This window comes from Lethenteron reissneri, chromosome 42 (assembly GCF_015708825.2).
Source record: "Lethenteron reissneri isolate LAM-NWPU_2019-01 chromosome 42, ASM1570882v1, whole genome shotgun sequence".
In the NCBI taxonomy this organism is placed as follows: Eukaryota; Metazoa; Chordata; class Hyperoartia; order Petromyzontiformes; family Petromyzontidae; genus Lethenteron; species Lethenteron reissneri.
The window spans coordinates 10,368,576-10,440,664 of NC_083820.1; the positions used below are offsets into that span (position 1 = coordinate 10,368,576).

At 49.4% G+C, this 72,089-nt stretch overlaps 1 protein-coding gene and 1 long non-coding RNA gene across 2 annotated transcripts; one reads left to right on the forward strand and one right to left on the reverse strand.

Moving 5' to 3' along the window:
• Positions 1-20,415: 20,415 nt before the first annotated feature.
• On the reverse strand, positions 20,416-53,833 carry LOC133353097 (angiopoietin-2-like). Its single transcript, XM_061569222.1, has 9 exons — positions 52,157-53,833; positions 35,609-35,833; positions 35,108-35,229; positions 34,457-34,692; positions 30,181-30,314; positions 28,540-28,641; positions 25,700-25,866; positions 22,037-22,167; positions 20,416-21,088 (listed from the first exon to the last, which is right to left on the reverse strand). Exons 1-9 carry the CDS (start codon positions 52,607-52,609, stop codon positions 20,919-20,921), a joined length of 1,740 nt encoding a protein of 579 aa, XP_061425206.1. The 5' UTR covers positions 52,610-53,833; the 3' UTR covers positions 20,416-20,918.
• LOC133353099 (uncharacterized) lies at positions 38,805-51,103 on the forward strand. Its single transcript, XR_009756334.1, has 3 exons — positions 38,805-39,004; positions 48,031-48,115; positions 51,024-51,103. It is a non-coding gene; the product is annotated as an uncharacterized LOC133353099 (long non-coding RNA).
• Positions 53,834-72,089: the final 18,256 nt, after the last annotated feature.

A 72,089-nucleotide genomic window follows, 5' to 3' on the forward strand; every position in this document is an offset into this window, starting at 1 on the left:
GTGCAATACGATACAGGAGGTGGGTGCCCCCCCCCCCTCACCACCACCACCCCACGGGTGAGAAGGGGGTGCCCTTGCAGGTGGAAAGAGGGAGAGGGGGGGGCCTTGCGGGAACGGGGGGCCCCCGTGGGAGGGAGGGGGGCCCGCGAGCTGTCATTCCACACAAAATAGTGCGGTTGAGCTAAAATAATAATCCATCAAAAATTACTGTGGATACCACGTGCAGATTGCGGTATTCCAGAGTGTTGATTCATACACGGCTGATATTGCTTACATAACTTGGTCCTTGCGTGTTATCTTTAATGCTAAAACCAAATACTGTAGATATGAATCATTGTCAACCATGATCTATCAGCTGCTGGACGAACGCTGTCACCACCTCTAAGTCCCTCAGTCGCATGATGCAACAATCCGAATCACTTCTGCGCGTGAGTTGATCTCGCAATTCCACCTCGGCGGTGGACTTCCTCCTGGGAGCATGACCCCCTTGTGCCTGCCACTCCATCGTTAGCCTCAACCACGGGCCATCATCCCTTCTCGTGACACGCCGTGCCCAAGCAAAACTTAATTTTCTTAACATTCAATACGATGCATCGAAATTCACAACGATATACATTACCGTCATCAGCAATACCGTCTACGTCACATGCTGGCAATGTTAGCCGTGGCTGGGATTCGAATTCAGGGTTCACAGCACTGGGTTCATACCTCCGTGAGCTCACCGCAATCAACACCGCACGGTTCAGCGGAGGAATCTGCAAACTCGGCGATCAGATTTCTTCTCAGAGCCACACAAGTCACTATCTGAATACCCGGCTGCCTATTTGATGTTGTTTCCTTATTCTTCTTCTTCGGATAAACATCTCCCGGTGCCCTCTATTAAAGATGTGGAGAGCATTGCCGGCGAAGCAAAGGGTTGGGAAGCGAGTGAGTTCATGGCGCGGGTCCTCATAAGATGTGAACTCATCTCAAGTGTTCCCGTGTCCACCGAGAGGGTGGAGTGGTCAGTACCACGACGGGCCGCCTTTGTCTTCCCGAGTCGACCTTGTGGGAAGCGAAGGGGGTCGTGGTGGGGGGGGGGGGAGGCGTGGGTGGTGCAAAACCAGCACAGATATTATTCGCCGCTGATGTTCGGCCGTGGCTGACAGTCTCATTCATGTGGTTGGGTGCTTTGTAGCGCAGTCCACTAACCACCGCGCCACCGCTCCCCACAGTTGATCACGTGTGGTGGGTAAAATAATTCGTCAGAAGGCGTTATTACAACAACAAAAAACCACGTCGCAGCAACTATCTGGACATTATTGCCTCTTGTTGAAGACAGCCACTTATCACTGACACCATTTATACACGAGTTCATTATTCGGCGCAACTGCAGCCACTGACATCAGTCCACCGCTGATGCTATAGCAGTGGCCACGACATCGAACTCGGATCGCCAGGGTTCGTGGCGCGCTAACCGTTGCGCCGCCGCTCCTCGCACAAAGATAAAGATCCCCCATATAGCCTTAACAGACTGTAGGGGCAAGTGCTGTTAGCGAGCACCTATGAAGGCCGGAACGGTACACGAGGGAGTGGGTGGCCAGCACCACGCCCGACCGCCTTTGTCTCCCTAGTGGCAATATTTACACATCGCACCAGGTACTCATTTGAGGCTGAGTCGACCTAGGGGAGGCCCGGGACCGGTTCAGATAATCGTCACTGATGTTGGCCATGAGCGGGAATCGAACCCGTGTCGCCGGGTTTATAGCGCAGCGCGCTACCGCTCGCACACACACGCACACACACACACGTGTTCGCCGCAACAGCCATTGGGATGCGTGGCTCAAAAACAGCGGCGATCTGCGAGCGAGACGATGCGGTCGTCAAGCGCTGGGCCCCTAAACTACACATACGTGACTGGGTATCCCTGGTTTCCATGAAATCAAGGTTTCACATCTAAAATCAACATCATGTTTGAGAAGATTTTTTTTTTTACCAATCACCAAGAGGGTTCGTATATTTTCCACAAGCAGCTGCACCTCTGGATAGGCCTGGTCGAAGTAGGGGGGGTGGAGGGAGGGAGGTTGTTCAGAAGTTCCTGAGAAATGAGGGTTTGCGTTTTGATAAGCTGCTTTTAATTACCCACAAGGCATCTTAACGAGCGTCATTAAGAGATGCTGGCGATAACCCTTTCGGCCACATTTAACATTGCAAGCGAGACCTCTTCCTTTGCAAATAAAATCTAAAGTTAACTCTCACTGCCAAAGGCCGACCCGAGTTCCAAGACTGTGTACAACGTCATTACCTTCATAATGCTCTCTCAAAATTCTATTTTTTTGGTTAAGTCAACGCAAACTGCGAATGTTTTTGTTTTATATCTAACGAGACGCTGTTGTAGCACAACGGCCGGAGCGTCGGACTTGCAATCCGGAGGTCGCAAGGTTCGGTTCGCTCTCCCCCGGGGTCCGAAGTTGCCAGGACGGTGCGAGTTTCTCAAATCCCAAACCGCACCGTCACCACCACTACCACCACCACTACCACCACCACCACCACTACTACCACCACCACCACCACTACCACCACCACCACTACCACCACCACCACCACTACTACCACCACCACCACTACCACCACCACCACTACCACCACCACCACTACCACCACCACCACTACCACCACGCGCCTCTGTCCACAAATGCGTCCACCACCGATGAGTCGACCGGCGGGCCCCCAATGCGGTGGAGGTAAAGCGTCGGTACTTCCAAGACGTCCGGCGTAGCGAGGATGAGTAGACCAAATATGTATTCTAAGAGGGGGGGGGCTCTCTCGTGCTTTCTTTAGTGGAGACTCGCCATGCCAGCAGTGACGTGAACAAGCAACACGTATGTATGTCTGTATGTTGAACTATTTCGCACCGCACGTGGCAAACTGTGCGAATCTGAGGTTGTGGGAAAGAGACGTTGACCGAGAACAAGATGGTTCCACAATCGTCATACAGCATCGAAAGCTAGAGAAGCCTGGGAACTCCCAATTATGAAGGAAAATTGCGAAGCAAAGAGCTCAGTGGAAGCGCTTGTGTAGGAAGGTATCAGCTGTGGTCATCCCCCAACAGGACAGTGGCACGGCGGAGCGGAGGCGCATTTGCCGCTAGTTGCAAAGGTTCACGGTTGGAGCCAGCTGGCCATCCTAGTTAATGTTGCAAACCAGAAAGTCACACCGTCCTCTCTCCATAGAGACACAAATGCTCCACACTACCTCACTGATCTCGTCAAGGAGCATAAAACCATCACGTGAACTCCAGTCATCTTCTCAGCGACTTTTGGCTGGCCATCGCATAAATACGGTCAATGCATCGCGTGCGCCCTTCTGGCATTAGAAAGCCACTGGTGCCATGCACTTTTAAATCTTGATTGAAAACAAATTCTTTCAGAAGTGCTTTTTGTGTTTAGTTTGTTGTCCTTTCCCCCGCACCTCCGATTAGCGCGGTTAGGCTACGTACGCTGATGTGAAAGAAGATCAACAGACATACACTGAGAATATGAGCTAGGGGTTGGAACGCTTCACCCCTAGTTCGTTAGCAGCCTTGTGTTTCAATAATGGCACGAATAGCATAGTGTGCTAATTATTATTATTATTAATGATCAAGACGACGAAGGGACAAGACGAATAAGGGTGTGGATTTCGGAGAAGAGGAGACGTGGTCCAGTTCGGCGCTACAAGGCCATGCCTCGATTTCCAGGAAGGCAATGGAACACATTACGATCGTTTTCCAAGTCTTGTCAACGTCAGCTTAATTTTCTTTTCCGAGTTAACGCTTAATTCCCGCAGGCTCTTCTGGATTTTTTGAACCAGGCGATTGCGAGGCATCTTTTTCAGTTATTGCATTCATTGGGGAAGGGGGGGGGGGTGTGAGGGGAGGGGGGGAGATTTTAATCGAGATGTTTTTTTTCAGAAGCCACCCCAAAAACAATGACACGGGGAGGTGAACGCACGACGCACGCGGTCTCTCGCTCAAACGTCAAGCTCCACGCTGCCGGTTGACCCTCACGTTGCTTTAATTAACGGCTTTGACACTCAATCTACTTGGAAGCCGAATTCGAGCAGTGTCTCACCCTTTAACAAGGCGCCGCGCGTGGTCAGATTCAATTAAAGACCTTTTTGTCCCGAACTCCCTGCCAATGCTCGACTCGGAATGCGTAATCTGCCTCGTTGCAGACGCGGCTTGGCACAAGCCGGACTCGGCCACTCAAACGTGTCACGATGCGTCATTTTGGGCGTAGATTTGTTAACACAATGCAGCCACACTTTGCAAACTCGCGCTGTGGCAACGGGTTCCCGGTTTCTATCAGGGTTCGCCCAAAAGATAGAATCTGCTAAGTTTGATCCCCACTTCGTCACGGATAAGAGGAGTTGGACTTAATCTCAACTGCTGGCTACTGCGCTGAGTCTAACCAGCACATAAGCCAAGGGGATTGGCGGGTTCTTTACCGGGGGTGGCAAATTCATCCATGGGCAAGATACATTGGGGTACATCGTTCCTATTTTGTTTTTCAGATTGTGTAATCTTTCCCACAACCACAATAATCTCCGTAATTTTTCACAACATTCTTCTCGCGATCTGACCACCGCGGTTCCATTGCTGACACGCATATTTGTATGACCTAGAGACGACATTCTGCAACAAAATCATTGTTAGCGCTTGCCATGCTGGGTGGTCCCAAACAAGTATTATTTTTTTTCGCCCATGGCTCAAAGACAATACTAGCCCATGCTGTTACTCTGCATTTAAAGGTCCCGTCAGTATAATCAGAATTTACGTCACCTCGCTGAAGGAGGGAAACGACCGAACTCAAAAATGCCACGAATTTTATCGGGCATGTGGTGCGCGTCTCTAAGCAAAATGCAAACACAATGGGGCTTTCCTAACACCCACGATGCTTATTACCGCGGCTGCTCCCTTGTCGGCTTGATTGAATAATTTGCAACGTTGCAAACACAGTTTGGAGCAAGCTCGACCCACGGCCCAGACATTTCACTGTCGTCAATTTTGCGCGTAGATTTATTCAAACAAGTACCATGGTGATTGAACAGAAAATAAATATTGTTATTATGCAATACCAGGAGGTGGAGACTCATTTATCAGCGATTTTTTTTTTGTAAAAGCAACGTTTAAGTGTCCGGGCGCCTTGCAGAAGCTGCGTTACATCAACGGTAAGGAGTTACGGGGAACCTTTATCACCCCAACCTCGCGTAGGCGTCTCACAGAGTCGGTGTCTGCTGAACAGCGAGCATGGAACAGTGGCGCAGTGGATCTACGGACTGTGTCGCGAAGCCGGCCACCTTGAGTTTGATTCCGGACCATGGTCGACATTCAGTGGCGAGCGATGTCAGTGCTGGGTCTCCCCTGTAACTACCCCGCAACAAAACCATCGTGGTGAAGTATGGTCAAACAACTCCCGTGACCAACGCCGTGTGGGGACGTTTCAATCCAAATTTTTATTGACCAAAGGGTTGAAAATGTGATGACACTGGAGTTTTGGATATGCATCGCGACAGCAGGACAAGCACTGGCTCGCAGGACACGTACTGGCTTACTAAAGTCCTTCTACATCGACAATGGACCCCCATATATAAGCGTGCAGGCCGTTGGGGCAAGTGCTGTTCACAATCACATTTGATGGCAACCACGGCGCACGAAGACATGGAGTGGCAACGTACCATGCCTGGCCGCCTTTGTCTCCCCAGTACTCATATTTTATACACCGCATCGGGTACTCGTTTAAGGCTGTGTCGACTTAGGGGAGGCCCAGGACTGGTTCAAATAACGCCACCGATGAACAGGAACTGAACGAACGCCTTCCGCCGAGTTAGTGAGCACAGTGCGCTCATCAACCACTAAGCTACCGCTTGTACACAAAGACAAAGATCCCCCGTATATCCTCAACAGACTGGTGGGGCAAGTGCTGTTAGCGGGTAGCACCTATAAAGGACGGCACGGCACATGAGGGGGTGGGTGGCCAGCACCACGCCGGACCGACTTTATTTCTCGAGTGACGATGTTTACACATCGCACCAGGTACTCATTTAAGGCTGAGTCGACCTAGGGGAGGCCCAGGATCGGTTCAGATAATCGTCACCGGTGTTGGCCGTGAGCTGGAATCTAACTCGGGTCACCGGGTTCGTAGCGCAGGGCGCTAACTGCTGCACTACCGCTCCCCACACACGCACAGACACACACACAGACACACACACAGACACACACACAGACACACACACACAGACACACACACAGACACACACACAGACACACGCGCACGCACGCGCACGCATAACACGGCTGCTCGGGTACAGGGGGGCGGGGTATCATAATGAACCTGCTGAAACGAAGCTTCAGCGAGCAAAATTCGTGCAGAAATATGCCACCAGAGCCGACAGTGGGAAAAACTCGTACCGGTAACCATCAATTAAAAGGCACCCTCCCACTCAACAAACCCTCGACAAAAACCCCAAAAAACTCCGCGGACAATCGGTTTCGTGTGGCTTGCACAAAGAAACGTGTCACGACATCTCCAGAGCAGTTTTCCCCAAAGAAATTCCCACCTATTTGGTTCTTTCGGTAAAAATTCCCACCGTTGCACCCCCACCACGGGTGCATTCTCCCCCCCCCCATCCCCCCCCCCACGCCTTCACGCACGTGTTCGGTCAGGTTAATAACGCATGTCTCTATCCGTTCGAAGGGCCGCAATTCAGACGGGCGGTCGCGTTGACGCTGCTGCTCAAAATGTAATTTTCGTTCAGACCGGTGGTCAGATGTTGTGTCCCTTGTTACGACACCGGCGCCGCTGAAACACGAGCCCCTTGCGGATCCGGCTCCGGCTCAGGCGGTGGCCTATCGTCTCGGCGAAGCGAGCACCACGCCGTCGTGACGCGTGTGCGCTGTAAGGACTCGTGGCACCCCGCAGGGCACCGGGTCGCGATACTAACCAGACAAGGCCCCTTGCGCACCGAGGGCCCCAGCGGAAAGTTTCCTTTTTTGTGTGTTTGCCCGCGCGCACACAAATATCTCCAAATTTTCGCATTTTTATCCGGGGTTTTTTTTTGGGGGGGGGGGCGAGAAAACAAAAGCGATGCTTGCTGATAATCAATGATTGCTTCGAACAAAAAAAAAACGAAGATTGAATTAGAGGAGTTGTTCCGGAGAGAAAAAAAAATGTGGTTGACGATTGCCAATTCACAAGTGGGTGGTAACTCAGGAAGAAAGATGTAAGTCGTGATATGATCTTAAAATTTGTGGTGGAATTTGATGGTGATTAGGAGTTACACTGAATGATCAACTCGTGTAAATACTGTGCCAGCAATTAGTGCCTGCTTTCAATAATATTTTCCGACAGTTTTTGCAAAGTGCCTTCAACTTAATGCCCTCTCACAAATTATTTAATCCACCACACGTGGTCAAATTTGGAGTTTTGCGTTGGAGCGAGTGGCCAGTCAACCGCGCTGTGAACCCCATGACGCCACTCTCGTTTCATTGCTGCCCACGCCGAACGTAAGCGACGAGTGACATCTGAACCGCTCCTTGAGCAACAAACCTTCACCAACCCGCACGAACCAGTGTGGTGCAGTATGGCCAGACAACCCCGACGGTCTGGACAGCATGAGGCGGCCTTCATCCAGTAGGGGATTCACAAAAAGTTAGTGAGTGAATTTATTATTTACATTGCCAATTAAGTCACAATAAATTTTGATGTTTGCAATTATTCTATTACCACGAGGGTTATGCAAATGTATACCGATGATCGGTATTAATGTCGATCAAAACTATTTGCCTATATAAGTATGCTTCACCGTGCTGTGATTGCAGCACATTGCAATTCGTAGTTGGATGGAGGCTACTCCGAACTATCCCTTCTCATTTTCTTCACGAGAGGCACGGCTAATCCAGAATCTTGTATAAACGTAAATTGAGTTTAGACCATCGTGCTGCAGGTTCATCTCAATTGACAACGACGTCCGACACGGAAACCCTCCAGGTGTCCGTTCAATGAACGCTCGGACGAGTTCTTGCGACGTCCATCAAATCGCGTCCAACAAAACACGCAGCCGAAACCCATTTTCGGTGACATTTGTTATAGTCCAGACTTGTAGCTCTCAAGCCCCGAAACCAAAATCGTTACAAACTACACTCCCCTCCCCACCCCCGTGTGGCACTATGCACGGTGCATCGCATGACATCATTCGTGAACTGATTAATTCACTCGCGCCGGAGGTGTGCGCGTGTGGGGGACGTAAAAAAAGAGAAGAGATTATACCTGAGCCTGGGCAGAGAGACGGACCACACAGGATGCCCTGGAAGGTAGGGGGGGGCTGTCTGTGCCACCGTGACAGCGACTACAAATCATGAGAGTCGTACACAAAGTCCTGTCCTTTTAATTAAGCGATGTTGGTGCAGGTGCGTTGTGGCGGGTGAAGTGAAATTCGGCTTGACTCTCTCTCTCTACAACAGCAACAATAACAACACACAATGTTCGCTGTCGTAACAATCGTGACATCGGTCCTTTGTGACCCAAGCCGGGACGTTTCCGAATGATCGCAGGTGCACCCAACATGGGAAGCAGAGCGGCTACTGTGATGACATGTGTGTATGTATCTATGTATGTTTGTTGAACTTCTTTCGCACCGCACATAGCCGACTGTGCTAATCGCATATACGGGCGGGGTGGGGGGAACAACAAACGAAACACAAAAAGCAGTTCTAAAGAAATGAGTTTTCAATCTAGGTGATTTCAAAGTGCATAGCTCCCAGTGGCTTCCGAAGAACGTTCCAGACGGCCGCAGAAGCGCGCATCTGAAAAGCACCGCCATGGGATGACCACCGCCTTTGTTCAGCGGCCACCCAGAATCCTCTGCTGCGAGGATGACCGGAGTTGGCCTGATGATGGTTTACGCTTCTGTGCCGCGTGCTGCGCTCATGAGCGAGAGTGGCTTGATGCGTCTCCGTCCTTTGTCACACAACAACAACAAGCGCCATTCGCCACTAAGTGGCGGTAACGTCACCACGACGCTTGTGCCAGGCTGTGTGTACGTTGAGGCCACGTGAAGTGTCGAACGCCCGCTGGCAGGAGGTCACGGGGCAGACCCAGCAGGTGCCACGGGTCGACTGGCTGGGATGAGTGGCTGATGCACCACCTGTGCCCCCTACTGTGACAACATGCTGTGCTTTAGCCGCTCGATTTTGTGAGCGTTGCTCCTCTGCCCTCCGTTGTTGCTGGAGGGCGACTGCCTCCAACTGGCCAGTAGCGTCCTTCACGAGCCTCCTCCACAGAGGCCGATCTTGACACCGCTGGTACCAGTCATCGGCAAGTCCACTCAGCTCCACATCATCCTGTACCAGATCACTCCATCTCTTCTCTAGCCCGCGCCGCACACGTTTAGCCCCCTCTATCCGGCCGAACAAAAGCTGTTTAGGAATGCGGTGGCTGGGCATGCGGGCTACATGACCCAGCCAACGCAGCCTTGTCTGCCGGAGGAGCACCGATGGGACTTTTTCCAGATCTTTCAAGGATTTGTGAGCTCCTCACACAATCCAGCCTGATTAAACCCAGGATGGATCGTAGGCAGGCCAGCCTAAATGTTTCCATCCGGCGAAGATGCTCCATTAGGGGGGTCTACGTTTCGCAAGCGTAGAAAAGGGAGGGAATGACCGTGTCCGAAAAGACCTGAAACTTCGTGCGGAGCGACAGACCAGGTAGCTTCCACACAGCGTTAAACAACCGATTAAAATATATTGCCGCTCGACTGATTCGGAGTGAGACCTCTGCTGTCAAACCGGAGCCGGTCATGAGCACACTGCCCAGGTATGGGAAACTCTCCACTCTCTCCACAACTGCCCCATCACCAATTGGGAGTTGTGGGGTGGAGTGTCCGATGGTACAAAATACCCATTCCCCCCCACCACCAACCACCCAACCCCCGAAGTCCATTCGAGTTGCTGTATTGTGTACACAGGTGGTGGGAAGGAGGGGTGGCACAGTGGTTAGCACGCTGCACCACGAACTCGGATACTTTTCTTTGTTTGATTCTCAGCCACCGTTCATGTCAGTGACGAGTGGTGCCTGAACCGGTCCCACGTTACTGGGAACACACAGACCGCCAAGCTTACGTAAAGTAAACAAAAACCCACGATTGACTCGGTGGAGGGGATGCCTTCATCCAGCAGTGGGTTGATCGCGGCTGAATATGATGAACAATTTTTAATTACTGAAGCACATCACCTGCATGTAATGGTTTGCATAACAACTGGTGGAACAACCAATGGGGACATGAGAGGTGGGCTTTATGTCCCTGTACATCAATGAGACCGAGAACAAATCATGGCCCCTCGAGGCCAATCGTGGAGCGAGATGCCGGCTCGAGCACACCGACTCAGCTCTCTCGTCCCAGCATTTGACTTGGAGCAGTGTCACTTCATTACGAGGCCCAGCGGGTCACTGGCGGGTCCTGGTCGCCTTCGGTGCGGCTCCCCGACGATAAGTGACATTACCATCGTCGTGCTGCTGTCAACCCCCAATGGTTGGCAGTGTGTGCCGGACCGCACACACTGATGATGTCTTAGCGGTGGATGTGCCCATCCCCACCCGCCGTCTCTGAAAGCTCGTGAAGTCTGTGTTTTGTCTCTCTGTAAAATTTAGTTCCACCTGATGACGGTTGCGTGTGTTGCAATCGAAACGGCGTACTCTATTATTTCATTTCTTTTCTTTCTACGTGACTTTACCGCAAGAACCAAAGAGTAATTCCTGCAGTCACGAAAGCTTCAAATCAAGTATGAACACTGGCTTAGAGACACCGCCAGCCTTAGTGACTGGCCTCAGCCGAGATACTCCGGCCTTGACTGGCCCTGACACTGGCTCCCACCTAAAAGGTTCTTGGTCTCAACCGAGGCCTTGGCTTCATGAACTGATAAAAGACAGCCGCTGACAATTCGATTGGGGCTCAGGTCCAGAACATCGCTCGGGAAATTCTATTTCAGTCCGGTGCCGTCTTCTCCACAAGCTAACTTTTGAAGATACACAAAGCAAATCAATGTACCTTCGCAAATTGGCCACCACACACCTGCAATGTTACCCGCCCGCCCGCCCCCAATCTCACCCAACCCCGGAGGCTGGCATCTGCAGCGGCTGATGGCGCTGTAAGACACACAAAGCAGATCGTTGTGAGAAGCAGTGGCCTCAGGATCACAATGCAATCAAAGCTGTTATGGGAGTAGCAACAATCGTCCAGCCCATATGTTTCTGCTTCACGCGGGGTAACGTTTTTTTTTTAAACAACCCCTGATTTATTTAATAATTAACCCCCCAACTCACTTTGTCACCAGCGTTCATTTCGACACTGGGCCGTGTAAAAGTTCAACGCAGTAATATGTACTCCTAATTATTTAATCACTCTTATTGTCATTACTCTACCGCCGAGCCTCCAGCGCAGCCGACTTGAAGGCTGAAATTGCACATGTGGAGTTTCTCTCCTCCAAAGCCGCACACAAAAGTGGAACGATCTTGAAGGCGCGCAATTGAAATTCGTAACCACGGTCTCCTCCTGCGCTTGTCAAGATGTAATGGTGCCGAATGTGCATTCCGAAAGCCACAATTGAGTCTCACTGCCCATTCCACGGAGGGTCCTCCTTGGGACATGTCCTTTTTGGACGTGACTGGCCGCCCGTCCGTCCCTCCTCTCGTCTCCAGCCAGCAAAACTTTATATAATTCATAGTAATGCTATATTATTATATGATGGAGTATTGCACGCATTTCCGAAGGAAACACGGGGTGGGGGAGTGGGGGAGACGTGACGTGAGCACGCACGAATCCTGCTCAACTCTGTGGGATGCGGGTTGACGTCATCACGCAGAAATGCGCGGTGACGTTTCCCCCACGCATACGCACTTGGCTCCAGGCCAGCCAGCCAGCCAGGCAGGCAGGAATCCAGGCAAAACTTTTTTTTTTCTCAAATAACACGAGTATGATTTGATACTGATAGAACTGAGTCTGGCACTGCTGATCGATACCTGGCAGGCTCCTGTGATTAACCTGGTTTTCAAGTGTAATGAGTTGATAGTGTTATGCCCACTCACCAATGACTCCACAAAAATAAATTAATTCTAATTAGTTCCCCCCCACCACCACACTTAATTTGGTAGAAGTCGACTTCTGAGAATGTAGCAGGGCACGCGAGGAAATGTGCCCCCTTTTAAGTGCGGACAAGAGCATCACTTGAAGAGGAGTCTCATAATTAGTTCTGCGATATCACCTTCCACGGGCCCTTCTCGAAACACGGACGGGAGTGGGTGTTGTATTTGCTGTGCGGGAGTCACGGAGCAACGGCAATTCGTCATCTCGTTACACGACACCGATAGCACAATCAGTAACATAACTGGGGAGGTAAGAGTCAAGAAGCACAACACTCGCTGCGCAGCGGGAGTGATGAACACGGCACGAATCTCTTCTGCACTCGGCCTGCCTTCGACGTTCTCCGAGCAGACACTAAACAGAGACAACCCGTGTCCGCTGGCAGAGCCAACTCGCGCTGGGTTCCGTGCTGACAAATTCTTCTGATAACACCACCGCCCCCACCCCCTTCTTCCCCCAGTGGCCCAGGCGGTCAAACCACCGTTTAGTGACCCACGCTGAGGCTGCAACACAGCAACGCACGGCATGTTGTGAAGCCTTGAGACTGATGCACAGACGCCTGCCTGTACGAGGAAGCTCCTGATTACCTATACACTACACCTGGTTATCCACCTTTACACTACGCCTGATTACCCACTTATATACTACACCTGATTATCCACCGAGCATCCAGCTGACTGCTCCGTGATTGCTAAATGAGCCGTCTAATTACTATGAGTGACAATTTAACTGCAGCTTGCGAGAGAGGGAGACGATGCCTTTTGCTTTTCCCAGACCTCCAATCGTCCTGAAGCCATTGATCCAAAATGTGCATATTTGGTACCACCCATGGTGACAAACGTTAACAAATATTTTATAAAAGTAGTTTATATCCAAATCAACAATGTGTATGATAGCAAGGTCACGGTGGTAGCATTTTATGAGACAGTTTTTTTTTTGGTCAAGAAGGGTACAATAAACATCGATGGAATGTGCACATAAGTAGCAGGAGTGTCTACACCAGACGCTGTAATATACTCCAAGCTTTCTGCTCGTGGGGCATGCTGCACGTGGTGAGCACTGCCAGTGGTGGACACCGGTTGCATTTGCCGCTCTGGGCGGCACCGACCAGCTAGGACATATTGGTCCATGGGCTAACGACGTAATTTTACATCGGTATGGGAACCCGTTTTATGCAGGAGGTATCACATTGTGGCATAACTGTGAAAAGTTGAGATGTCAAGATGTTAGAATCTACCTAAAAACCACAGTGCAGTCATCTTTTGGATATGCAGAGACTTTTTGGAGAGGTTTAACATACACTTCACTCTTTTGATTTAAGTAATTTATTTTAAAGAAATGTTGGTTACGTTAAATTCAACGGTGTTAAGCAGAGATGCGCTAATGCTTTGTTTGCCCACAGCTCAAGAGTTGAAACATTCCAAAAACTTTTAAGTGCCACGGCTATACATTCCTAACTGGATTTAGATAAATATTTGGAGAATGTTTACTTCACTCTATCCAATACCTATACGGTCGCCTCGCGTGATTAATACTCGAGGGCACGTTCAGCAAGGGCTCTGAGAGCGAAGCATTTTTGGAACAATCAGTGGCACCCAAAATGTATCCTCACGCATCCCAACCGACCGATGCTTTGTTTAACCAGGAGGGAGCCCAAGAGACCAGGACAGACGCCATGTGGCACATGACCTGAGGCCTTAGCCTGCCAGCAGGGGGCGATGGTTGCCGTGTATGGTCCCAGTTGAGAACCGTACCGCGATTTTCGAACTCGGCAAATCTGGACCCTGACGCCTGCACATACTATTCCTATTCTTGTGAATGACGTCCGGAGATATTTAACGTCAGCTGTGAAGAAGATTGTATTATTACGGTTAACAACGCCCGCAGTATTAATCGGGGCGGCCACCGGATTCGAACCGTGAGCCTGTACAACAAGCGCCGCATTTGATCGCTGACAAAACGTCACGAGCCATAAATTACGCCCAAGCGATAGAGCCGTGCTCGTTACATCAACAGCGTTTGAAATGAATTATTGCCAAACGGGTAATTGGGTGTTAAGTTGTGGCACTGGTTATCCAGAAATAGTATTAATACATCCACAATTCATCAATACATCTTTATCTCTCAATCAGCTCAAGCGTCCCTTAAATCACGTGACTTGTGTGTGGTCACCCCCATTCTGCACCCCTCTCCCCTACCCCATGTGAAAACAGACACCGCTGCGTGCAACAGCGTCGAGGCCCTGATGCAGCCTCTTCTGCCCTCATCTTCATCTCTTCCTGACCCTGTCCTCCCGTTTATCCACCCATTTTCCACTGATGTCCCATTCTGTCTCTTCCCTCTTACATTTCGCCTTCCGTTATCTCTTCCCCATTCGTAACATCCTTCACTCTGCGGCCTTCCCGTGATGGTGTGCCACAGGTAAAACAACAACAACAACAAAAGTTGCCTGTTTTAAAACGAAGTTTGAGAATTTGATTTCAGATAGCATACGTAGAGGAGAAAAAAAATCGAGTAGTTGCAAGTATAATATAGCTTTCCAATTTAGTTTATTCTCGCGTGCTGTGCATATTCTCTATACTTGTTTTTGAACATTGCATTTGGTCTGCCATCACTTCGTGCTGAGCAATCATCTCAAGTACCCCTTTGTTCGAGCGCATCTTCGATGTACTGCATGGGAGGCTTAGTGGCATAAATAATACACGAATATGGTCATAAACATGGTTTTCTAATTACACGGACAAATAAGTACAATTGAACTATTTATTATCAATGCATAAGTTTGCCATATATAAAAAACAACAATCGTTTTACATTTTTGTAAGCAAAAATATTAACCATACACATGTTTTAAAAAGGAAGTTTTCCGCATTTGCTTTATCTTAGTTAGCTTTACAATGTAGAGTGATTTGCAATGACCAAGTCTTTACAAAATTACAACGTTAAATAAACCATGCGGGATAATGATGTAACCCAGGGCTTCATTTCTGCCGGAGATTCCTGGGGCTGAGCTCTAGAAAATATAGTTTCCCCCCCCCACCCTGGGGGTTTGCGGGTGCGGGTGGGGCAATTGTGCCAGAATATATTCCACGAGAAATTAAACCCCGAATGTGACAACGGTTGCCTTGCAAATTCCATATTGTCGGACGAGCATCTGGCAACGCGAGGACGACGCGCCCGTTTAACTCGCAAGCGCCGCAATAAATGAAAGTGTAAACGCATCGATGATATAGGCCACCACTTATTTCCGGCGACCAACTCTGCCGGCTATTTGAGGCCGCTCCACTCCTCTCGTTCGCGCCACTCTAGGGATGAAGCGCGCAAAAAGGGGGGCCTTGCGAAACCCGTGCGACCGACAACTAAAATAACAAAACCGGAGGAATTTTGGTTCAAATTGACATGAGCAAGCGCACTCCTTGGACTTGTTAAGTGACAATTACCGCAAACATGAAATGGGTTGACCTCGACTATTCCCAGGTTCTCCTTTTCGAGAAAGATGTGTATCGTTGTGGGCTCTCAGCTGGTTTAATGGTGATTATCTGTCTAAGCGGGTTGCGGTTGTGTGAATACAAATGGACCGTGGTTATTATCACAAATGACTCGTGATGGGATTAGCGGTCTCGGAGGTGGTGAAACCTCCATCGGGTAGAGCCATGCAGGGGAAACACTAATATTCCATGGGCCCTGACCACATTTCTTTTGGTCACTGAAACCACCTGAAATGACAAACCTTGAGTTGTAGCAACATCTTTCAAAGTCTAAGTGATATCTTGCACAAATGAGCATTGAGAGAGTGCCCATCACCTGTGAATAGCACTGAGCCAGTGGTACAAATTCCAGGGTCCTATGGCGAAGGCGAGTCTACTCAAAGAACAATCACTGATGACTTAAACACTAAGTGGTGACTATTTTATCGACCCCAGAGGGATGATGGGCTGAGTCAAACCCCGAGCAGGATTTGAACCAGCAACTTCCCGATTGCAAGCCGTTCGCTCTACTACTGAGACACCTGGCCTGCTACCAACATGTTAATCGCTACTAAAGTGAATAATCCAATGACCTCATTTGTTAAGTATGTTGTGATTCATGACATGATCCGCTTTTACACAGAAACTGGAATCCATAAATATTAGTGACCTCCCATGGTACCAAATTCTGATTTGGCCCATGAACTGCCACCGCAAGTCATTCAATCCCACCACTCCTACTCCTCCACAGCTCAGCTTGACATTCTTACCAATCCAACATCAAGCTGCAAATCAAAGCTTCCCAGTGTCCACGTTTGGATGTACGCACGTTGAACTTCTTCCGCACCCTACATAGCCAACCGTGCTAATCGGAGGTGCGTTTAACGGGTAAGACAGGCGGGCATGGCCGAGGCGCTGCCGTGACGCGTGAGGACATCTGGCCTGGAGGACGTTCCGATAAGGGGGTCTTGTGATGACCTCAACCACCCAAGAAGGCGCTTTAGCCTGTCCAGAGAAAGCACGTGTCAGTGATTGCGTTCGCGAAGCGGCCTTTGATCCTCCGCACGCCACAAATTGTGCATCTCGCGTTTCTTGCACAAACCTTTGGATTGTCTCGGCGCAAGCCAGCAATCTCCTTCGCGAGATAAAAGTGCCGGATTATTGGTTGAACCATGAGCCGTGGATTTAACGTGTTACCATTTAACCCATTAATGCTGACGACCATACGTGTGCCACCCGTCTAACCCGTATAAGGTTTCACAGCCACTGGTAAGCCAAGTGTGGTATTCTGGACAGGGGCTGCGCTTCGAGAATTTATTCTCTCAAGCTATTGCCGCGCAGTGCTGCGGGCATCTTCAAAAGTGTCGACTAACCTCCCTCCGCTTACCCACGCAGCAGTGCCTGGCGAACTGGAAAACCACGCTCGAAAATTCTGACAGTCGTTTTGTCGATCCACTGCTGGATGAAGGTGCTGACTAGCCGCTGGTCAACCGCTCCCCACTGTTTAAGCCTACGGCGAGAATGCGTGCTTTAATGTTGTACATGAGAATAGTTTATATTCAGCCTGCTTCACTGAGCACTTGCGATACACATCCACACCTGGTGAAGTCGCCACAGTCCGAGTAAAGTGTGTACAGAGTTGCTGCGAATGTAATTCGTACGCTGTGGAGCCACAGCCATCAAATGTATTCACGTGTTGGGTTAAGTGACAGCAGTGCCGGGTTTTGAAAGACCCAGCCCGCAACGAGCTCTTAAAGCGTAATTTTTTTTTAAATACCCTTTTGTAGAGCGGAGACTCTCATGGTCTTTGTGGCGATGTGGTGGAGGCAAACGTAACAGATCCTATAATCCGTAAAAATGTACTCCACTCGTTCATGGAAAAAAAAAGTTTGCGTATAATTGTAAATATGAAAGATGGTCGCGCGGATAATACGAGTGTTCGCGGACCCCTACAGCTCCCGTGGATAATAGGATTTGTGGTTAATAGGATAGTGGATAAGAGCGGGGTTCTACTGTATTCAACATTGACAGTGCCCAGCCTATACAATTCATACGTGTTTGAACCTCGAACCGCGTTGGAATCTTTATGCAACGTCGAAATTTTAGGAAAAGTAACAAAATAACAAAGCAATCTATGATTGTGTCTTTACACACAAAGCGAACGCATCTTCCCGATAAGGTTCCTCTCGGAATTGTCCTCGTTGCACACAATACTAGTGTGCGTATACATCTATTATAATAGAGCTTGTACAATGAAAACGTGGTAAGTGAATTAAATTACACGTACAGTATAAAAATATGCAATAAAATAAGCGAAAAGCCCTTTTAAATTGAGTGCCACTATTGCTAATAGAAGCAACAGTGTTGTAAACATTGCGGAAAGCACATCGGCACACGTTAATGTACGAATTGTAAAATAAAATACACGTGAAAATAATAGCTAAGGAATTAAACTCGGTCTTTAGTACCTCCTCCAGATCCAATTTCGATCGCTGTTACTGAAACAGGCATGTGTGCCGGATTCTCCAAACGCGGCCACCGCCTCTGAGATACAAAAAAAAACTATAGGGCACATCACGGTAAAAAGATGGAAAATGTCTCACGATGCTGCGAGAGTGGAGGAAATGCATGTGTATGCATCGGCATGCGCGGTGCATTATTGTTATTATGATTACGCAACTGACAATAACCGAGACTTACAGATTCCCAGAACAGCAGCTACCTCAACGAAATGACAATCCTGGGAAAACCGGAACAGGTGGTAACTCGATCACTAGATTACCGTTCCTTCAGCTACAACCAGCACTCAATTTATAATTTGATATTCTGTCTGGAACACTGCGTGGGCTGGCTTGGAGTAGGCTAATCATGAGGCACTGCCACTCGAATACAAGCTATGCTACTCCATAATCATCCCATATCATTGCACCCTATATTCATAGGACATCTGGGCTACCATAAACACTATTTACGCAAGTTTGTTGCACACCACTGCACACACCACCACCGCACACACACCACCGCACACACACCACCGCACACACACCACCGCACACACCACACCACCACCGCACACACACTACCGCACACACTACCGCACAGACACTACCGCACACACCACTGCGGTAAGTTGGGGACATAACTAAGGCGAGATGGTGGTTGCGTCTCAACAATAATTACCCAAAACAGCGTTCCGGGCCCGTTGCGTCTGACATTAAGAACTGGCTACAACGAAATCTACAATCCATAGCAATTCCTTCGGCTAACTCCACCCCTCCGGTTGGATTATGCTGGTGGCATCACGTAAACACAACCAGCACTACCATGAACTGGCAAACACGAGCTACTGTTGGGGTCATGGGCACGTAAAGATTCCCTTTGGGGTAAAAATAATAACAAACAAAACATCTAGCTGCTTCTTTCACAGTCTTGGGGAAGGCGACATATATGTTTGTAATGTAATGTACAGTTCTTATCCACTGCTGGATGAAGGTCCTCCCCGCACCTGTCGTATCGTGGGGGTCGTGTGACCATACTTCACCATGCTGGTCAGGTGGGTTCCCAGAACTAGTTGAAATATCACACGCCGGCCACGATCGGCGTGGCCAGGAAACTAAATCATGTCCCAGGGTTTACAGCACGGCACGCAAACAGCTGAGTTACCACTCTACCCCAACATATATTTAAGCTTACCACAATATAAACATAGTATATACCCTTTAATATACCAGAGCCTTACTGTATGTTATAAAAGTATTATGTGCATAACACTGACAGACAACACAAGCGTCACTTCAACTTAATGTGATTACATTGTACAGTATCTCCGATTTTAATAACTCCATGCTCATTTAAGACCTCTGAAAACTCGGGGTTTTTTTTCAAACGAAATTCCTATTTGCTCTGCTTGCTCTGCTTGCTTTGAGCCACTCCGCAAAATAATAACCTCCCCGGGGGATGTCACCAAATTAAAATGTTTTAACACCAGAACGTGGAAGCGAAATGAACCGAGGCTGTTTTTTTTCCCTTCCTCTGACACAGCCCCTGGTCATGTGCAGCCAATTATATCACGCCGTTCAGCCGCAAACAGGGAACTCACTCGGAATTCTCCGAACGAAGTGAGCGTGACACACACACCGAAGCAGAGCGCGTACCAGAAAAAAAAGGACCCGCTCCACCGTGTGGATCCACAACAGTGCAAGGGTCTGAATTAACCCAATCCCGCTGATTCTGAATTAACCCAACCGGCTGGTTCTGAATTAAATCAACCCGCTGGTTCTGAATTAACCCAAACCGCTGATTCTGAATTAACCCAACCGGCTGGTTCTGAATTAACCCAACCCGCTGGTTCTGAATTAACCCAACCCGCTGTGATTCCAAACAACGCGGCGGTCACCGGCTCAGGGGTTTGCAGCGTACATTCCTGCCACCAGATCCTAAAACTTTAAACGGCTAAAACTTTTTTTTTCATTTAATAGGTAAGGGCCCACTGAGCTAACCAGCTCTTTTGTTCCGACGCGACTTGGCCCACAAATGATAGCTCAACTAAGCGGCTTGTCATGTGGAAATTTATAGAAATACTCTAAACACATGTTGATGCTAAATGTGGAGGGAAAAAACCGAAGGACCTGGAGAAAAATCCACACGACCACGGCGAAAACATGCAAACTCCAAATACACAGGCGTCATTCAGGGTCGGTATCGAACCCACAACCACCCCCCCTGCCCCCCCCTCGCCCTTCACTGCGAAGGAAATAAGGTCGTGAGAGCCCCCCCCCCCCCCAATGGGGATGACGTGGAGCGCGCGGTCCTTCGCGAAGCCGAGAAGCTTCTCCCGCCGGTGGATGCACCCTGGGGATAGCTGCCAAACACCCCTCCAGCCAAATGTCGTGCAAGCCCGGCACCATCCCCTGCTTCCTGTCGGCGGTGGGGAGCGCCAAGGAGAGCGGCGTCGTGCGACAACTCCGCGGCTTACGAGAGCCGCCCGTTTCTCGTGGTCGATTTGAAACTCGGAGGGAAATCTCGAGCCGACTGAGCCGGCGAAGGTTCCTGACGCGGGTTTTCTCTACGAAGGAAAATGGCGACGACAGCGTGCTCGCGTTCGTAAAAGCGCCCGTAACGGAACAAAAACCTCCTTTTTACTCTTCGTCACAATGAGACGTTGCTGCCATTAACTGCTGACCGACAAAAGCACGAAGAAGAGGATGAGGAGGAGGAGGCCGGATATTGAGTCACGGCGACTTTTGCGCCACTGGTGACTCTCTGTATGGGAAGGAAGGCTGCCTCGTGCCGGGTTTAGGACGGCTGGAAGTCGGCAGGGCGGATCTTCATGGTGGTGGTGCGCAGGGAGTAGCTGGAGCCCTTCCAGTAGTGCCACTTGACGCCGTTGAATTTGCCCGTGTGCATCCCCGACATGTAGTACATCCCGTTGAGGTTCGAGGGTCCGCAGGCATCGAACCACCAGCCTGCAAGGGCAAGAGAACGGGGGGAAAGCAATTTGTCACCGCATGCGAGCGGAATGAAACGTCTATTTTGTGAATCGTGATTCAAGCATACTGTGGGAACGGTGGTGAGATCGCGTGACGTATGTGAATTGTTTCACAATATGCTAATACATCTCCCGCAACGAGCACTCGGTAAGGTGCGTTAACACACCGCCGCTGGGCGGGCAGATGCCACTGGTTGTGGTGCCGGACACAAATCACCATCCCCCTCGTGTCCAGCGCCACATTTGACAGCCGCTTGCTAAAAGCTCTCTCCCAATAGTCTAGTCAGCGCACCACCAACCCAACAGTTGGATTTCTGGCCACGGCTCATGCGATCCGGTCCTGCACTCCTCCTTCACCAACCCGCTTTGAACAGCGCGATGAAGTGTGGTCAAGACTGCCCTCATGACTGACACAGGATGGGGAGGCATTCATCCAGCAGTGGACTGCTAAGGCGCTGACACTTATCACTGATAAGACAACATTTTTAACGAACACATTATTTACGTGGCTCTGCCATATTTGGTCTATGACGTAACAGGCTGCTTTTGCGAGACACACCAACGCGCAGGAGACCACATTCAGCAGAATGGTCTCGGTGGAAAGCAGACTGTACTAGGGGTTGTGGAGACCACGGAGGGGAAGAAAGTATTTGGAGATGTGAGAGGTGATGACGCTTTCTAGAAGAATAAAAAATCCCACGATAATGGACGTTTGAGACACGACGGACGTTTGGCAAAAAAAAAAACGTCTGCCGGGTGTCTCAGGGGGAGCGTGGCAGCAGCGGGCATCCCGAGAGCTCGGGGAACTGGCTCTGGGATGGCATGGGGGGGGGGGGGGCATTGCCGAAGCTGGCGATGTTGGGGCACCGGGGCGTTGGGGGAGTCGGTGAGGGATGGATTGAGTTTGGTGGGCATGGGCACCCACCGCCGGTGGCGAACTGAGAACACTTGCAGACGCAGTTGTCGTTGTCCACGTCCTTCGTGCTAAAGCCGATGCCCGACTGCCCGATGCTGCTTAGCCGCCCGGCCGTGCCAATGTAGCCCTTGTGGAAGATCCTGCAGAAGTACGGAGCGAGAGCGAATTAGTCATTCAACTTTGATTGGTGGCGCCCGTCGTTCGGAGCGACGGCGAAACCGGAGCGGACGTCGCCCGAGTGTCGAGGTGCCCCCGGCACACACCGCTCATGCTGATGTGGCAGTCGAGACGTTGTTCATGAATAAACATCGGTCGCTCTTCCCCTCCAGCTCCGCCCACCCGTCTATAAAACTGTAAACAATATTTACCAGGTAAGGCCGACTGAGCTACATAGCTCTTTTTCAGAAGTGACCTGGCCACAAATCATAGCTCGACGAAGTTTTACTCATCGTGTGTACATTGATAGCAGCCACATTACTCCACACGCACGTTGATTCTAAATTTGGAGGAAAAAGCGGAGGACCCGGAGAAAAATCCACACGACCATGGGCAGAACATGCAAATTACAAATATACAGCGGGCGTCAGGGTTGAGATCGAACCCACGACCTCCTGTATACTAGGCGAGGTAGTTAACATCTCGCCACCACCGCGCCCTACCGAGGTATATCCACTGTTAATTCATGCTGAAAAGTTTAAGGTGAAGCACTGCAATTTTGATTTGCTCGCGACAGACAAAGGAGGAGGGGGGGGCGCCTCTCCCGTGATTATTTGGCCTCCTCTTCCACGCTGACTGTCGTGCCGGGATATGGAATCGAACCAGCGACCTGTGGATCTTAAGTGCAGCGAGGCAACCATCACACTGGGACAGAATCCTGTACGCACTTAATGAGATATACATACCCGCAACTCAATATACATGCCCGCAACTCAATATACATACTCGCAACTCAACCAACGGCAGTGATTTATTGAACTCGCGATCATTAGTTTTGCGCGTAGGAATCACTTTTTTGCCAATTGACGTAACTTCGTTCTAATTTGAAAGACGTTCCATTTTACAGATGGCATATGAACACACAGGCACGCGTTCGCAGATGTGCGTGCATAGAGCTCATGTTTTGCTTTGCCATGACGCGAATCATAAATTATGTGTCCGCGGCAGGAATTTCATTTTGCAAGCCTGGCAAAAACGTGTACGGGTCTGAGGCAAAATCATTTGGATATCACGACGGATACGGCTGCTTAGCCTCAAAGCGGCCCATCATGATGCTGACATTGAAATCTCTCTCTCTCGCTCCTTGTCACGTTTAAAAAGTAAAAAGGCACGAATGCATTCCGCCCTGAGTAGAACGTTTCGCCGGCAGCCGCGACCGAGGCAGCGTGTCATTTTTTTCGCCTTCCCCTAACGTCCGCGCCACGTCGCGCTATTCTCTCACGAAGCGAAGCGCTTGAATTAGCACGTTGGCTTGAATTGTATCATGTTCGGCTTTCGCGTGACGTATTATTCGTGACAAAAGTTTTCGTTCGCTGTGGGATCATCGCGAAACAAGACTGGGGCACGGCGCTGTGTCAAGCTACGCGGCGCGTTTAAAGGGACCGCGAGAAAGCACGATTGAGGTGCGTTTGTATTGGCCGAGGTTTCTCCGATCCCGAGAATGTCTTGTGGGGGGGGGGGGGGGGGGTGGACAAAAAATGTGTTTGCAATGTTCAGCCACCCGCCCCCCCCCCCCCTTTCTTTATACCACATGCCAAAAACATGACAGGGCCCAAGAGATGGTAGAACTGCGCACTGGGGAGATTTTAAAGACATTTATGAGACACTAAGTCTATGGGAGCGGGAGTACTTGCTCTCTTTAGAACAGTCGCGCCGGATTAAAATGAAAAAATCCTCCGCGTGATCGTGGATTTGTATTAAATTTTTTACTTTTACTTACCGCCGGGTGTTTTGCGGTGGCTGCGATTCGCACAAACACTCACGTTTTCAGGCCCAGTTTGTGGAAACGGCCGTAAATTTCCACAATTATTTCACGAGAGAAAAAAGTAAAGTGTGAGGCAGACGGGGATGAAATGTGCCGCCACTTGCCCCCCCTACCCCCCGCCCCCCGTTTGTCCTGAATTTATTTTCTTAGAAAAAAAACTAAATTCGGGCGATACACAAATTCCTGTGACCTCCGGGGAAGCGTATTGTGGTGATTGAAGGCGACTGACGTGAATAAATGTGACTGCGTCGCGCTAAGCGGCGTGAGTCCTTGCGAACGACCGTACGCAAGCAAGACCGCCCCAGCGGCAACGACCCGCTTCGTGTTTTGGCTGAAATCACCGCTCACGCGCGTTTCCGTGGGAAGACGATGACAGCCCCAAGTCAGCGGAGCAAATAGCTTAGAATTTAGACGCTCGCTGATGGACACTGTAATAATTCACCGTATTAATGACTTGCACGCTAACGTCAGCCTTAAAATCGAATACGCAGCTGGCAAAGCATTGTGAAGGGTCAGGGTAAAGGTGCAGCCCTGCAACTGCTTTGCCCCTGTCACTGCTTGCGTAAGAACCTCCTCCCGGAGAGGTCAATCGAGAGCGCATTTGGCCTCCTCTTCCACGCCGGTCACACATCTTGGAAGAGGAGGGAGTACCCACGTTTTACCCCACTACACGCAACCTGCCGATCGACTGCGGCATACCCATCAATGCTGCTGGTTGGACAGAAGCGGTGGGGATTGAAGAACATTGCACCGCAGAACCGCCGCTCTGTGAGGTCGATTCGAACCGGCGACCTCTGGATTGCAAGTCCAGTGGGCTAACCAATTCACCACGGCAGCCATCCCCCCAAGGCCTTGTACAAAAGCCCTATTGTGTTCAAGTATTTGGGCTCCGAACCACAGAGAATTCAGTGGCGATGCGCGGCGAGCTTGACGCGGGAGACAAACACCCCGAGCGTGTAAACCCTGAACTCTGGTGCTAAACTCGAGTCACGTGTCGGTTTAGTTCCTCTTGCGCCAGCGTGATGGAAATCACATGGGACCGACAGGAACGCCGCATCACCGGAGCCGCGAACACTGGATTTATGGCAGGGCTGGGGGAGCCTTTTCCTCACTGAGGACCGAATAGGACTCTCAAATACGTTTGGCATGGGGCCACACTTACACACACACACACACACCTGGCCCACTTCTGTCACGGCAGGAGGGACCCTTGCAGTGACTGAGTACGCAAACATTTTGGAATCGCTAAATGAAAAAGCAGAAGCCTGAAATATTCCCCTCGAGGACCTGATTAGTGTGGCTAATATGATATCATCTGCAGAACGTTTCTAAACGTTAAGCCTTTACAATACCGTGTAGGTTTCCAAGGTTGTGCTGTACAGCGCTACAGTGTGCTTTCGGGTTGTGCCGCGTCTTTGTCGGCAAAACATCTGAACAACGCATAACACACATCAGAGAGTCGGCAGGTCTTATGTGGCCGTATCCAGAAATAATAAAGTCCTGGGCCAGACATGTATGTATGTTGATGTATATACATATCTCCCATGGGGCGTAGATGCAACGAATCCCTGGGGCCACCTCTAACCCCGCGAGCTACCGAGTCCCCAGCCCTGCCCACGACGTCGTATTTTTTGGGGTTCTCAGCGGTGGCGGTGACGGTGCCCCCCCCCCCCCCCCCCCCCCCCCCCCACCGGTAGTGCTGCTTCTCGGAGGCGACGGAGAAGCGCTCGTAGAGGGAGAAGGCGCGGTGGCCCTCCCAGTCGCCCAGCTCCACGCGCAGCACGTGCGCCTGCTGGCTGCTCAGCTGGTGCACGTGCTCGTTCCCCAGCCAGTGCTCTCCCGCCGGCTCGCCGAACCCCTGGGGGGCACGCGCACGTTGCAACACACACGAGCGCCGATTTGAAGGGATGATGGCCGATGATTATGGATAATAACAGTGGCAACCGAGGGATGGAACATATCTTCATGCCAAACATCCCAGAGTGCATCACAATACAAACACAAAAAGCTGTTGCCCAATCAACGGAGGTCAAAGTAAGATAACTAAAACGAACGTTGATACATTTGAGTAAAGAGGTTTGATCATGCCAGCAGCCATTCGTGATATGAGTTAGGGCGGCGTTCCAGAGGCAGGGAGCCTAACAACTCAAGGCCCTTGCCTCCTCCTGATTACAGACGACTGCTAGAAACCAGCAAGAGTTCAGCAGTCACTTATCTGAAGGTGCGACTCGTTGAATACATTTCCTGTGAATTCAACGGCCCAATGCAATTTAAGGCCGTGTGTGTAGCATAAGCTCGAAAAGTGTTATGGGTACCACGTTGCCACTGATGTTAGCCGTGGCCCGGAACCAAACTCAGGTCACAGGCTTTGTAGTGCCACCACATGGCAACAACATACAAAATACAAAGACAAAGATCCCCCGTATAGCCTTAACAGATTGTAGGGACAAGTGCTGTTAGCGAGCACCTATAAAGGCCGGCATGGCACACGAGGGGGTGGGTGGCCAACACCACGCCCGGCCGCCTTTGTCTCTCTAGCGGCGATGTTTACACATCGCACCAGGTACTTATTTGAGGCTGAGTCGACCTAGGGGAGGCCCAGGACCGCTTCAGATAATCGTCACCAGGTTCGTAGTGCAGCGCGCTAACCGCTACACCACCGCTCCCCACATACATAATACACATACATTCAAACACAAATTCCAGCTTTCATAATCCTTGCTGTGTGGTTGTGAGAATTGTTAAATTGCATAGCCTTTCACGACCTATATTATTCTCATTCATTAGTGTTTTCGCATCTATGCCAATTAGACACTCAAGAGCTGAGCTTTTGTTAATAGCTGACGATGCTGGATGGAATTTGCAGCTAAACGTTGTGCAAAATTGACAACATTTTGCTTCCTCTTCTACATTTATTCAGTTTTGCTGAAATACCAAATCAATTGGCATTGTTTCCCACGACGTGACAACTTGACTTAACTTGTTCTGTCGGGTGGTGGAGGGTTATAGTAAAAGATTTACATTGCATGTTATACCCCCCCTACACGATCAGAGCCAAAATAAACCAATTGTGAGAATCGTTATTCAACTCACCGGCGAGCAAGCTGAAACAATAACAACTGCCGCTATAAACGCTTGCACACCGCGTGACGATTTAATTTGTTTGGCTGTGTGAGGTTGTGGAGGATTTTATTGACATAATTTTGGTCAGATCATTACATGGCCTTACCCAAAATATTTTTTGTGATTTTTTTTTCACTTTTTAAAATTCTGTTGGCTGCGGCAACCTGCGTGTTAAATGATGCTTTCATGTAGCGAGCGGCGAGGCTCTTGGGAAAAGAGCCGCCGTTAGAGAACGCCAATTATATTTGGCACCGCGCACGATGGTCTGGGGCGGGGGGGGGCGGCGGGTCGATGTAGCGTGTGCCTATCTGGCGGCACCGTGCCGCGCACCCCATGCAAGAATTCGGCTCGACGCGTACTTCAGCAACAATCCGAAAGCGTTACGACTTCTGCTCCCGCTGCTTTGTTCCCTGCTCGCCCCCCCCCCCCGCCGCCGCCGCCCCCCCCCCCTCCCCATTTCCTCCTGTAATGCAATCAACCCCGCTCGCCGGATTTGTACACGGGTTCAGCGAGAAACATCTTGTGCCACTCAAGAGAGGCGAGCCGGTTGACGACGCAGCAACCAAAGAGGAAAGCGACTCATTTCAAGAGGTTTCAAGTGAACCCACGAAGCATAACCTCAGGCAAACCCAAGCGGTTTTTTTTGTGTTTTCAAAGACAGATTTTTTTCTTTTCAAAACGCTCTCCGGGAATAGGGGGTTCACGGACGATGCGAGGAGTCGCGTTTCAGATGTTCAAGCTGTGGTGCTGAACGCACTGGAGCGGCTACCGCAGCACAAGCTTTCCGAAGCGCACGGCGCGATCGTTCCGCTCTCGCGCTTTGTGTGGGCAGTGGAAGCCTTGCCGGCTCGGGGGGGGGGGGGAGAGGTGGTTATTTTGTCGTCCAAAGTAATCTCATCGGGAACTAAAGCACAGCGGAGTTAATTGCCGCTCGCCCCCGCGTAATCTTAACTGCGCAATGTCGTAATCTGCCTTTGCCTGTAATTGCTTTTCATTGCCACGTCACTCTTTGTCAGCGTTACGGATTGTCCACGCGGTATTGCTTTTTTCTAAATACATTTGCCATGTGCGCGTGCGTGTGCTCGGCTCCCAAGTGAGCGATGGCGTGCCGCGCGCGTGCGTACGCGTGCGTATGTGGGGAGCGGTGGCGTAGTGGTGAGCACACTCCGTTACGGACCCGGTGACCCAAGTTTGATTGCCGCTCGTGGCTAACGTCAGCAGCGAGGGATATGAGAACCAGTCCTGGGCCTCCCCTAGGTCGACCCAATCAGCACTGGGGAGACAAAGGTGGCTGGGTGCAGTGCTGGCTACACAACTCCGTTGTGCTCCATAACAGCACTTCCTCTAACCGTCTATGCTAAGCCATATGGTGGGAACTTTGGTCAAAGTTTTGCATGTGCGCTCTCACCAGCTTGTACTCTGCCCAGGTGCGGTGAAAATCGAGGCTGCCATCACTCCGGTGCTGGATTACGGTCCAGCCGCCGCCACTGGTCTCCATGTCGCACCACACCTGAGCCACAGGGACCGTCGTGCCAGCACAGTCAAAGGGAGCCGCAGAGATTCACACTTCCAGGTTCGTAGAGGCCAATCATTCCTTACATGGCCTAGAAGCACCTGGGCAGCAGGTAGGCCCAGAATAAGGTTATGAGGGGTCAAAGGTTGATAGGAGGGAAGGGCCTAAGTATGTATTACAATTTTGCAACGAAAATTACGAAGTCATTAAACATTTATTTACCTGCGTAAAATTAACACATTCATTCGACTCAAGGTCAATGCAGGAAACATACATCACTCACTACACTAATTTCTCCGAACAATTTTTTCCCCTTTTAAAGTCACGAATAATGATGTCATTGTGATTCAAAGATAAATGGTCGCGCTAACGTCGCTCAGCCGTTAGCTTCTATGTGGAATAGAGGGCCTAATGGAGGGCCTACAAAATATGAGGGCCTCATTAGCCTATGGGTCAATCCAGTCCATAGCGGGAGGGTGGTGCAATGATAACACTTCACAACAAGAAGCGACTGGGTTGTTCCCCTGTTGTGTGCGTGTGCTTCCTCTGGGTTTCCGGTGTCTTTTCAAAGCGAAAAACACACACACAATGTGACTGATGTTGGCTAAACATCCCAATTAATAAAAAATTACCTGCAAATTACTCAATTGGGATTACACAGCAAAACATTCCCCAATCCTACGCATACTTGTCAGGACCCTCCTGCAAAAAAGTCTTGAGACTCGGTGAGGCTTTCCCGGTTAAACAGGCATCGTAATAATAAAACATACAAACGATTATTGACACATACGCTTTTCTGCTCACAAGTTAAAGAAAAAAAATCTAGAAGTTTCAGCCCTCTGGCCTTCTTCAGGAAATATCGAGTTTTTACATGAAGAAAGATCTGACAGCATCATGTGTTAACAGCATCAGTTTAACTCCACCCATATGTTTCCACAGTATTTAAGAGGCAGTGGAGAACTTTTACTTCCAAAACAAACAGTGGGAGGGGATTTATTTAATCAGGTGAGGACCTGCCTAAATACGCATCAATCCTCTTGCAAGAGGACCTTGTAAGTGAGACAATGAAAGGCCCTATTATTATTTTCAAAGGAGCAGCGCTGCAATTGTATGCCTACACCCCTGCTGGCAGAAGGGTTTCCACTGGAGGGAGCTCAAGAGAGAAGCCCTGCCAGAGGGTGTTGTGGCCTCCTCTGCCAGACCCCCCCCCCCCCCCCATTGATACTGCTGGGTGGACAGGGGCGAGGGGAAGGGGGGAGTTTCTTGCCCCATTGTTTAAACTTCCGCACAGGCAGATTGAATCTAACCGCACACGAATAAACATTGCACAATGGCTCTGTATACCTCATTAACCTGCCCGCTGGTGAATGTATTTGGCCTTCTGTTCCACACTCGCAAATAAATTAAGGGGATATAAATATTCGGTGTGGGTATGTTGTGGGTGTCTCTTAGCTATACACACACACATATATATGCATAACATGAACCGATATTCTGCAACGTTGGTTTACTTGTCGCAAGTGATAATATACTGACCTGTGTCGGCTCGGAGGAGTTGGAGAGCTGCACGGTGTAGACGCCGCTCTTGGTGAGGCCTGCGCCGTGCACGTCGGCGCAGCTCTTGAAGGGAACTCGCTCCTCCTTGCTGACGGCGGCGGGCACAACGTGACCTGCCAACGTGAACGCCACGCCGTGAAACGTTTACCAAAAGGCGGCGCCGATTCCGTCGAGTTGCGCGCTACGCTCACGTGTCGGAAACATTCATCGCAACCGTTACAACTCCCGTTATTCTACCGCGTAGGTTTTCGCGGATGCGCCCTTCCGTGCTCTCCCGATGCGAGATGTCAGACGTTTTACTCCATGTGCAGGGAGCTCCCTCGGGGTGTGAGTGGGTGGTTCAAACTTGGAACTGAACTCGGTTCCTGAAGTTGCTCCAAGCTCTGTCGCCTCGACGGACCTGGGTTTCACCTGAGGACGGCTGCTTGCGTTGTGGCCGAAACGTCGTGAAAATTGTTTTATTATGTTTTATTTTTATTATTTTATTACTTCCCTTCTACGTGACTTTACCGAAAGAACCAAGAAGAAGAGGTTGCTCCAAGCTCGTGGAGCAAGACGTTGCCAAACAATAAGCCGTACAACCAGAAAACGCATTCCGTCACTCTATGAATTTTTTTTTATATAACAGCAGAATTGCGGAGGACGATCACCGTGCAGATGGAGTCATAAGATCCATTCGTGTGCAGGAGTGGGATGGATTGTGGCATCGCAGAACAGTGATTGATGGTTAGACATTAGATGATGATGATGGCGGTGATTAGTGATGGTAGCAGCAATAATTATCGTGGTGGTGCTGGTTGTGGTAGTGATGGTGGCGATAGTGGCGGCGACGATGACAATAACGATGCATGAAGGTTGTTCTTAATATGCTCGTGAGAAAAAACAATTGTAATTCCGAAGTATTTTTTGGCCCAGATCCAGAATTAACTGGTCGGCGCCAAACGTTCACCTGAGAGGCGTAAACGATGACTGGCCGAGGCCAAGTCAATTTCCATTTGCCTCAATGTAAGTAACGTCGCTCATCTCGTGAGCAGAACATACACGCGTGGCAGCCGAAACCTAAGCTCCATTCCTGACGCCCTTCCCGGAGGAGCCGTGAGCCGAACATTTAAATTCGTTTGGATCGCAAATTAAATCAGCGCTTGCCAACATCAGAGGTAGCGCAACGGGTAGGGTGATGCGGGCCAAGCAATCTATTGGCCGGGCCGATAAACGCATTTCATAATATTTGGTTTCTCAAACAATTTTGAGAAAATAAACAGCGCTGTCCAACTTAAAGAGCGAATGCAAAAGTATTCCAAGGTGCAGTATCCCACGGATCTGAGCTCGAAGCGTGGGGTATGTGTTTAGGAAAGTTCATAATTGCGTGCACTTTTCCATCTAACATCTGAGTTTTTCGTCATTCACAGACATTGTTAGAACTGGTCTCAAAGGTAGGCCTTGTCCACCCGTCTACCCAGAGTGGTCTAATGCCCGAGCACATTGAACATGCAATCCAGAGATCGGCGGCTTGAATCATGGCACGGCAGTCGAAACAATGTTACAGGTTTCGATTTAAAGCTTTTGTGACTGCAGGGATTCATATTATTGGTTCTTTCGGTAAAGTCACGTAGAAGGGAAATAATAAAAGAATAAAAATAAAACAATAAAATTCTCACGACGTTTCGATTGCAACACAAGCATTCATCATCAGGTGTGAAACCCACAGCAAGAAAATTTGAAGAAAAAAAAACCGCCACTTTTTTCAAAATTTCTTGCTGTGGTTTTCACAATTGATGATGATTGCTTGTGTTGCAATCGAAACGTCGTGAGAATTTTATTGTTTAAAATGTTTTATTTTTTTATTTCCCTTCTACGTGACTTTATCGAAATAACCAATAAAAATGTTACAGGTTTCTTAAATTCCACCCCCCCCCCCCCGCAGCTCGCGCCTCTGTCCTTCCGCCCACGCCACTGTCCACCGAAAAGTATAAATGTGTCCACCGCAATCCATCGGCAGGTCGCATATGGTCCGGTAAATCGCGGGTACACACACCTCTTACAAAGTGTCTGGCCAGCATGAAAGAGTAGGCCAGAGTTCCGATTGAAAGATTCTCTCTAGAGCTCCCTTTAGTGGAGTGGAGGCCCTTCCATCAGCAGTGGCATACACAGGCACTTGCAGGGCTGCACCTTTGCCTCTTTACTTTTATTGTCCACCTTACAAGGAGGGGGGGGGGGCTCCCTCGCCACAGGATTGATGCGTATTTAGGCAGGTCCTCACCTGGTTAAATAAATTCCCTCCCGCTATTTATTTTGGAATTGAAACTTTCTGTTTCTCTACCGCCTCCGACTAATTTTCCCACTCATTCCCCAAAGAACTGTGCCGCAAATCCCCGTGCGTACTGTATGCATGAATTATTCCACCCTTGCTACCATGTAAATAAACTGTACGCAGATATTAATCCCATGGCTTCCCCATAAAGTTCCTCCGCTTGTTTGCGGTATAACGTTTTATACCTTCAAAATTGTACATGTAATCCCATGGCCCTTCCCCAAGATGTACAGCGTTCTGAGATACTCGGCTGCTCTTAAAGGCTGCTTTTGGTTATTTACTCACACTTGGTCTTTATTTCTCACAATTTATTCCAGTTGGGCTAGCGGCGTGTCGCCAAGAGATGAAAAATCCATGTGGAAGTCTTGCAGAGCAGTGCATCGTGGTTGTCAGATAATAGTTTCGACTGAAAGTTGCATTGCGGCTCCATGTGGGTGAACTCCCCCCCACCTGTGTCTCCACGTGGGTGAGCCCCCCACCCCGCCTGTGTCTCCACGTGGGTTTTTTAATCCTCCACATTAGAGGTCGCCAACCAGAATAACAAGAAGAGCTATTTGTATCGCATTCGGTAATAACAACAACAAAAACCCCTCAATATTTCAAGAGCCGCAATGCAATTTGAATACGAAACGATGGGTCCTTAATAAATGACGTCACGAAGCCAGTCCTTAAAAGAGCCGCAGGTTGCCCACCCCTGCCCATGGTTGAACTGGACTTCCGTGGTCAGGGGTCAGCAACGAAAATAACAAGAAGAGACAATTGTTCTTCTAATTCTTCTAATTTCAAGAGCCGCACCGCATGCAGTCGTTAAAGAACGGCACACGGCTGCGGATGCTCAGGCTGGCGACCCTGATGTACACAGCATGGAGCGCACTGCCCCACACACACTCGTGTATGGAACCGTCACGAGATGGTCAAGACAATCTTTCATTCTCGTAGCTGGAATATTGCCAATTTTAATATTATGATAGCTTTTTGTGCCTGAAACCATCCACTTGCACTTGAGAACATGGATTAATCATGGGTGGCTGAAACCCAAATTTTAATGCAGGTTCTCAATGGTGCCAGCTCAGTGTTTTGAACTCTGAGCTTACATGACCACCTCTGAGGTGGCTGATTAGATGCATATTGTCGTTCTAAAAGACACTAAATGTATTATACTGTGAACATCCTGCAGTATCCCACGCTCGCGTGATGCATGCGGGACAACCCCATGGCTCCATCTCTGAGGTGACGCTAGTGTTGCCACCTCTGGGGTACAGAAACAAACCCGGACATATCCTGGGAATGAGAATACCTTACAATACAGGAATTGTCTTGAATGGTGGATTATTGTTTTGAAGCAACATATTTCCCAGGACAGCAACTACAGTCGCTACCTCAACAAGAGGATGTCCTGGAAAAACCACTGACAGGTGGCAACCCCAGGTGGCACTCCACAAATTCCAACCGTGAGCGGTGGCTTTAGGCGCAGTGGCTTCAATCGAGGTGGCTGGAGTGCCTGGTGGTGAGTGTAGTGGCGGTGGCTGTAGTGACAGTGGCTGTAGTGGTGGTGACTGTGGTGATGGTGGCTGTAGTGGTGGTGACTGTAGTGGTGGTGACTGTGGTGATGGTGACTGTGGTGATGGTGGCTGTAGTGACAGTGGCTGTAGTGATGGTGGCTGTAGTGGTGGTGAATGGTGATGGTGGCTGCTGTGGTGGTGACTGTGGTGAAGGTGGCTGTAGTGGTGGTGACTGTGGTGACGGTGGCTGTAGTGGTGGTGACTGTAGTGGTGGTGACTGTGGTGACGGTGGCTGTAGTGGTGGTGACTGTAATGGTGGTGACTGTGGTGATGGTGGCTCGAGGCGGCAGTGGCCGTAGCGGCTGCAGTGGCCGTGGATTTCAGCGGCGTCACCCGGGCGCGCACGGCGCGCCCGGGTGACGCCGCCGCGTGCGCCGCTCACCCTGCGCGTACTGCGGCAGCAGGGCGAGCAGGGAGCGCACGCTCTCCGTCAGCTCCTGCTGCTGCCGCTGCAGCCTCGAGTTGTTGGCGGTGGCGGCTCCGAGCTGGCGCTCGAGCGCGCCCACCGCCTGGCTCTGCCTCCCCACCAGTCGCTCCAGCTCGGCCTTCTCCTCGCGCAGAGCGCGCAGCTCCGCGTGGTGCTTGTCGCCCAGCTCCCACAGCCGCACCTCCAGCTCCCTGCGGGCAGCGGAGGGGGGCAGGGGAGGAGGGGGGTGGGCAGGGGACGGAGGGAGGAGAGTGGGCAGGGGAGTGGGCAGGTGAGGGGGAGCAGGGGAGGGGGGGCAGAGGAGGGGGGGAGGGGGCCAGTAGAGGGGGCCAGGGGTGGGGGAGTGAGCAGGTGAGGGGGCCAGGGGAAGAGGGTAGGGGCGGGGGGGGGAGTGGGCAGCGGAGGGGGAGAGGGGCAGGTGCGGACGGTCACACGCACGACGCGCATTGGAGGCGTCTCTCGGCCACGGCTAAACAAGTGGGGGGGGGGGGGGGGGGGAGTCCCTCCCTGTACCCACGGCGGCCGCGCCACTGAGGAGCTGCCGACAATCGTCTCGAGCTGACGGCCGCGCGGTGCGACGCGACGCGGCGGCCTCCTCCTCCTCACTTGTTCTTCTGCGCGAGGCGCCCGATGTCCTGGGTCTGCAGCAGCAGCTGCTTCTCCAGCTTGTGGGTGGACAGCGAGTTCTCCAGCAGCTGGATCTCCAGCCGCGACGTCTGGTTCAGCACCTGCCACGGCGCGACGCGCGGTCACCCTTAGTCACCCGTAGTCACCCTTAGTCACCCGCAGTTACTCCTGGTCACCCGTAGTCACCCACCTGTGTCTCCATGTGGGTGAGCCCCCCCCACCTGTGTCTCCATGTGGGTGACCCCCCCCCCCACCTGTGTCTCCACGTGGGTGAGCCCCCCCCCACCTGTGTCTCCACGTGGGTGAGCCCCCCCCCCACACCTGTGTCTCCATGCGGGTGAGCCCCCCCCACCTGTGTCTCCATGTGGGTGACCCCCCCCCCACCTGTGTCTCCACGTGGGTGAGCCCCCCCCCACCTGTGTCTCCACGTGGGTGACCCCCCCCCCACCTGTGTCTCCATGTGGGTGAGCCCCCCCCCACCTGTGTCTCCATGTGGGTGAGTTTGCGCGTCTGCTCGGCCGTCTGACTCAGCAGGCTGGTGCCCATCTCCAGCATGGCGGCGGCCGCGTGCTCCTGCTGCTGTTGCTGCTGCTGTTGCTGCTGCTGCTGCCGCTGCTGCTGTTGCTGCTGCTGTTGCTGCTGCTGCTCCTGCTGCCGCTGCTGCTGCTGCGATGGCGCCACCTCCACCCTCACCGAGTCCTCCAGCTGCATGCGGCACCAACCACGGCCGTGACGCGCTCTTCATCAATCGAGGTCGTGGCTACTACGACATTCACACCCCCCCCCCCCCGCTCATCACAATCGCAACTCTGCAGGGGGCGAAGGGATTTCTCTGCCATCGGAGGGTGAAGGAATCCGTCCCAAGGCGATGGAGGTGCAATTAAAGTCTCGCCCGAAGAACCCTCAGCCATCACCTGTTTAGAAAGCCTTCACTTGATCTCTTTCACTCGTTCTCGTCTCGTCACATCAGGCGTTCTCTCCCCCAGTTTCTTCTTACTTGCTTCCCTCGTTAAAATTCTTGACGCCCTCTGAGATGCATTAAGAGGCGCCTTATATATTAATTATTATTATCTACATCTGTGCAACATATTTTCCATTTGTCATATGACAGAGATGTTTGGGTTCTGGTTTCTATTTGCTTAAACGCTCTACTTTGCTTGTTTTGCTTTTGTACATTTTGCGACTCCGTCACTCGTGCGAACGAGACTCATCATGCTCTCGCCTGGTAAAACAAAATCAGCTTAAATTTCCCGCATTCACCATTTCCCTACCACGGCTTTGTGCCGAGATAGTCGTTTTGTGCCTTCATCCCATCCCTCAAAAGGCCTCCCCCACCCCCGAATCCCGCTTCTACAAACTCTCGATTAATCAAAACACCTCTGCCAGATTCCTCACCCGCACCATAAACATCACCACATCACCGCAATACTCCCTCCCGTCACGATACCTGTCAACCCCTTATCAGTGCCCTACCTTATTACAGACCAATTCAGACCTTATCGGTCAACCCGTGTCCCTTATAAATCACAACGTCCATCCTACAAAGTCCCATCACATAGGAGAAACACAAACAAATAGACAATTATTTTTGTGTGCCAGTATTGAAACGGCTTTACGCCGTATGGACCTGAAAACTCAATCTCCCTGCACAAGAATACGGGGTAAACCGTCTGGGTTGACGGCTATGCATCACTCCCAAGGTTCCTAATCCAATCGACCTCACCGTCTTCAAAAGCATCCGTGGACTTTCTCCTGCCTCCTCAAGTCTCACTCCCCTCCTCCTCACGCCTCCTTTCCACGCACTCTCCACTACAAAAAACTATAAAAGCTTCCTGTGAAAAAGTGTTCTGTTTGTCTCGGAGGAAACCGGAGCGCCGGGTGAAAACTCCACCACGTGTGCATATGAAAGGAATAGCGCTCCCTAAAGGTAAAAAAACTAAATCTGCCGGCCTAAATGAGAGAGCTGTTCCAATCAGCATCAGGAACAAGTGGCGAAACCGTCAGCAGCCAGCAATGCTGAACAGCTTATTGAGCTGATTCGAGTCAGTTCCTGAAGAAACTCCCAGCACGTGGAGCGCGAAACGTCGGACTACAGCACCTGACCATCGCACGCGGCGCACTCCGTGCGATGGTCGAGGGCCAATGCCCGCGTGGTCAGTGAGGCCCTTCGTGGTTTGTCCATGAATCGCCATCACCATCTCAGACTAGAATGGAGCAAGTGTGAGTGTTCTTGTTGTAACAGCTCTCTCGCTGGTTCAGCACTTCCACTGCCTGAGGACGACCGCTTGTGTCGTGATCGAAACGTCGTGGTATATTATTGTTTTATATTTTTATTATTTTATTATTTCCCTTCTACGTGACTTTACCGAAAGAACCAAGAATATGAATCCCTGCAGTCACGAAAACTTTAAATTAAAATATTATTCTTTTTTTTTCTTCTTGGTGTTTCGGTAAAGACACGTAGAAGGGAAGTAAATAAAATAATACAAATAAAACATAATAAAATAATTCTCAGCGACGTTTCGGCTACAACGCAAGCAGCCGTCTTCCCTTCTACGTGACTTTACCGAAAAAAACCAAGAATATGAATCCCTGCAGTCACGAAAGCTTTAAATCGAAAATATTATTAGTTGGTTTTATTTTATTTTTCTACCTACGTGACTTTACCGAAATCACCAAAGGGTAAGTGTGAGTGTGTCTGTCACTCTGTTTTCCCTGTTCATGGGAACAGGAACAGGGAACACACAGTCGGGTGGCAAAGCTGGGTGCATCTGCCGGTCATCTCAGTTCTCACCAACCCATGGCACCTGCTGGGTCTGTCCCGAGACCTCTTCCTGTCAGCGAGACGTCGACACTTCGCGTGGCCTCAAAGTGCACCTAGCCTGGCACAGGCGCCGTGAAGTCTCCGTCACTTCGTGGTTACATTGTCCGGATTTTATCTTTTTTTTAAAGCCTCTTTTTTAATGGCCACAATTTTCGAAACGTTAACAGTGCAACGAAGTATCGATTGTACGAATGTTTTAGATTTTTAAATGCCGCTAAAAAGTTTGGGGGCCGTCCATAAATGACGTCACGCGAATTTTGAACGATTTTTTACCCCCCCCCCCTCGTCACACGGCGTCACAAAAAGTCAGACCCCCCTCAAATATGACGTCACAAAGCTCTACCCCCCCCCAAAACCATATTTCCATTTTGAAAATAAAACATGCTTCAAATCGCTTTAAACTATTGTCATCGTAGTGCGTATTTAATGTGGCGCTGCACTCTGATGTTGTAGGAGTGTTGTTATAACAATTAAGTGTGTTATAACAATTCTACATTTATTTAAAGTTGCGCATTTTGATGTGACGTCACATTTCTCAACCCCCCCCCCCCTTCGTCAGCACATCGTCCACAAATGTCTGACCCCCCCCCCCCCTAGGTGCGTGACGTCATTTATGGACGGCCCCTTTGGGCTTAAAACTTTCTACGGTGACGCTCCGGTTTACGACAGTACAGATTCGCACGCGCGCGCGGTTTTACGACGTCCACATTCAAACCCGACGACCAATCTTCAATTTACGGCACCAAAATAATTACTTTACGACTCCCCCCGCCTGCCCCCACCCACAACCCCTCACGATCCTCCAACGCGATTCCTGAATCAGTTGGAGCGGCGACGATTCTCGTCGTGAAAACGTCCCGAGATGTTCAAAAGTCATCTTCTTGGTTCTTTCGGTAAAGTCATCACGTAGAATGGAAATAATAAAACATAATAAAATAATTCTCACGACGTTTCGGCCACAACGCAAGCAGCCGTCCTCAGGTGGAGAGCAGGTCTGTCGAGTAGACAGCGTCTGAATGACAAGTTATTTCGGCAAGGAAGAGGACGAGGAGGTAAGAAAACGTTACTTTGAATCGTTGGGAGAGAGAAAAAGTTGTTTTTATTTAATTTGTGTCAATTACGGTTGAAAAAAATCAATGTGGTGGACATTGGAAAGATGTGATTAACCATGCAAAAAAGATTTAACTACACTTATTTGCCAATCTTATTTGACAGACAACCATCACAGTTTAATCATGTTTAGTGGTGGTCTCCCTGTCACAGGTTTAGTCACAAACCGCACCTCTCCATAACAAAGGCTCAGCCTTTGCTACAACTCGGTGGGCTCAGCCTTTGTTATGCAGTCTATTCTTAGTCTCAAGCCTCACCTTACCATATTAATAAAAAGTATGCTGTACCTTGCCCTCCCCCCTCTCCAACCATTATATAAACGGAGTGGTAGCTTCTGCAATCTCTCATTTACTTGATACAGCTGTCGTGGCTGTGACGGTACCACCTGAAGACGGAAGCTTGTGTTGCCTCCGAAACGTCGTGATTTTTATTTTATTTTACTTTTTAATGTTTTTACCTACGTGACTTTACCGAAAAAAAACCTAAGAATATGAATCATAGCAGTCACGAAAGCTTCAAATCTAGAATTAATAATTTATTATTTAATTTTTATTAATTTTATTTATTAATTTTATTTTTATTAATTTTTATTTCATTCTTTACCTACGTGACTTTACCGAAAGAACTAAGAGTATAGTTCTTCGTGGTTTATCATTGAAGCCCGAAGGCTCCGAAGCCCTCTGCGGACCTCGGAAATGACGGTCTATAGGGCCTGGAATCTTCTCATCGTTACAAACTACACATCCACTTCTGTGCTTGCAGACGCTTCTGTCTGTTAAGTCTTGCAGTTTCCCACATGCGCAGACATTAACGTTAGGCCAACATGTCATATGCGTTCGTATATTAAACTTCACATGGTGATATGATCACAATTCGGTTAGTGGCTTGCAAGAACACTTAAACTTTATTTAGGTCGATAAGATTAAAGGCCTTATTTAGTCTGCCGGTCATTTTGTTGTAACAATTAATTTTGGGTTCTATCAAAGTATATGATTAATTCTAGTGTTATTTCATTGCTTCTAAATGTGATTTAAAACTGGATTTTAAGAGGCCACGCCATTATTTTTTGGTAATATTCTGTTTCAAGTACAATCTGTATATACAGTATTTAGACATAATTTTTCTTAGCAATAAAAGTGCAGGCAAAGGGGGTGAGGGTTGGGTTAGTTTGGAGGAAAATGTAGATTTATGTAACAGATTCATTCAGATTGCCTGCTGGAATGTTTGAGAGAGGGGGGCTTATCTGTCACGGGGTCAAGACACGTGTCTGGACAAGGGTTCGGTGAAGTGGTCTGGATGTGTGGAGCATCAATTGAAATCTCAACATTCACTTAAATAACACCACACGAGCTTGCACACGCTTTGTGGAGTCGGAAGGAAAAAAATTCCGCAAAAGTATGTTTCAACTCAACGTACTGTAACTGTCCTTTTTTTTGTTACTTCAAAACAGCATCTTATGACTCAACAAAAATGTAAAATAAACACTGGAGTTTTTTTCTCCCCCTTCGTAAAAAAAACCGGACATTGGCTGCTTAGAATTTAGTTTCGGAGGCCCCCACTCCAAGATAACGGGTCTCGTAAAACGGGCAGGAACAAAGTGGCACAGACACCTCGTGCAGATAGGCAGCGGCACAAACCTTATCGCTTCCCTTCCCCCTACCACCTCGGCCTCCCCGACTGAGTCTGTGTTTGCCCACATTTGGTTTTATGGTACCTCAAACATAACATTTTGACTGGGAACATCTTGTATGGATCGTTTCCAGAAGCCCCTATAATGCTACCGAGTTGGCATTTGGCACAGAGATTTTTCACTTGAATTCGGGCAGATTTATGGCTCTAACAGAGATCGGCCCTTTGGAGGTCAGCCAAGTAATGGACCCCTGTTTATATTGCGAGCGACGCCGCTCGCGAACTTTTTTCAGGTTACAGGTTTTCTCGCGGTCGATTTGGACGATCGCATGTTTGAGAAATTATGTATAACGTAAACATTAAATAATGGGCAACGTTGTTTCAATATTCACTCTCAGTTTTTGCAGTTTAACATCATTAATCGCGTGTGAAAATTTAGATTTGCACTTCACACGCAAGCACGGTCAGGCCCGGCATCTGGCCAGGTGGCTCAGCGGCAGGGCAAAACGGCTTGCGATCGGAAGGTTGAGAGTTCAATCTCTGGTTTCGGGATTGAATCGGCCCATCTTCCTGCCAGTGTCAATATAATTAGTACCACTTTCTGGGAAAGTCACCAGTGGTTGTCCTCTGGAGAGACCCGCCCGCCCCCCTCACCACCAAGGAATGTGGAATTTCCACCACTGGCTCAGGGCTGTAAACAGGAGGTGAGCACTACCCCAATGCTCATGTGAAAGGGAAATCCCTGACGCTGGACTTTGACGTTAAAATAAGTACCACGTCGTGTTGAAATCGCCAGTGATTGTCCTAGGTCTTGGCTCGCCCACGCGAAAGGAACGTGGAATTTCCACCACTGGCTAAGGGTTGAAAACAAGAGTTGTGCCTCGAGGCGGTGCTCTCATGGCTGCCTTAACGGATCTGCGTGCGCGATGTTTGCTGCTTCAGCAAAGGAGTGATAGAAACGCAAGTACACCATGTAACGTGTTCCAAGCCGGAGCCACGTGCCATTCACGGCTCCTGGAAAACAATCCACAACAGCTACAACTGGCCCACAGCCGGTGGCACTTGGCCGGATGTGCTGTACCCTTTGGGGGCTGGGGGGAGTCTATTGGGCGATTTGGCCTTTTCACACTAATCCCCGTGACCTACCACATTGCCTCCCTTCTCCCCGCTCCCCCCACATCGCGTAACATAAACTCCCCGCGCCAATTGAAGGGAATGGGAGACGAGGGTGCGATACAGTATGGGCTGATCCATTCATAGATACCTCGCTAAAATAATAGGGAGAAGCTACACTACAATATACTGTATAGAGAAAATAGTTTATTTAAAAGCTTAAACATAACGTTTATTTGTAGGGCGCATTTCCTACATAGATCCCATTGCGCCACCATGTATGGAATGCAGGAAATGAACAAAACCTACAGGGTAAACATCCAGATCTAGGGGGTAGAAGCCAGTTTAAAGAGTTCAGCTTTCAAGACGGACTTAAGCATATCTAACGACTGTCTTATTAGCAAAGGCAAAGTGTCATTTCATAGCATGTGGGAGCTGCACTGGCAATAGCCCGATCACCCCAGGAAATGAGCCCTTGACCTCGGAGGACTTAGAAGAAGGCAATCCGAAGAGGTCAATGAAAGGTAAAGGTTAATTACTTGCTCAGTCCACTGCTACCAGAAGGGAGAGCTCCTCTAGAGCGTATTTTGACCAGCTCCTCCACACTGGAGAACCTACACTCTGCCCCACCACGCTCAAGTTGCCAATAGAACGACTGTGGTGTACGGCTGAGTGAACAGAGGCAGGGGGGGGGGGGGTTAAATACGTACCCACGCTTTACTCCACCACACATGACATGGCCGTTTATTTGGCGTACCCGCATTTACGTGTAGTTTTCTTCTTCCGATGATGTGTCTTGGTGTTTTGCACGTTTAGTGGATTGGCAACCCTTGTGTGATATCTATAGACATAACCGCGCATAATGAGCACTTCATGGGGCTCTCATGAAATGCATTTTTGTCCTTCCCCCGCATCTCCAATTAGCATGGTTGGCTACGTACAGTGTGAAAGAAGTTCAACATACACACATACATATCCAGACGGGCCAGTGTTTTAATGTGCTGCCTTGAATGCCTAGCCTGGGCAGCGCAGTCTAATGAATGGGCTTACAAGACAAATATGCAAAGACTTAAAAACTCTGACCCCAGCTTTCGTCTGGACTGTGTACAATTCCGGATCTGATTTAGTGCAGGCAGACACAACAATGTTCCTCCAAAGTGGGGTTCATGAATGCGCGTGCGCGCGCGTGTGTTTCTTTATGTGTGTGGTGATGCATGCTGGACTACATGGTGATGGAACAGAGAATGCGGGCCTGTGTCCTTGGCACCAGAGCCTATCATTGGGTTGTGCCCGCTGACCATCGGCTTGCCATCTCTTAAGTTACACCTGCCATATTCCAACTGCACAGACATACATCTATCCAATCACTCTATTCAAATCCACAATAGCCTGGTCTCGTCTAGCTGATTAAAGTTGCAAGCAAGAATTTCATCATCACTTGCAGCTGGGGTTGCCATCACCCCCCCCCCTCCTCCTCGTGATGCCGAGGGGAAATGCGTGAGGTCCAGGACTGTGACTCGCGCAGCTGCAATGGCTGCGTTGGGTATGCGGTCATGACCTCCCCAGAGACTCCAGCAAGCTGACAGAAAGCTCCAGGCCCACTCCCAATGTCTAAAACAAGAGATGTGCTACTTCCCCTTGTATGGTAGTTGAGTTCGTAGTACAGTATTGTAGTTGAGTTCGTAGCATATATGCGTTTGACAGTATTTATTATTACGCTGATTTACCCAGGAAAGCATCGCTGAGTCTCAGTACTCTATTTCTATGCCTTTTGCAATAAGGGGCGACAATCGCTGTGCGTTTCCCAGTAAATTTTCGCAATATTAAAACATTTGGCCCGGCACACAATAGCGTATAATTCTTTAAAATCTTTACCCCGCCCCGCATAATTAACCGTGGTGGACCGCGGGATTCGAACCGCCCAGCTCTGCCACAAGCAACAGACGTGCTACCACTGGACCACGTCACCACCGCGGCCACCGTATGTGTGTGTGCTTAAGGAGTGGGAGGTGAAGAAGGGAAGGGCGGGATGTGTTTGTCTTTCGCTTGGGCTTTTCCTTCGGGGACACCCGGCTCCGTTTCTCGTCTCCACGAGAACTCCCGGCGTTATCATTACAACGCAAATAGCCCGGAGGCTTCGCTGATTATCACCATTAGACATGGCCATGAGGGTCCACTTAGATGAAAAGGTGCTGCGTGAAAGCTCCTGCCAATAATTACAACTCTTGAAAATGTTAAAGTAATAGTTTGGGTGGCTGTGACCCAGTTCACCCTTTAACGAGGACCTTGGTTTCCATTTATTTGCCACTCGATCGGTGTTTAGACTGCATTTGAAAGCAAACCTCTTGGGAAACTAATTTTTTAAAGTGCTTTAGCGCCCTATTACATCATGGCCATGCCAGCACAGGGCCGTAAATACTCTCTGCAGGGCCTCTCTTGAGCTCCCTCTCGTTGTGGCACCTTCCCCTAGCAGTGGCGTGAGCGGGCACCCTTCTGCTTACAACCGTGAGACCCCGGTGGATTTTTCCTCATCCTCGTGGCGCGAGGAAGAGTCTTTCCATAGGACAACCACTGTTTATGGAGGGATGATGGCCTAAGCCAGCCCCCAACTGGGTTTTTGAAATTTTGAAACCTTCCATTTGCAAGCCACGCACTTACTGGCACAAATCTGCCACTCAAAGCGTCATCACATATTTTTTGAAGTTTCAGTTCGCATAAAAAAAGTTGCTGTAAATGGATTTAATTGGGCTTGGAGAGGGTACATTTCCAGAAGGGATGATGGCCGATGGTCAAGAATAATGAAGGGGTGGCAGCCAAGGAATGGAACACATCCAAGAGGTAGCCTGCCAGGGAGATGGAGCGATGCAATTAGCTCACGTGCAGATGCTAGCCAGATTAATACATCGCAGGAGCGTGACATGTGGTGACTGCTTGGGGAGGCCTTCATCCAGCAGTGGATTGACCATGGCTGGTGATGATGATGATGATGGAATGTGACTGCATCTCAATACAAATTTGAAGGGGTTTAAAAAAAAAAATTCTTCCAAAAACGAACTTCCCAGTAACTGCAGTCAGGAATGACGAAGCCTGCCTTGTGCCTTACTAAGCACACAAACACAACACAGAATTAAATGTCAATAAATGCTAAATAGATTCTCCCACATACAGAACTGGGCAACGCGTGAGCAGGTGGTAAATTACACATCCAGCCTCCGCGGCAGAGTTAAGATAAACTTGTCAAAATTATATTTTCCCACTAATCACCAGTATACGCGAATAAATGTACGCATGAGCCAAGATGGCATCCCGTAATGAAGCATTAACACCACAACGCTAATTTAACGAGCTGTGTAAAGCTCTGGTTGCAATGGTTAGCACACTGGACTCCCAGAGGTGGCCGGTATGGTTCGATCTCCGCGTGTGACAGTTTTTAAATGTTAATTCATTGGCTGAAAACTTCTTTAAAGTAAAAACTGAAAGCAGGACCCTCTTGAAAAAAAGACACCAATGATTCAGTGCAAAAGTTTATCCAATCAACTTTCTTCTCTTCTCATTTTTTTATTCGAATTCGATAACTAAAACTATTTCAAGAGCCGCAATGCACGTGAATACGAAGACGATGGCCCTCAATAGATCACGTCACGAAGCAGTCAATTAATGGGTCCACCAAAGTTAGTCGGTGGGCGCGTCGCGTATGGTGGGGGTAAAGTGTCGGTACTGTCACCTCTTCTCAAGACGTCTGGCTGGCGTGCAAGACTCGGCCCAACGCATTGTGTTGTGGAGAGGCTCATAGTGGAAGCCGTTCTGCCGGCATTGGTGCCACTGGGCAATTGCAGGGCTGCGCATTTAAGCTTTTTAAGCAGGGCCAATAAAACTTTCTTCGTGGTTTTGACCCTAAATAAACCAGAATGCATTTTAATATAATTGCCGCTCCTTGTCATGCCAGGGGATTTACGAGTGAGCGGCGGTTAAGAGCGCTTAGCACAAAAAGCCTCTGTCCCCAGGTCTTCCGAGGAGCTACCGTGTGCGTCAGCCAATTTCCTGCCAAGTTTACGGCCAACGGGGGGGGGGGGGGGGGGCACACAGTGTGACGACGAGAAGAAAGAGAAAAATGTAAGAAGTGTCATTTCTTCTTAGCGTGAAATACAGAGCTCGTCGGGTGACCCTGGTCTGACCCTACCGTCGTAAACCCACGGCAATTTAACCAGAAACGTTCAAGCAACCGGATTCCACACGAAGCTACATCCTTTTATCGTTACATGTACACTGTCCAGAAAACATGTTTAAAAACATAAATAAATGTTGTGAGTGGGCGGCGGCGAGCTGGGCAGGGAGGGGGGGGGGACATGAGCTTTGTTGTTATGCGATGAGGATGTAGGATTTTGTTTAGCTTCATCTTCAGTCAAAAATGGCGAAGGAGCAGTAAACTATTTAATCAACTATTGCTTCCGGAGTTTATTTTTGCAGTTAGATAGTTTGCCAGTGGCTATGTCTTTCTCTCTCGCTCTCTGCGGAAGGTTGGCTGATATCAGCACTTTGTCAGGAAAGACTGCTGACTCACAGCTCCATTCACCCCCTGATACTTAACCCCCCTCTCTCCATCCCCTCCTCCTCTTCCCCCCCCCCTTGGCCTCGGCCATTTGTTTTGCATCAAAATATCGTGCTGCCTATGTGTGGGCGGTTTTATACGCAGCTATGTTTACGCAGCCCAGAACAAAGTTCAAGTTTAATTCTCTGATACGGCGAAAAGAAACGGTTCCACGATTCTCTAAACGGGCTTCACGTGGTGCAAAAAGAAATGCGTAAGCAATGTGTAAACACTTTTGATGGAAAATCATTGTAAATAAATGACCGTGAACATACGAAGCAACTTCACATTAAGTTGGTAGTGACATACGACGACGACGATGATGATAATGATGATGTTATATGTGCAAATGAATGTTATCCGCAGCAAAGCAGTGGTCAAATGTGTCCTTGGTTGTTACTGCAGCACTGCAGGACAACGCGAAAAACACTTTGGAGACCTTTTGAGCAAAACTGCTAAAACTTTCGAAGCATTTAACAGCAAATCATAACAGGACACCCCCAAGGAGATATGGCGTGTCATCTTGACATGTCATCTTGACATGCAAAGCATTCTGGGGGGTGGATCATGTGTTACTGTTGAACGTATCCGTTTGCGTACACAATGTTATTTGTTTCCGGTCTGCACACGTATACTTTTTTTTATCTCTGTCGAATTACCGCCGCTGCTAAAGGCAGTGCTTGAATTATGTCAAGAACATAACTTCCCAAACCGTGAAGAACACGTTATGTGCAGCCATGAAGCCTGTTCCCTAACCCCCAATATAAGGAATAGGCCTCAGCAGAATGTACAAAAATGAATTTAGCCACAAAGCAGGGTGGTGGTGGCGATGGTCGTCATGGTGAGGATTTGTTAGGGTGTTTGTGTTATTGCTGCGGCTGCTGGTGGTGGTAGTGGGGGTAGTACTGGTGGTTGTAATGTTGGTGGTAGTGTTAGTAGTGGCAGTGTTGAGAGGAGTGGTTGATATTGCTGTGAGAGTGGTGATGTTGGCAGTGGTGGCGCTGCTAGTGGTAGCTTTGCTTGTAGTGGTGTTGATGGGGGTATTGGTAGTAATGGTGGTGGTGCTGGTTATAGTAACTTTGTTGGTAGTAGTAGCAGTGGTCTTGATCGTGGTTATGTTGGTAGCGATGGCAGGAGCGGTTGCCAGAATGTTGTACAGTAGCCGTGTTGGTATCGTGGTGGTAGTCGGTGGTGGTATTGGGTAATGTCGTTGGTGGCATTGACACACTGCGCAATGTCCCAGGCTATCAAGAACTCTTTAATAACGCACCATGTCTGGCTATGCGACCCCAACATGCAGCAGAACTTTGGTATGTGGTTGTTATTGGGGCACTGAAAAAAGTGGCGAACATTACACGACACCAGCCACAGAATGCGCAGCGACAGCGCATGCGTTACGATTTTCTGTTGCGGCGGTCGGCCAAAAACACGTTGCGTATTGCAGGTTTTTTTTTTTCATTGTGCTTCAGGGGCAGGAGGAGGTGTGTGTTGTGTGAATGGAGGATTCATTTCTTATTTCATTCACGGATTTTTTTTTTTAGGCCAGCAAAGCGTTAACTCGTAGCAACATTTCCCAAGCACAGCTTAAGGAACCGCATCATCCCCTGCCAAGCACCCTAATTGTTTTTTTTGATGCAGTGCCGGGAATATTTGTCCGTGCGAACGGGAGCAGTGATGGCCAGTTCCGCAGGACCAACGCACGCCAATCCGTAAGGCATGCCAGGTAAGGCTCCCTGAGGTATACAGCTCTTTTTCAGAAGCAACTTGGCCACAAATGATAGATCAACGAAGTTGCTTATCGTGTGGAAATGTATAGCAGGCAGATGCTATAAACGCATGTTGATTCTAAATGTGGAGGGAAAAACCAGAGGAGCCGGAGAAAAACCCATGCGACCATGGAGAGAGAGACACGCAAAGTCCATATAAGCAGGCATTAGGATCAGGATCGAAGCCCACGACCTCATGCATACCAGGCGAGGTAGTTAACATCTCGCCACCGTGGCACCCATCAATGGGGAGCCAACGGAAGAAATGGAAGTGTAGGAGCCCCAGAGTGAAAGCTATTCGTCCTACATTCCGTGGTAACTGCCGCTTCCCCTTCCGTGGAAATGTCGCGTTTTAAAGAACCATGCTGTGAAAAGTGCAAGTACGCATTCTTGGTGTGGTGAGAAGCACCGTCTTATACAGGGACAGTTCGACCACTTGGGAGAGGGCAGGGGGAGTTGGGGCACAACTTCGCCAGTGTCAAATGATCGCAAAACAAATGTTGAACGCTAAGCAGAATGAGTAACGTTGCAATCCGCTTGCGGCTGTCGTGCGTTCTGCTCTGGCTCTCACTGCCGTGTTTGTGAAGAAAGGCTGCGATGCCCATCGCTTAATTGTCCTCTATTTCTGTACTAAATTTGTAGAACTGAATGTAACAATTAGAGGAGAGGGTGGAGGGGAGATGGCCTGAACTTTCAGCAGGGTAGTGGAAGAAGGTGACTGTTCTCCCTCTAGCGCTCGTGCCCCCTACGCTCCGAGGCAGCACAGATGATACCGTGCATGAGCAGTGGGTCAGACTATTTTTAGCCACAACGCACTGTACGTCTGTGGCTAATCGACAGACGCCGGCCAACTCTGACCACACCACCGCCACCACTACCACCGCCACGTTCTCTCGCCACGGTGTGCCCCTGTCGCCGGCGCTGCTGCTACGGCTGCTACTGTTGCAACGAACGCTCGTCTTGCAAGCAGTGAGAAACCGGGGCAAACGTAAAACACCAGCAGGCTTCAATCCCGTGGGCGCGAGAGAAACAGAAAAGTATAGACTCGATCTCCAGGGGTCGAAGGATCATTCATCACCAAAGGTGACGTGTCCAGTTGAGGTCTACCTCTTGCAAGTCAGCTGCCTTTTCTCAAGCACTAATTGACCCCCAATTGGGTCATTAAAACCAGTGACCAGTGGAGGCCTTTCGCCAGCTCCATTTTAGACCCCTCTTCTTGGTAGAACTTTTTTATTTTATCCCTGACGAAGATTAATTTGCACAATTTCTACGTTTGTGCAGAATACATAAGCTGCTGCTGCTGCTGTTGCACCAGCGGAGAGAAAAATATTTGAGGGCTGCAATGTCACTGAAAAGGGAGGGAGCATGGGGTGGGGGGGGGCAAGGTCAAGGTGCAGCCCTGCAATTGCCGGCTCACGCCACTGCTGTCGGAAGGGCCTTCGCTAGCGGGAGCTCAAAGGTGCCCCCCCTCTAGATAGTATTTGGCCTACTCTTCCACACTGGACAGACGTCTTGACCCCTTTTTATACTGCTCGGTGGACAGAGATGGAGTGGGGGAGGTGGTGGATTTCAAGTAGAAAAAACTTTCCCCCATTTCTTCAACTGCCCCACCGGGAGATTGAATATGAGCGAGCGATCGCCAGGTCCGGCGTGCTGACCGTTGCTTCCACGGTGGCGATTTTCGACTTGTTAGCAGCAGCAGCATTATCCGCAGCAGCGTAACGGCTGCGTGCTCCAGCAGCTTTCGGCATCGTTGCGAATTGAGTCAGCGCCGCCTGAGCGACGAAGACCGCTTCCTTCCCAGCGCTGCGGCAGCATTTTTTTCCGTCCGCACGCGCGGCATCGCGCGTTGGGAAACGCACGATGCCGCGTGGCGTTTAAAAACCCTTGGGCCCCAGACGGAGCTGAGCTCAGCCACGGCGTGTGAACACGAAGGAGTCGGCGGTCCCCACGCCGCGTCTGTAAACACTCGGGCGCTCTACCCCCCTCCACCCCCCCGCGCTTGACCCCGCGTCTTGCACAGCGCCACGAGCGAAGGAATCGCTCGCTCACTCACGCACCGCGCACGCACGCACGCACGGACTCACGCACGCACTCGCACACGGATGCACTCGCTCGCACACACGCACACTCGCACACGCGCTCACGCATGCACTCACCCACGCTCGCACACGCACGCAGGCAGGCAAGGCAGGCAGGCGCGCCAACTCACAATTTCAAAATATTTCTTGCAAACAATTGCATAATATATTTTGTCTACCCCGCCCCCTGCCAGCCCTCCCACCTTGCTCAACACGGCATATGTGGCTGCTTATTGCTAAATTATCCACAGCCCATGAGTAAATAAATAAATTCTTCAACGATTGCACTAAAAAGCAAAGTTATTCCGGTGAAACGAAGCTTTTATTAGAGTGATGAGGTGCAGGCTATGTATGCTTAGTGCATGCAGTTTCATTTAAAAAAAAGGTAAAGCTACCCACACCACTGCTACCAGAAGAACCTCTACTCGAGGGCAGCTTGGAGACAGCCCCTCCAAGAGATTATTTTAAGCCAGACGTCTTGGAAGGTGTTGGAGCACCCCACTCTTTCCCCACACGACACACGACCCCGCCTGTCAACTTTCACTGGGCTTGTACCCAGCGATGGGCAAGATTTGTTTACGATTTAAAGCAACCGTTGTTTAACCACTGCAGCGCCGGGAGATCGAATTCGAACCGGTGACCTCTGAGTTGCCAAGTCCAACGCGCTGATGACCGTTACACCGCGGACGGCAATGCCTGTGCGCTAGTTTAATGTTACGCCCTATTAATTGGACAAACGCTGTCTGTCTCTTTTTTTTCCCTGGTGGCGTATGTGCTGTTTTAGATTAGAGCAATAGAGTGTGTGGTAGTGCTACTCCTCCCGCTTACATGCATGCCACTTTTGAAAGGTCGGCGCAGAAACAGCACAGTTTATATAGACCCCCTCCCCGTCATAAGTGCTAATCAGCTGCTCTTCAACCCGAGCCTTAGTGGACACGACTGCTCAGCAAAATACAAATTGGTAACGCGGAGGGGGTCAGTGCCTGGTTTCCTGAGCAAGGTGCCGCATTCAAGGATGTTCTACATTTTTGCGGAGGTGGGACGCGCGCACGCCAATGCGTCTGGTCCCGAACGCAAGTCTAAGGTTGCGAGTCTGGCTCACGCCGCGAGACGGGAGATCACGGAGTAGAGGACGCAGCAGGAACGTGGCTTACCCCAGAGTTTACGGGAGGTTAACCGAGAGGTTTACCGCACCCCTAGCCACCGCGTGCAGCGCCTGAACACGGCTCGTGAGAGACACGCGGCTGTCGGCCCAGCACTAAGTAAGCCGTCAATCCACCGCGTAATTTAATCGTTAAAGTCCAATTTCGCCGCAGTTTCATTTCCCCTCAAATCTACAAGTGCAGGCCACTGGAGTTGGCAGAAATATATGAAGTACAGCATGAAGTAAAAATTCATTCCTGTATAATTGGGCCAAGCAGAAGCTTAATTTTGATTTCATTATGAAAAATCGCACGGGATGGATAAGGGGGCATAGCCAGGAAATGTGTAACAGGGTTTGACTTTCCAAGATGTAGGAGCTCGGATGCGTTCTGACGCATCCTGGGCAGCACAAGGCCACATTGCCACTCGATGAAATACAAAAATTACACACTTGCAAAAAATCTTAATTACTTTCCGACAGCATTCAATGACAGGCCCTGCAAGAAAACCCCCAATATATTTTAAATATCCCCAACGGTCACTTGGTCATTTATTATGTCAAAGAAAACAAACAAAAATGCAGTTGAAAAAATAAATAATTTTTCGAAGGAAATTGATTTGTGAATAATGCCATTCAGCTAACTCGGGGGCAGGGGGGGGCACCTACAACAGATGGTAGGCTGGCGGTGGCCGTGCCAATCTCTAGTTCAGCCGCAGGTCGAGCGCGCGCGCGCCAGCAGTGGGACACGCGCGAGCCCCGGAGGAGCCGCCTACCTTGCGCAGCCAGTGCGTGTTGTTCTCCATCGCCACCTCCAGCTGCTGCAGGCGCTGCAGCGCCCAGTCGGGCTCGGCGGCGGCGGGGGGCGGGGGCGCGTCGCGCTGCAGGGCGTTGCCGCTGAGCGACGGCGACGGGAAGGGGGGGCCGCCCCCCGCCGCCGGGGCCGCCCTGCAGCCGGAGCCGTCCGCCGCCGCCGCCCCCACGAGCTCGGGCAGCAGGAAGGTGTAGGTGCAGGCGCCGTGCTGCAGCCGGTGGTAGCGCCGGCCCGAGGCGTCCACGCCTCCCGACGGGGAGGAGGCCGAGCCGACGGAGCGGCCGCCGCCGGCGCCGGCACCGCCGCGTGCCGAGGAGGCCCCCGCGCCACCCTGGGCCCGCGCTCGGCACGCGCTCATCCCCAACAGCAGCAGCAGGCAGCAGCTGGACAGCCGCCACCCATCCGGCACGGCCATGTGTCCTCGTTGTGCCCTCCCGGCGGAGGAGGCCGTCCGGACGCCCGGCGTCGGGGCAGCGAACGCTCGGCGGAGAATCCAAAAATAACGAGAGCTCGCGGAGCGACGCGGAGAACTGCTGCTGCTGCCCAAAGCCCTGGGTCTTTGATACGAGAGAGCTGGCAGATCCAAGATTGTGATATTGCTCTGGTTAATTTACTGCAGTTTGTGATAGCCTCAACTCGGTGGGTTTTCTGTAAAAATTCCCATTAACTCTAAAAAGCACTTTTTTATTATCTTACAAACAGAGATTTATAGGAACTGATTTATAGTTACATGTTTTTAATGTTTGTAAATTGCTAAATGAGTAACATTTATATCTTCAAACGTCACCGCAGGAGTTTATTTTCTAGCGGTCCTCAATATTTATTTACAGTGCGCAAACTCCGCAAAACAGTTTTAAATCAAAACCAAAAATTTCAAACATTTTGCAGATCCTCCCAACAAAAAGGGTTTTTTTTTTGGTCGCAAAACAGACACCTGCAATTCAGAGGTCGTTTACAACAGCAGACTCTACCTTCTCTGCAAAAAACGCCCTCAGCCCGATCCCCGTGTTGCGCACTGCAGCTCGCAAGCCCTGCATCTGGAAAGCGACTCCCAACCCGGCCACTCTCTCTCGCTCCCTCTCGCTCCCTCTCTCTCTTTCACTTGTTACTCAGCCCTCGCTGCCAGAATTAAATACCGGTCCCCCAGCCCAGTTTTGGTTGAATGAGATCCAAGACATGCGGCCTGGAGCTCTGAAAGGCACAGATCGCACTGATTTCCAAATTGGCCCGCCTTGCACTTCAAACTCTGTCAATCCGCCGCGTCGGGCAGCCCAATCGAGGGCCACGCTCAGGAAGGTGGGAGGAGGAGGAGGAGTTGGGTGGGGGGGGGCCCTATGGCCGTGCCCGTCTAATCGGCAGTTGGAACTATGCGGAGGGAGTTGTTACGACACAGGGGTATGAACTCTAGATTTTACTTGGCTTCCTCTTAACACAGCTCCCCTAAAGACACGTGCAGTCTGGTGGATGACTTCAGCTAGGTATGGTAAGGCAGCTCAGTTATACGTGTGTGTGTGTGCGTATATATAAAAATATCTCTCTGCAGTTAGACGACCGGTTATAAAATCCATAGCTGTGCCAGGTGGCCAGAATATTTTAAAAGCACCACCACAAGCTCTCAGGGGCGCCTGATGCCAAACAGGGCTTTTAAACAACTTTGCTTTTTTTCGGTTACAAATTCTCACTGAGGCCGTGTCAAGACCTCAAAGCCAAGATTGTTCTACTTATTATTTTTGTCCAAATGTACGAATAAGCAGGCGGGGGCGGGGATCACTTCTGTAGAGGACCAAAAATGTAACGAGCAAGAGTCAATATATTATCAGGTTACTTAGCTGCATAGCCCTGGACCCCTCTGGACTGTTTGCAAAGCAAGTCGAATGTTGTTTGAAGGGAAGGTGGGTGAGAGGAAGGGGAAAAAATGAATCGGCTAGAAGAGCCCGTAACTTTGTTCTGCGGAAAACAAGTTTTAAAAATGTGTTTGCACATCTGACCACAACTCTTTACAATGTACATCACGGAACTGACGTGACAACACCGTGTTATTAGTTTATTTCAGCATCCCTTCGAATAAGGTACTCGCAAATACTGTCGTGAATGTTTACAAAAATGGCATATTTACCAAACAGACAAGCAAGTATATCTACAACCCTTTGTCAATCCACTGCTGGATGAAGGCCTCCCCACGCGTTTCGTTCACGGGGGTCATTTCACCATATTTCACCACAATGAGCGGGAGTTTTCGCAATGCGTTGAGTTTGATTCCTGGCCACTGCTAAACGTCGGTGGCTAACATCGGTGGCGAGTCACTTCTATTAGCCGTGGAAGGGAATCAAACTTGCGTTGCCAGGTCCATAGCTCGGTGCATTCACCACTAAGCATGTAAACGGAAAAACAAGTGCTTTAAAACAGCCAAAGTTATTGTTATGGCAGATATATTTTTCTGATATCTCTGTTACCAGGATGTAACTTTTATAGTCGTGTCAGCTCTGTACATCGCATCCTGGATCGGTCACAATATAATTTGATTTGCAAGTGCAAAGTGAGCCAGTTAAACGGGAGTCAGTATTTATGAGCGAGATGTCTGGGCCTGCGGACACGCACCAAAAAAACACCAACACAGCACCACCTGGTGGAAACTCCGCCGTGGTTCACTCAAGTTTCAAGTTTCATTTATTAGGTTTTGCCCTGTAAGCCATTCGGCTCTTGAATCGGGTGCAACCGCAACAAACAAACAAAACATGAACAAGAAAACATCTTAAAGTGACTATGTGCAAACAGAAAATCCTCACTCTCTTGTCTTGCATTTGAAAAGCGAATGGCACCACAACAACTGTGCGTTGAGTCGGGTCTTCCTTTAGATGCAATTGGGAGCTTGTACCTACTCCATGTAAGCGAGTGCATTCGTGTATTTGTTAACGGGCAGTGCTTCGATTGGCACGGTTGGCTACGTACGGTGCGAAAGAAGTTCAACATACGGTCCATGCGTATCAACGGATTGCACTTCACCGCGTTCGCAGAAGGCAAAGAAACTCAACACATTTGTGAATAACACCGTGTGTGTGGTAGAGGTCGCAAACGGGGTTTGATTCCTTACCCGTACCCGGCCGCACCAGGGTCGCAAATGGGTACCCCGTACCCTACCCGAAATGAGTGACAAACGGTTACTCACCAGTGACTCACGGCCTACCCGTACCCGTACCCGGCCGCACCAGGGCCGCAAACGGCTACCCGTACCCGTACCCGGCCGGGAACGGGTAGCCGGGTATCGGGTAGGGTACGGGTATCGGGTACCCGGTTGCGACCTCTGGTGTGTGGCATTCAAAGGAAAAGTATGTAGCAGGCGACGTTTAGAGCAACGGCCGCTCCCTCGCAGCACGTCCACAACAGGACGACTGTCAACGTTCATTTGTGAGGGAAATGGCCGAGGCTGTTGTGCGTTGCTCGAACTTGATTGGACGCAGCTCCATTGTCTTCTACGAAGGCTGAAGCCAAGCTCATCCCTGCGGCGGATCTTCCATCAGTTCCTTGTGCTGGTGATTGACTTGGTAGAATCATTAGGGGAGGAGTGATACAATACACTTGCGCGTCCCCAGAATTAATTCAAACCGTTGCGCCCCCATTGAACCGTCGTGAACGTTACTTAAAGGATAGTACATCAACTTTATTTTTTTAAAGACGTGTATCGAAATAAATTTATCTGGGCTTTGCTACAAACGCCACTGAAAACAGCTTGATATTTTCATTAGAATGAAAATGACAAAATTATACGCACATACTACGCAAGGAGGCAACATTCTCCCAGATGTAATACATTATTTATTGAGCTTTTTTTTACAGTATTGCGTTTAAAATAATCTCACCGTTTATTATTGCACCTCGTTTTATTTTCACAAATTGTCATTCACACATTTGCTTCGAGAAATACCCGTGGAAATAATAGGCAGAAACGTGGAGGAGAATAATCTAAATCCCTTCCCAGGGACGGAGTGCAATATTCGGTCAAAGCCACAAAAATCCACAAAAAAGTCAACTTTTCGAAAGCCCTAATCTGCCGGGACTCCAGGCGAGCGCCGTATTTTATCTGTGGTCCTCAATTCCAAACCCTGCCACGTCTCCTGTGTCCGTGTGTGGGGGGGAGCACCAGCGAGACATTTTCCTTGGATGACAAAGGCAACATTGAACGCGATACTCATCGTCCACATCCTGCCCAATCGTAATTATGCAACGGCATCAAGCGGTCGACGAACGATTTAGCGCGATTCATGCCTTGCAGCTACGCAAACACAAATAAAACCTCCGCCGCTGAGCGGTCCCGGTCAGATGTCGACGCCTCAGAAATGCACTGGCATCACTTACAAAGCATGTGCTCCGCAACACAAAGACATCATCAGCAGAATGCACCGAGACAAATTGATGGACGATGCCGTGGTGTGTAATGGTTGGCCGGTTCGATTTCATCTCTTAGCGCGGCAGTTAAAACAAAAGGTTGTGTTTTAACTTGAATTTCACTCGCCTCTGTCCAGCCAGCAGGATGAATGGGGTTCGTCGTGAGAACTCCCGCCTCTTCCAGGATGTCTAGCCAGCGTCGAAGAGTAGGTCGAATACCCTCAGGAGGGGGCTTTCTGGAACTTATTCTCGTGGAGGCCCTTCCGCTAGAATTGGCATCGTCAAGTAATCGCAGAGCTGCACCTTTTACATTTTAGGCATCCGACTGAGCTGTATAGTTATTTTTCAGAAGCAACCTGGCCACAAATGATAGCTCAAAGAAGTGGCTTATCAATCACGTGGAAATTTATAGTAGCCAAACTCTTTAAAATCACGTTTCTAAATGTGGAGTGAAAAACCGGAGGACCCGGAGAAAAATCCATCGCAATCGAACCCGCGATCTCCTGCATACCAGGCGAGGGAGCTAACATTTGCGTGGTGCTCATCCTCTCTGACGATGCCTCTCCTCTGGATGCCGCACCACCGCTCGGCGTCAACCGCAGCCTCCCGTCCCTTTCTGTCGACGTGTCCTGCACAACCGCACTTTCTATCTTTTAAGTCAACATTGTCATGTTATTCATAATCAACGTTTTTGGGTTTAGATCGCGTTATTTATAAATGTGTCGTAACCCTCCACCACCCGACACGGCCGATCAGTAAAAAAAAAAAAGTGTCACGTTGACAAAAGACAAATAGTTCACTGCTTTAGCCCACCTGCTGCTCTATATAAGAACGGGAGACACAGCAGAGCCTCACCATTCTGGCGAATTGCCCGATGATGCTGGATGCAATTACCAGCGAAACGTCGTACTCAAATTGTAAATGTTGTGGTTTCACGCTTCAACACACCGGTGGGCTAAAGTAGTGAACTATTTGTCTTTTCTCAACGTGACACTTTTTTTTTACTGATTGGCCGTGTCGGGTGGTGGAGGGTTACGACATATTTATAAATAACGCGATCTAAACCCAAAAACGTTGATTATGAATAATATTGGTCGCGAAAGCCTACGTGTTAAATTGTCATTTTACTATAATTTGTAGATGTGCTCTAATCCGCGTGCTCCTCATTCATCTCAGTGTAATTCCAAGCGCCCATCTCTCGGTGCTTCTATGCACACTTTTGAAGGGGGGGTTTCTTTTTTTGTCAGATTCCATATTTCCGACCCATGTCAGTATAGTGGCCAAGATGTAAAATGTGAAACTCAGATTCAATAGCATTGAAGAATGCATGGTGTGGTGCAAGTGGGCAATGTACGATAAAACACGAGCAATTAAGCTGCAATAACTTTTTTATTTTAATTAAATATCTGACCTGAAACAATGAATATGCTACAGGGACTTCCTCTACTTACGGACGAGTTAGGTTCCAGAGGTCTGTTCGTAAGTCGATTTGTTCATAAGTCCTAACTTTTCTCCTGTCGAATCTAAACATGTTGTATGGAATGTACACTAACACAGGAGAATGGCTTTAAAAGTTGCATAATCTATAGATGTAGATGCCACTGGTTCTTCACGTTCTGCAGTTGTAGATGTCACCACCACCATCTATTGTGCGGCGGTTGAACTTACGACTGTTGGTTCGAACGGGCAACTGGACACACGGAGAGTTTTGTTGTATCTCTGAACGTTCGTGTGAGTCGAATGTTCGTAAGTAGAGGCATCTCCCTGTATTAGGACAGGGACAATTCACCAGACAGCGCTACGATGGATTGCCACAATTTCGAATCACAATTTCGTTCAAAAGTCAATAATTTCTCGTCTCCTATTTTCACCATCTCGTCTGTGTTGCAAACGAAATGGGAGAAAGTTTTACTGCGTAATTTTTTTCCATAAAATGTGCATTTACATATATCATGACGATGCAATGTTGTAGAGGCCTTCATCCAGCTATGACCATGGGTGCTGGTGATGATAACGTGTCTACGTAATTAATTATCACGCACAATTCGACGCGTGTATCGTGAATCCAAGAATCGATTCAAGTCGCTGAACTCACGCAATGTTAAATGCCTAATACCAATGTGACACGCGTACAATACGAATACTGTCCTGAAGTCAGCCTCTGTAAGCTTGAATAATTCCATCAAACTTAAGACAGCTGATAGATTTTAATTAGGCATACGTTCCAGTCCTTTGGATTCATCCAAAATATCGGAAAATTTCTGACAATCGGAATTTAGTTTTTTGGGATTTTTCCGGAAATATGACGTCACACAAAGTGCCGTGTGTCCGTGCTTTCCCGCAAGAGGTGGCTGCCACGTGGCATCCGGTAATGTCATGTCTGTTAGCACGAAGACGCATCAGGCGATTGTGTCGTATAAAGTAGCCTCAAATGTGAAAATGTATCTACAAATGTGTCCTTGAAACATAATAATCTGAAATGTGAAAATGTATCTACAAATGTGTCCTTAAAAACATAAGAATCTGAAATCCAAATATTTTAAATATAAAACTCGCCCCCAATATGAATTCCCTAGGAGACGGAACTTAATTTGAAGCATACTCTCCTGTGGAGACCATTCTAACAATTTATAAATCATAAACGATGCTTCCGTATTAAATTGCTAAAAGTTCACAAGGTAATCGTTTGGTGTAATGATATTGAATACGTTATATATTTTTGATAAACCTGCATTCATTTACAATCTGTATCATCCAGGCTGCAGATTTTCTTGGGAATGAAAACTCCCAAGGGAGAGAAGAGATTGATGTTTGACAGTTTCAATTTCAGAACAAACCTATTTTTTTGCCAGATTCAACATCATCTCGAAAAAAAAACCTTCCACATTCTTAAGGACTTTTAACTTACATCTTGTATCAGCTCTATCTTGTTTAAACATTACACATGCAATGTTTTTATTTACATAAAATTAGCGGTCGTGAGCTGGATATTAATCAACGTATATTTACATCCCCAAAGAAGTCTGCTTTGCCAAAGAATCCTCAACATGTTTATATTGTGGACACTAACATCAAAGACCTTAACAGCATGCCATAGAACATCACCAGAGTGAAGCGGCACGCAAGAGATAATTGTGAAGCAGCAAGACCCCGCTGCACTCGCGTACCAAATTCTATTTCCCTTTGTGAGGACTTCATGATGATCCGAGTTCATTTCGCGGCCACAGTTAACATCAGTGGCACGTGAATTCTACAACCGTTGCTTGGCAGCGGCACTTCACCGACCTCTGTTTACCAGCAAAGTGAAGTATTGTCAAACAACCCCCACGACCGATATGGCGTAGCGGGAGGACTTCGTCGAGCAGTAGACAACATTGTAAAACAAGTGGAGGAATTCTGTGTAGGCGTTTATAGCAACAAGGAAGAACAATAACGCACATCCATAATTCTGCAATGTTTTCCAACATGGCTTTGTCCTCGGAAATATTTAATTGGTGATAATAATGTAACATTTCAAGCTGCACAGTGAGATGTCACATTACCCCTTGCTTCTTCAGAATAGTTATTTTTACCAGCACCACCACCACGGGACCCCTCGGCTCACCTACGTAGAGACCACGACTGCGAGCAGCATCAGCTGCCGCTAAGGAGATGATAATGCCAAGATCCACTGGTGGCGTGAACCACGTCCGTACAGGTGTCCGCTGTGTGAAGAGCGGACGGTGCCTCCCTCGCTCATCTGCTCCAGCGTCGTGTGCTCGATGGAGCCGTGCACAGCTGAGGGTTCAAGCACCCAAGACTGACCGTGTACTGGGGGGCTGGGGGGCTGGGGGCCTGTGCCTCCCCACCACCATGAATAGTCGTCGTTGCACTAAGTTGGTTTGATGGACGCGAGATGAATGAAAGTCACACGGTGAATGACGTGTGATGTTGCAAGGTTGGAGACGCCTTCAGATGTCAACGAACTGAGTGGGGTGGGGGGGGGGGAGGCTGTACCACGGCTTGGCTGGCCTGGAGTAGCCATTGGCGTACGGCACTACCACCAGAGTGCAAAGTTTGCCTATCCACGATGTGATGTATGTTGCACTTTTTTCGCACCGTACGTAGCCAACCGTGCTAATCGGAGGTGCGGTCATCCTAGATTATTGTACCCTTTATTCATAGAGTCATACGGACAGGTTGATAACAATCAACGGGATTAAATAAGGCAAATTTAAATTTCGATTTAAAGCTTTCGCGACTGCAGGGATTCATCTTCTTGGTTCTTTCGGTAAAGTCACGTAGAAGGGAAATAATAAAATAATAAAAATAAAACATAATTAAATAATTCTCGTGACGTTTCGGCCACAACGCAAGCAGCCGTCCTCAGGTGAAGAACAGGTCTGTCGGAAAGACAGACTGAAGAAGGCAAATTTATATAAAAATGGATGATACCTGGAACGGCGGGTTCCAAACCGTTACGGCTAAAACGAAGCGCTGGCCGTAGAAAGCTGTCCAGGCTTCAGCGAAAGTCGAATCGTGCTGTGTTTCTGTACAAAAGGCCGCAACTTAACAAATCAATGCGAGGAAGCGATTTGCCAGACTTTGGCTGAACCAAGTGAATGGGTCGCGCAATGAATCATGCTGTGGCGTGCGAGCAGGGCTCCATCCCGGAGGGGAGGGGAAGCCCCCCCCCCCCCCCCTCTTGCACTGCGACTCGTCAAGCAGCGAGCGTCATGGGGGGCAACCGGTACGAGGCTCGCTCAGGACCAAGCCCTCCCCGCTCGCTACGGCTCCATCACCAAACGCCGCTGCACGTCATTTTAATTAGCCTGCATTTCGGTTTAACGGCAGCTTATATTTCCGGCCGCAAATTAAACGCGCGCATACACTGTGCTCTTAAATCCTACCACCCCCCCCCCCCCCAACTACCACTACCACCACCACCTCTGTCCACCCAGCAGTGTCAATGGGTTCACCCGCAGTTGGTCGATAGGCCGGTTGCGTGCAGTGGGGTGAAGTGTGGCCACTACAACCTCTTCGCAGGTGTCTGAGCAGCGTGAAGAAAAATACCAAATACCGTGATAATAGGGGACCTCCTTTGCCAGTGCCAAAATATGATAATATATTTTTCCCCTTTTATCTGACAACAAAACAGGTGTTAAGATGTTAAAACACATCTTAACCAGAGGTCGCCAAAAGGCGTACAGCCCTTTTGTACGCCTTTTGGCGTCCTCTGGTCTAACACCGTTTGAGACGAGGCTCAAAAGAAAGCTGTCTCTGGTGTGGACCAATCAGTTTCAAGGACAATGCATGTCCTATCAGAGTACTGTTTTGTTTGCATTCTGACCACAAGCATTGTGGTTAATGCAGACATGATTCCTTGTAAAAGGTTTCAGTTTGGTGTTTTACCATCTTAACACCTGTTTTGTTGCCAGAAAAAAGGGGAAAAACCTATTATCATATTTTGGCACTGACAAAGGAGGTCCCATGATGTAGACCAAATACCCTCGAGGAGTAGTAGGTTTTTACCCTTTTAAACTGGTACAAAACTGACACCTTTATTCAAGGCATCATGTTTGCAATAACCACAACACAAGTAGTCCAAAAAGCTACTTGTGTTGTGGTTATTGCAAACATGATGCCTTGAATAAAGGTGTCAGTTTTGTACCAGTTTAAAAGGGTAAAACCCTACTACTATATTTTGCCACTGGTAAAAGAGATCTCATAGTGTAAACCCTCGAGGAGGTTGCTGTCTTAGAGATCTACTGAGCGGGAGGTCCTTCTGCCAGCAGCAGTTGATTTGTTGTTGTTGTGGGAGACTGGGAGATCGTTGGTCGATGTTCGGTCGCCGCCGGCGTAACGACGGCGCGAGTCGCGGTTTCTCACCACGCAGAGTGGGCCACGTCTCCACTCCAGCAGCGCCCGTAGGAGACGGCGGCAAGCAATTGCAGGGCCGCACCTTTACCTTGTAAAGCCGTGCACTGCGCTTGCTTTATAAAGCACACAATGCCTAGGCGGCAGGAAGTCGGGAGAGGAATTTTTACGCACGGCTCCGTCTGTCGAATGTGGGGGGGGGGGGGTTACCCGTCATGGCCACTAAATCCCTCGTCAAATAAATTCGGGTCGCTCTGGGCGCGCGCTGTTGTTTCAAAGGGGCACAGGCACGGCAAAAAGATATAATGAATAAATGAAAGCCTCTTATGTCAATGATTCTCTGCTGTCCCGTCATCATCGCCCACGATCAATCCAACTGCCGGATGAAGACGTCTCCCAAGCCGTGGCTGTCTCGCTGTTCCTTGATTTTAAACGTCCAATGAGCACCCGCACACGAACGGATTTCCTTGTTCCGTCTCCTGCGGTGGAGGTCCTCTTGGGCGCGTCCTCTCCTTTGGCTGCCACTCCGTCGTTAGTCTCGACCACCGGACCGTCGTCCATTTCTGCGACGTGGCCCTAACCCACTCACTACCTGCTAACTTCAGCAGTCACCATGATGTTCATAGCTTGTGTACGATTTTTTTTAATTTAAAGCTTTCGTGACTGCAGGGATTCATATTCTTGGTTCTTTCGGTAAAGTCGCGCAGAAGGGACATAATAAAATAATATAATTATAAAACAATAAAAATTCTCACGACGTTTCGACTGCAACACAAGCAATCATCCACCTGAGGATGATTGCTTGACGTTTCGACTGCAACACAAGCAATCATCCATCTGATGATGATTGCTTGTGTTGCAGTCGAAACGTCGTGAGAATTTTATTGTTTTATATTTATATTATTTATCCACCTGAGGATGATTGCTTGTGTTGCAGTCAAAACGTCGTGATAATTTTTATTGTTTTATATTTCTATTATTTTATTATTTCCCTTCTACATGACTTTACCGAAAGAACCAAGAATATAACTTGTGTACGCTCTCCAATCCCTGTGTTCATGTCTCTCTCTCTGTGTCGGTGTCATTCCCAAGCGTGCACTTTTACAAGCTTTATTTTAACACTTTTTAAGCTTTTGTTGAAAATTCGTTTTGTCAACGTTCAGGTCTCCGCGATCACCGTATCTTAGCAGGTCACATGCAACAAGCAATCGCATTCATCTTGATGTATGGTTTGTATGATGAAGTATGACCGGCCCAGCTACGGATTAGAGTTCTGGCGTCAGGTTCGCGTCAATCATTTGTTGCTTTTGTGTTGTTGCTCTGGTTGGTACATTTACTGCCTGCGATGTGTATGCATGTACGTATGTTGAACTTTTTTCGCACCGTACGTAGCCAACCGTGCTAATCGGAAGTGCGGGGGGGGGGGGGGGAAGGACAACAAACTAAACAACAAAAAAGCAGTTCTAAATAAATTAGTTTTCAATCTAGATTTTAAAAAATTTCAATCTACATTTAGGCACACCGGAATGCTGCTTTTCTTTGCTAAGCTCAAAAACGTTTCGTGAGTCGATCGGTATAGGTCGCGTGCGGTCAAGTTTGGGTCCTCCCACCTGCTCCAAGACGTCGGGCCTTCGTGGAAGAGCTGACAGATGACCACCGTCAAGAGAGGTTCTCTCAAGCGCCCTCTCGTGGAGGCCCCGCGGATAGCAGCAGTGCCATGAGCCAGCAATTCAACCGCAAACCATTTTTATTTCACCAGGCAAAGGCCCAAGCACCGGGCCCGCTTCTTTACACGACGCGCAGTCATGTGCTGCGACGTGCGTGCCGCACTATTACGCAGCGCGAAGCGGGACGATCGAATCGTGCCATTTATGGGGCGCGGGGCGACGGCATTTGCCAACAAATCGATCCAAACCAACCGAGCGGCTCTCCCATCGTCGTGTCGCGAGTCCCGACACCTGACCGGAGGTTCCGAGCGCACGGAACACGTCGATTGACGAGGTAATTGCCAACGCCGACCCAAATTGTCTCCCGCAGCGGACGCCAGCTCTATGACATCGCCGGACGCTAATGACATCACTCAGCGCCTGGCGCGTGGACTTGAAAGGCACGCGTCCGTGCGTCCGTTCGCTTGCCCAGTCAGCTGAATTTAATTACACGTCCTTCGCTCTCCAGCGACTCTTAAAGCTTAAAGAGGGAGTTGAAGTGGGCCAGCAACGCGCGCGCGTGCGCGCTTGTGCGTGCGTGCGTACGTGCGTGCGCCGAGTGATGGACGCGATAAAAAGCCATTACATTTGTATTTCGCTCCTCGCCAGGTGCTTTGGTAGACGCGGTAACGATGACCACATGCGTTTTTGGCGCACATCGGGCGGCATTTGTGTTTCGCCACGAGTCGTCAGGAACTGGATGATAACGCGCGACAGCTGACGAGTCGAGATATTTTACGCAGGTGATTCGCTTTTTCCTGAATGCAGGGCCTATGGCCTCATTGCATTTTACTCTATCATTTCCACCGAAGAAGCCATGAACTATCCACTGCTGGATGAAGGTCTCCGAAAGCGATGTTAGCATCTGTCGTGCGACGTAGCAAAACCACATAACAGCTGTACACCAACTGATTTCATCTGGCGTATTTTACCCGCTTTGGCTGTCTGACGTGAATCTTGACCACACAGGCTTTCATCCCTTCCAGCCGTGCCGCGGTCCCGCTAAGCCCACACACTTTTTTTTTCCCAACGGTCGTGTCTCTAACTTGCGTGTGTTCTCTCATCCATGTGTTCCTCTTTCGGCCTCTCAAATGTAACTCCGATATACAGTACTGTGTGCTGAGTCGGACATTGTCTCGTTACACAAAAAAAAACCCCAACATTCTTGATAGCCATTGAGGCACAAAAAAACATTCCGGAAGCTTACGCTAGAGAGTCCTCGATTCAAAAATGCAGCCCTCTGTGAGTAATCAAATCCAACATAATAAAAATAATAAAAAATAACCGCATGATTAAATTCCAGTTTAGCTGCCTCTGCAACTTACATTTAAAATAAAAATTCTCCCATTTTAAGGCACAAGTCATAAACCTCATAGCAACGATATCAAGATGCTTCCATCTATTAATGTCACACCATTATATTTCACATGTATAATATATCTTCGGAATAATTACAATTATTTACCAAGAAAACCCTCACTCAATATCGAGACTTTTTCATAAAGGCCTTACATTGGGATGATTAATAACTTCCACGAACAAGTAGACATTTTAATGTGAGAAAAAACTGCAGAACCTGGAGAAAATCCACCAGGAATACAAAAGAGTGGAACTCAGCACTGCCATCTCCTGGCCAAACCTTCCCAACCCCACGCCTACAACACCTGGAAAGCATCTGTGGTCACGTCTCCAAGCACTAACAAGGCCAAAGCCCTGCTCGACCTACTGGATATGACACGGTCTGGAGCATTCGGAGCAATTTGGCCAAAGTCAACTCTAGGACTTCTGATTGGTGATACTGTCAGGACGTGCATCAAGGAGACGGAGTGATGAAATCAGCTCATGTGCGCGAGAGATGGCGGCAGCTGCGGAGGCCTTAATCCAGCAGTGGATTGACCATGGCTGAGGACGATGATGACGACGAGGCTTTGGGAAGGAAATGGACCATGTGCCAAGGTTGGACTACGTGGCTGTCGTTTAAATATAACTCGAGATACATGCGGTGTTTATTCGGCCTTCGGCTTCTGTCATCGGGGTCCCTCCTGGGAAGCGGTACGGGTTCACGGCGGAGCGCGCTATCTCGGCGGTCGGCGCGCAGGCATCCCGCACCGCCGATACCGAGGTCCCGCACCGCCGATACCGAGGTCCCACGGCGCTGAGACCTCGCTCCAAGAATCGCCAGCGACGAGCAGACGCGACGGGGGAAGGCGCCTCGGACGTTCAGCCACTGCTCGAGAACGGGCCGATTGTGCTCGAACGTGTATTACCAATGGTGCTTCCTTGCCGTGAAGTCTTTTAGAAGGAAAAAAATTAACCCGTAAAAACAAAGTTTTTCACTCTAAATCCTTTATATGCGTGGCAGCTAGAGTCCTCTCGTCCTCTGGCTTGAGATGGCTGCCACCTATGGGTCAGATGATTGTCTGCCAGCATTAAGCAATTGGTAATTAAATATTTTTTAAAAAATTCCCTAAACAGTGTAAAATTTGTGAAAAAAATTTTCACGAAAATTTATTGGATCACGGGAAGTGTGTTAAAAAACGACCGAAAGATTTGCACGGTCGTAAGCAAGCAAGCAAGCACGCAAGCACGCAAGCACGCAAGCAAGCAAGCGAACTTAATATAAAGGATTTTAAAATAGTTCTGTACGAAATTTTGTTTTTATGTATATCAGTCTTTTTGGTGTTGTTTCGCCCAGTGTAATTCCAATTGTGCTATCTGCGTCATGGCATGAGATGATGGATCCACGCCGACATCTCGCAGAGCAGTGGGTGCCAGAGAATGGATGCGGGGAGAGATTTTTCTACCCCAAAAATCCTTCAAGTGGCCTTTTCATCCTTTACACAATAGGGGGTCACACTTTCAAAGCTATGTTTTTGTTTATATTCCGGGCTGGAGTTTAGTGAAATCAAGTGCAAAGCCAAATTGATTTGTTTTTAATTGTAATCTAGCCATTGGTGACGAAGGCTGAGACCATCAACTTAATGCACTTAGAACTCCGTTAAACCACGTGTGGGTGGCTGAAACCCGCATTCAAATCGGAGATCTCAGCATCGCCTGCACAGCTCTTGCACCTCTGAGTCACCCGGCGTCCTCTCGAGGCACTCATTTTGACCATGGGGTTCTTGAAAACCCTCAATAGGTTCAACTGCTCGGCAATCACTACTGCCCTTTCGAAATGCCATCACGAATTTTAAAGAGCTGCCTTGACCTTCCACGCCATTAATCACTCTCGAAATGGCGCGCTTGTACCACCGCATCAACAACACTCGAAAACGGAGCGTCCTCGCAACGCTGTCCGGCGCGGTCGGGGAGAGGAGAGTAGTCCGTCCTTTTGGTTCTTTGCCATGACTTTTCAAATATAAAACAGCGTCACGACATTTTCTGGCAGGCATGGGACCGCTGCGCCAGCCCTCGCTAGGCCGCGTGCACAAATTTGACGTGGGGCGGATAACAAAACAACAACAACAAAAACCATGACAATCGAGAAACTGCGATTCCCGCCCCGACAAAAAACAACTAAAGATACAAAGCGTCAGGCACAGCGTGACAGCAGATGAAAAGGCATCGCATAACCGAGAGCGCGTACAAATCCTGGCGTCCGCAATATCTGCGGTCAGAAGTTCACACATTCTGGAGCGGTCCCACATACCGTCTTTCCCAGCCGAGGGGAAGACATGGAATCACTTTGGAGGGACATCGTTTGAATGAAAGCTCTCCGCTATTATCCGGCTCTCGGTGTCTTTCGCCCAGCTCTCGGGGGGGGTAAGATATGTCCACATGCATGAGTATTAAGTCTCCACGCCTTGGGGGAGGCTGGCTGAAATTAAGTTCATCGCGAGCCAACTCAGCTTAGCCCACGCTTAAATACCGTAATGGAACATTTTTTTTTTCTCTTCGCTCAAGAGATGTGCGCCGAATACGGATAATTCTGCGGTCTCAGGGCGAGGGTCACCAGAAGCAATTGATTTTTTTTAGCAGGGGATCAATTTCGGTTGACGTGCCCGAGAGATAATGGTTACCGTAGCACAACTTACTGGCCAACGCGCGGTCTCGGGATTCATCCGCGAAGATGCAAAGTCGGTTAAATGTTAAGGCGCAGGAAGAGGATGCGATTATTATAAATGCGTTGGGCTCCTCCGACCCGCCACGTTTATCGTGGCGCGATAAACAGGCCGGAACCGCGGAGCTGGATCCGTTCTGTGTGTGTGTGTGTGATCACGCGCGAGTCGCCCCGTTTCGGATCCTCTCAACCACCGCGACGTTTGCTCGCCGCTGTCCGTTGATAGAAACACGGGGTCAAAGAAAAAACTAAATCGAAATTGAGCCCCCTTTTCGACGCGCGCGTAAACATCTATCCGTAACAAACATCGCAGCAACGGGAAAATAGGGGGGGGGGGCGGGGGAAACCCACAGAGACATAACAAAACAAAAATACCCCAAACGGTTTGAAAAAGACGACGTTCCCATCAAGCGACCGGCGCTGTTTTTCATTCTTAGAAACAGCAAACAAAGCTGAGATGGCCCCTTTGCGAAGCCGCTAAACAAGTGGCTTACTTACTGCGGGTATGACCCATGGCCCGTGCCACTTTAAAGGTTAAGGAACCCAGAATTCTGTTACTCCCTATACAAGCTGATGGCGGGGGGAGACGGGGAGGGGGGGTCTACAAGTGTTTTCTTTCAGTGTGCTCGATAACGGGGGCTTCAGAAGCAAAAGCAATCAATCTCCGCGAACGCTGTTGTGCCGGATTAACTAAAGTGCTCACAGCGGTGGGTGGCGGGCCACTTTCCCCGGCCCTCTTTGTAACCCACTCGACGTGGCCGCGTCGAGGACGCGCTCCTGCCGCAATTCCCGGGAGTAAAACACAGACACCCACCCCTACTACCCCCCCCCCCCCCACCGTGCTCCTGCACACCAACGCGCGTGCGGTGTTTAGCTTTTTATCTTTGCATTCGACGGAGTTTGAACGGTGCGCTCTTGCCAATAGGCTCTGATGATTTCTAAACAATTTTTGTTTTGTCTTACCAGGTAAGGCCCACTGAGCTGTAATAGCTCTTTTTTTCAAAAGCGAACCTGGCCACAAATGAAAGCTCAACGACGTGGCTTATCGCGTGGACTGTTATAAAAGCTAAATACTCTAAACGCGTGATGTTGATTCTAAGTATTCTTGGGTCTTTCGGTAAAGTCACGTAGATAGGTTCAAAGAAAATAACAAAAACGTACGACGTTTTGATCGCTTGTGTTGCGATCGAAACGTAGTTTTTTCTATTTTTTGTTATTTTATTTGAACCTATCTACGTGACTTTACCTAAAGACCAAAGAATATGAATTCCTGCAGTAACGAAAGCTTTAAGTTGATTCTAAATGTTGGAGGGAATAACCGTTGGAGCCGGAGAAAAATCCACGCCACCACGGGGAGAGAGATACAAAAACTACAAACATACAGCAGCAGGCGTCAGGGTCGGAATCGAACCCACGACCTCCTGCATACCAAGCGAGGTAGTTAACATTCCACCACCGTGGCGCCTGGTAAATAAATAATACAGCGGAATGTAACAAGCCGAACTGCTGATGAGGCCCAGAAGGTTAACACCTGACCAGAGTTTGCTCGCTTAAACAAATGCTTATTGATAATAATAACAATAATGGACTCTACGAATTGTTATTCACGTGTGAAGACGGATCGGGAATTATGTTTATATTTGCTGTTACACTCGGAAAGGGCCTCATCACTTGCAGCACGGAGTGCTCAAGGACTGATAGCCAGAAGGTGAAGATAAAAGTGCAGCCCCTACAATGTAAAAGTGCAGCCCTGCTAGCGAAAATGGGGGTCTCCTGCTCGCGAGCCTCTCGCAAGGGCATTTTGGCCTTCCCCTTCCGTGCTGGCCAGCTTGTTGTGGAAGGTGTCACAGAAAGTGTCACAGTCATCTACACCTAAACCAAGCAATGTCGGGGGACTAGCAACACAAACTTGTCAGACAATTGGCATCGCACGTACATACAAGTGCGCTGCGTGTGTGCACAGCTCTTCTGTCAAACCACCGCAGGATGAGAAGCTTTCTACGTCGTGGAGGTTGTGTGTGTGATGGGGGGGGGGGTTGGCCATACTTCACCACTCTGGTGAGTGCGGGTTGGTGTATGTGTGTGTTGAATGAAGGAAAGTGGCACGGCGAATGACGTGTGATGTCGCAAGGTTGGAGAGTCCTTCAGATGTCAACGAACTGAGTGGGGTGGGGGGGGGGCTGTACCACGGCTTGGCTGGCCTGGAGTAGCCATTGGTGTATGGCACTGCCACCAGAGTGCAACGTTTGCCTATCCACGGTGTGATGTATGTTGAACTTCTTTCGCACCGTACGTAGCCAACCGTACTAATCGGAGTTTCAAGCGGGGAGCATAGCCACGGGAGGAGCCGTTAGCAGTGCCCCCCACACTGCGCTTAGCACGGTTGGCTACGTACGGTGCGAAAGAAGTTCTACATACACATACGTGCTGCACTGCCCACAAGTGTAGCCCAGCGGCATCCTGTAACGCCTCTTGTCCAGAGGGGCCGTGCACCCCAAGCAACTATCAAAGCTCAACCTCGCTTCGCTTCCGAGATCGGCGGCATTCCGTGTGACTTGTGTGCCCACGGGCGTCCGCATCTGAGAGTTCTACTCGAACGCTGCAAGCTGTGTAAGCGAGTCGGTCATCTTCGTATCGTGGCCAAACATTAAAGCAAAGCGGCAGTTTGGTGGTGGGAGGGGGGTGGGGGGCAAACATCGTCGGTTACAAAAATATCTGCTCGCTACTACTCCTCCTCTTACGGCCACGAGGCCATTAAAACTCGATTTAAAAATAAACCACGGCCGCTGCGGTATTCCAGCATGTAACACCGTGGCAGTGCCACGATAACAAACGCAACTTTTTTCAAGGCACCATGCCACGCCGCTGGGTGTCACGCGGTGCTCCGAGAGGAGGCGGGAGGAGGAGGAGGAGGGCCCCCCCTTCCCCCCCCCCCCCCCCATTTTGCTTTCTTTGAAATGTAAATCCTCTTGCCGTGAAACACGAGGCGACGTGCCGCCCCTCCGCGGGCAGGGCTCCTGGGCGGGATTCTTCGGCCTCGGCACCACACCACCGCGGCCCGGCTCGCAACGGCACCACGCCGAGAAGTTGGCAACCGAAGGCGAGAATCGGGGAGAGATGTCTCAGCACGAAGCTAACTCAATTACGGCCCACTGCCCGCAGGAATGGTGTGCGGATCAACTCTTTTTGAGCCAGGCCGTGTACCGAGGAACGAGCGGCCGTGTCCTCTCTTTTCCAAAAACGATAGCTCGTACCCTCCGGCATGTGGCTTAACTAACCCAGCGGTTTCCGACCTCTGGTACGCGTATACTCCCCCCCCACTCCGCCGCACCGCTGGAGGTACGCGAGACGTCCTCGCTGACTTGACAACCCACAAAGGAACAAGACGTGCCTTGCGTGCATGTCACGTACGGCCAGGTAGCCTGGTAAAATAAATTAAAACAACGTCGTATGACTACCACGTTGGTTGTATAAAGCCCTAAGCCCTGTCTGTGAGCACTCCTTTGCCTGTTGTTAAGTTCACTAGATCTGTTTCAAGCCGGCACGCATTGCCCTGCTGTGATGCGTTTCCTCATCACTCGCAGAAAAACAAAAGGGGTCAATCTTCCACGCTGCCCGTGCGTCGAGGAAGAAGATGAAACACCCACACTTTACCCCACCACATGCAACCAGCCAGCCGACAAGCCGGTTTTTAAAACAAGTTTTAGTAAATTGTAAATGTTAAATTGTAAATTATCATTGAATTGCCATTGGGTCATTAAGTGTTAACTAAATATGTACGCAGTGGTGTCATCACGTGCAAACGTTATTAAAACGTCAGAGTCACGTGTTAGTGATTTGCCGTTCAAATGAGCATCGGGGGTGGTGCTCATCTCCTGCTTACAGCTCTG

What these genes read in the sequence shown, in the direction of transcription:
- LOC133353097 (XM_061569222.1), bottom strand. Translation starts at nt 52,609, where the DNA reads ATGGCCGTGCCGGATGGGTGGCGGCTGTCCAGCTGCTGCCTGCTGCTG. An exon ending in CCTGGGCAGAGTACAAGCTG is followed by an intron (nt 25,867 to 28,539) that starts GTGAGAGCGCAC and finishes CGTGCCCCCCAG; the next exon opens with GGGTTCGGCGAGCCGGCGGG. An exon ending in TTCTCAGTTCGCCACCGGCG is followed by an intron (nt 21,089 to 22,036) that starts GTGGGTGCCCAT and finishes TTGCCCTTGCAG; the next exon opens with GCTGGTGGTTCGATGCCTGC.